This window comes from Pipistrellus hanaki (assembly GCF_964339955.1).
Source record: "Pipistrellus hanaki genome assembly, chromosome: 1".
Taxonomy (NCBI): domain Eukaryota; kingdom Metazoa; phylum Chordata; class Mammalia; order Chiroptera; family Vespertilionidae; genus Pipistrellus; species Pipistrellus hanaki.
Window position 1 is genome coordinate 10,050,669 of NC_140503.1, and position 57,206 is coordinate 10,107,874.

The 57,206-nt window shown below is 46.0% G+C and overlaps 1 protein-coding gene across 1 annotated transcript; it reads right to left on the bottom strand.

Annotated features, from left to right (window-relative positions):
- Nucleotides 1-10,942: 10,942 nt before the first annotated feature.
- Nucleotides 10,943-22,129, bottom strand: CALM1 (calmodulin 1). The gene is made up of 6 exons (XM_084860682.1): nucleotides 21,846-22,129; nucleotides 18,929-18,959; nucleotides 17,885-18,028; nucleotides 15,331-15,437; nucleotides 14,780-14,915; nucleotides 10,943-14,601 (listed from the first exon to the last, which is right to left on the bottom strand). The coding sequence occupies exons 1-6, from the start codon at nucleotides 21,846-21,848 to the stop codon at nucleotides 14,573-14,575; spliced, it is 450 nt and encodes a 149-aa protein (XP_084716808.1). The 5' UTR covers nucleotides 21,849-22,129; the 3' UTR covers nucleotides 10,943-14,572.
- Nucleotides 22,130-57,206: the final 35,077 nt, after the last annotated feature.

Genomic DNA, 57,206 nt, shown 5'->3' on the forward strand with positions numbered 1-57,206 from the left:
TTTAAACCCCGAGAACTAATTCTGGGGATTCCACACAGACCCTGAATCCTCTCTCATCCCGGTCTCCCCTCTCATCAGACTAACGTGGCACAGTGGGATTTGTAGGTGAGCGTGTGTTTTTGAGAGGGGGGAAAAACAACCACAAAGGGGGTTTTGAGATATTAAACTGTTGCTTTTTTAGTCTTTGAAATTTGGGGCGGTTTCCATGGTAACTGGTAAGTTTGCCGCTTTGTTCTCCCCAGTTTTCTAAAGAGGCCAAGATAGCTCTGGGTAGCTTCCCAAGTAGGTTTGGATCAAAGTCCCAACATCCCGGGGTGGGAGGGGTCCAGCTGCTCCCCTCCCCACCCCTCCCCCCCCCCGCCCCCAACTCCATCCCTGATTAGTAGGAAGGCAGGAGCCAGAACAAGCCTCACATTGACCCCACTGCCCTTCCCACATCTGCCCCAGGCTTAGGTCCCATCGAGGTCCCAGAGGGCTGCGTGCCTGCTAGAAGCCCCCGTCAGTCTCCTGCAGGAGGCACGGGGTGGGGAGTGGGCACAGGGATCGGCCTACCTCGGCCTCTCCTGCTCCCCTGGGGCCTCCCAGCTGCCCTGGGGCCTTCCTGGGTGCCTGTCTGCATGCTCAGACACCCTCCCCCTCCTGCCTGGGCTTCAGGGTGGCCATCTTGGGCTCTTCCTTGGGAGCCAGGCCTCCCTGTGTCTGTGGGCTCAGCTGGTTCTCTCACCTCAGCCCCAGGGCCCTCAGTTGAGTCTGGGGTGTGGTGCTCAGAAGGATGGCTCCTCAAGGGAGCCTCTTTCTTGCTCACCATTTCCCAGCCCGCTTGTCAGCTGGCCCATTAGGGGGGTCCATCTGACTCCTGAGCCTGGGAGACCGGGCCACAGGGTGGATGGGTACCATCCATCAGACGGGAGCTGTGGGAAGGCAGGCGTCCAGAATGGCCGTGGGCAGAGCTTGAAGAGAGCACTGTGGGGACCCTCCTGGAGGTAATCGGAGTGGGGGGATCCCGTCACCCGTGACCTGATGGAGTGGAAGGGACGCCAAGGCATCCGGGGGCCTGGTTTCTGCCCTGGTCATTCATGTATATATGTAATTTTTACTTTTTTTAAGAGAGAGGGAGAAAGAGATTAGAAACATCAATAATGAGAGAGAATCGCCCTAACAGGTTTGGTTCAGTGGATGGAGCATCAGCCTGCAGACTGAAGGGTCCCAGGATCCATTCCAGTCAAGGGCATGTACCTTGGTTGCAGGCACATCCCCAGTAGGGGGTGTGCAGGAGGCAGCTGATCAATGATTCTCTCTCGTCGATGTTTCCAGCTCTCTATCCCTCTCCCTTCCTCTCTGTAAAAATCAATAAAATATATGCTTTTAAAAATAACAATAATGAGAGAGAATCGTGGATGGTCTGCCCTGGCCTCACTGCCCTCTCCCTCTGTGACTCTGGTTGCTCCTCCTCCTCATTTGGGACCAGTTCTTCCCCTGCTCAGTGGAGAGAGAGCTGGTAAGTGGAGAGCGCCTTCCAGCTCCACGTGTTGGGAAAACCAGCCGGAGCCCATCCCACAGGCCTCCTGCCAGGAAGGAGGCCGGAGAAACCCTGCCTGGGGTGTGTTTTCTCCCCGCAAACACGTTTGGCAGGAGGGAGAGCCTGGCGGAGGCCCGGCCGCCTGCCCTGACGCCTGGCAGAGGCCTCGCCCGCCCAGGGCAGGTGAGTGTGCAGGAAATGAGTGCGTTTTTCCCTGAAGCTTCTCAGACCAGAGCGAGGGAAGACCAGTAAGCTGGCGGGGTGCTGCCTGAGTCAGCCCGCTCTGGCCTCATTCGAGGAAAACTGACTGCAGGAGGTCAGGGAGCCGGGCCGGGCAGGGTGTGTGTTTGGGGGGGAGAGGAGTGTGTGTGTTGGGGGTAGGGTGTGTGTGTTGGGGGGAGTGTTGGGAGTAAGGGGGGACAGGGTGTGTGTTGGGGGGGCAGGGTGTGTGTTGGGGGGGAGTGTTGGGGGTAAGGGTGGACAAGGTGTGTGTTGGGGGGTAGGGTGTGTGTGTTGGGGGGAGTGTTGGGGGTAGAGGGGGCAGGGTGTGTGTTGGGGGGAGTGTCGGGGGTAGAGGGGGCAGGGTGTGTGTTGGGGGGTAGGTGTGTGTGTTGGGGGGAGTGTTGGGGGTAAGGGGGGACAGGGAGTGTGTTGGGGGTAGGGTGTGTGTGTTGGGGGGAGTGTTGGGGGTAAGGGGGGACAGGGTGTGTGTTGGGGGGTAGGGTGTGTGTGTTGGGGGAGTGTTGGGGGTAAGGGGAGACAGGGTGTGTGTTGGGGGGTAGGGTGTGTGTTTTTGGGGGGAGTGTTGGTGGTAAGGGGGGACAGGGTGTGTGTTGGGGGTAGGGTGTGTGTTTTTGGGGGGAGAGGAGTGTGTGTGTTGGGGGTAGTGTGTGTGTGTTGGGGGGAGTGTTGGGAGTAAGGGGGGACAGGGTGTGTGTTGGGGGGTAGGGTGTGTTTTTTGGGGGGAGAGTGTGTGTGTTGGGGGTAGGGTGTGTGTGTTGGGGGGAGTGTTGGGAGTAAGGGGGGACAGGGTGTGTGTTGGGGGGTAGGGTGTGTGTTTTTGGGGGGAGAGGAGTGTGTGTGTTGGGGGGTAGGTGTGTGTATTGGGGGGAGTGTTGGGGATGGGGGGGACAGGATGTATGTTGGGGGGTAGGGTGTGTGTTTTTGGGGGGAGAGGAGTGTGTGTGTTGGGGGTAGTGTGTGTGTGTTGGGGGGAGTGTTGAGAGTAAGGGGGGACAGGGTGTGTGTTGGGGGGTAGGGTGTGTGTGTTGGAGGGAGTGTTGGGGGGTAGAGGAGGCAGGATGTGTGTGTTGGGGGGCAGGGTGTATGTGTGTTGGGGGAGTGTTGGGGGTAAGGGGGGACAGGGTGTGTGTATTGAGGGTGGGGGGGGCAGGGTATGTGTGTTGGGGGGGTAGGTTGTGTGTTTTGGGCGGGAGTGTGGGGTTGGGGTGCAGGGTGTGTGTGTTGGGGGTACGGGGTGCAGGGTGTGTGTTGGGGGAGAGGGGAGCAGGGTGTGTGTGTTGGGGGGACTGTTGGGGGTGGGGGAGCAGGGTGTGTGTGTTGGGGGGAGTGTTGGGGGTGGGGGGCAGGGTGTGTGTGTTGTCACTCATCTGATGCATGTCTGATACTTACATACCGTCATGGCCCTAACAGTCTTTAAATATTTTAAAACGTCCTTACCAGCTGATAAAGAGCCACTGCCCACCCAGTCCGCACGGTTCCGTGGTTGAGGGTTGAACTATGAACCACGAGGTGCCAGGTTGCGGGCTCGAACCCAGGACGGGGCGCGCAGGAGGCAGCCCATCAATGGTTCTCTCTCATCATTGCTGTTTCTGTCTCTCTCTCCCTCTCTCTTCCTCTCTGAAATCAATCGAAAAATAATGATTTTTTTAAGTCACTGCCCCAAACACTGAATGCCCTCTCTGTTGCCCCAGCCCCACCCTGGGCCCCGCGGGGCCTCCACAAGCCCCTCCGCAGGGGCTGGCTCCTGGCGCTGCTCCTGGAGGGCAGGCAGGTGGGAGGGTGGAGGGACAGGGCCCTGCCCTGCGGTGTTCCTGACCTTAAGGCTGGCCCTGCTCGCAGGGGCAGGCCTGTGTGAAGGTCAGTCCCTGTCAGCTCGCAGGGCTGGTGTCACAGAGGGCCCTTGCCGCACCTTTTCCATGAGAGTCTGGGAAAAGCTGTCCCCTTTCCTTATTTCAGAGGAAGGAATCTGAAGTTTGGGGTAGGGGGGCCCGAACCAAGTTTCCAGCCCGGCTTGGCTCAAGCGGGGAAAGTACTAGGAGCTCAGAGAAGCTGACCACCTGTCTCATCATTCTGCCTGCAAATAGAGGAGCCAGGACTTTTGTGTTTGTTTGTTTGTTTTTTAATATATTTTATTGATTTTTTTTTTTTTTTTACAGAAAGGAAAAGAGAGGGATAGAGAGTTAGAAACATCGATGAGAGAGAATCATCCATCAGCTGCCTCTTACTGTGGATGTGCCCGCAACCAAGGTACATGCCCTTGACAAGAATCGAACCTGGTTCCTTTCAATCTGCAGGCTGATGCTCTATCCACTGAGCCAAACTGGTTTTGGCAGGAGCCAGGACTTTGACCAGAGCAGTCTGGGTCGCAGGGGCCCAGAGTCTTAATGCCCCACCTGGGCCTGGGAACCAGCAGCATCAGCTTTCTGTCTGCTAGGCATCTCGGCTCACAAGGCTTCTTTCTTGCATCCACTGGAGACTCGCAGACAGCACAAGGGTCTCGGGCTCCATTCGGCAGGTGAGCTCCAGGGAGCCCAGGTGGCAGAGCTTGGACTCACATACGAGTATCCTGAGGCTAATTGCTGGGCTCAGCACTGCCCTCAGGATAGCACTGCCCTCAGGATAGCATGAAGTCCCGGGCAAGGGACTCCGGGGCACAGCTGTGTCTTTTCTGGTGATACATGCATCACACACACTGGGGACCAGCTATAATAAGATACATGCATCACTGACCACAACTAGGGTAGTTGTGGTCACAACCCAAATGCCCATCAACTGAGGGATGAATGGCGGCCTATCCGTACAGTGGAATATTATTCAGCCGGAACATGGACCAAAGCACTGACACATGCTGACGTGGAGCTGGAGGCTGGGGACGCTTTGGTGGACCAGACCAACCTGGTTGGCCCCTGTCCTGAGGAGCTTTGTCTTCCACAGGAGATGAACAGGAAACAATGGAGTGATCACGGGAGTTATGCTGGGAAGCGTCAGGGGTGGTCAGAGAAGGCCTCTCAAGGAGGATACATCTAAGCTGAGGACCAAGGGCTAAGGAGGAGCCGGCCATCCCAGGGTTGAGGGACAAGCATTGTGGACAGAAATAGCCTGCGTCAAGAAGGGTGGCATGCCAGGACCAAACCAGAGATGGCCGGACCTGCATCACCACCATTTGTCCACCATCCAGAACTGAAATATCGTGGCTGACAGGTACACATAAAGGAACTGTTTGACATTGAAATTGGGACTCAAAAGAACTGTTGGTCCAGAAAGGAACTCACTACAAACTGATTCATTGGCCTCTCAGCATAACCATTATGGCTTGTCTCAGTTTCGGTTCTTACAAAGGATCACATGATATCACACATCTAGAGGAAATAATGAACATAAACTGATGAACAAAAACCGACCCAGAGATAGGGAAGCAGCGATCAGACTCAAACCTCAGAGGGAAAGTAGGGGAGGGTGGGGGTAAGGAGGAGAGATCAACCAAAGGACTTGTGTGCATGCATATGGGCCTAGCCAGTGGCCATGGACAATGGCGGGGGGTGATGGGGAATATGTGGGGAGGGGTTTGGGATGGGATTGGGGGGGTGAGGACAATTATGTGATACCATAATCAATAAAAAATTTTTTAAAAAAAGAAGGGTGGCATGAAATATAAAACACACTCTACTCATCAGAGACCACAAAATCCAAGAGAAAGAGAGGCTGCCAGGGAGGCAATGCCGGACTGGAGAAAGAGCGTCAGGAATGGAGCTTCAAACTCTGGACTCCACACGGACCCTTCCCTAGCCTTGAGTCACTCCCTGGATTGCCACAACCTTCCCAGGGCCCCTGCGTTTGCCGCCCCAAATACCGTCTCCCCCACGCGCAGGTGTGATTCCGGAAGCTCGGCACAAGATGTTACATAAATGCCTCTCACATTCCCCGGGGCCCATCCTGCCAGCCTGAGCCTCCCATATGCTCATTCTGTCACGCAGGGTGTTATGTCTTCATCGGAGCCAAGGAGGAATGTGGACGAGGACAGAGCCCCGTGGCAATCCACTGGCGACCTCCCTCCACATGGAGGCTGATCCCTAACACATTTTTTGCGTATCATAGCTACATACCAGCCCCTGTGGGTTCAGGATTCAGGCATGAGTAAGACAGTCTTTGTTCTCACCCATTCCATGTGTGTGTGTGTGTGTGTGTGTGTGTGTGTGTGTGTGTGTGTGTTGGGATGGGGGAAGGGTGTCAGTCAATGAGGGGCCTCATGAGCAAGTTGGATTAGCCAGGGCATAACGTGGCCAGGAACGCCACTACAGAGGTGGTCAGAGCAGCTCATGGAGGGCCTTGGAGAGCATGTGAATTAGGCTGGGCTTTCTCCTGGACTTGTGGTCGGCAAACTGCGGCTCGCGAGCCACATGCGGCTCTTTGGCCCCTTGAGTGTGGCTCTTCCGCAAAATACCACGGCCTGGGCGAGTCTAAGTTTTAAGAATTTGGCTCTCAAAAGAAATTTCAATCGTTGTACTGTTGATATTTGGCTCTGTGGACTAATGAGTTTGCCGACCACTGCCCTGGACCATAGGAAAGGAACCCTCCATTCAGGGTTTTAAGCAGGAGCGTCACAGTCAGGTCTGCAGTTTATGTAGATCAGTGTAACAAGTGTGTGGTGGATGGTTCTGAAAGGCCTGAGGCAGACAGTTCAGTTAGGAGGCAGTGGCAGCGAGCCAAGAGAGAGAGGTGGACGGTGACAGGGTCGGGGGGAACTTAGCCAGGTGAACTGTCTGGAGTCCAGGGGTCTTCAAACTACGGCCCGCGGGCCACATGCGGCCCGCAGAGGAGTCTGATTTGGGCAGTGAGCGCAGCCGAGGTGTTACAGTAGGAATTAGTAGTTCATATAGTCCGGCCCTCCAGCTCTCTGAGGGACCGTGATCTGGCCCCCACTTTAAAAAGTTTGAGGACCCCTGGGGACCATCTGCAATCGCAGTTATCTTCTCAGGGATTAAGCCAGATGGCGCAGGGAAGAAATACGCCACTGAAATGCTCCATTGGCGAAATGAGGAAAAGGACTGAGTCACCATTTTCCTGGTTTTCCTGGGTTCAGATTCCGGCTCTCAGCTTCCTGCCTGAGGGACCTTGGGCAAGTGGGGGACCCTCTCTGTGCCACGGGTTGCCTTCTGGAAAATGGAGCGGATAACAACGATTTCATGGGACTGCGGCAGGCGTGGCTCAGTGTGAAGGCTTCGGTTTGATTCCCTGTTAGGGCACATGCTTGGGTTGTGGGCTTGATCCCCAGTGTGGGGTGTACAGGAGGCAGCCAATCAATGATTCTCTCTCATCATTGATGTTTCTCTCTCTCTCTCTCTCTCTCTCTCTCTCTCTCTCTCTCTCTCTCGCACTCTCTCCCTTCCTCTCTGAAATCAATAAAAATATATTTTTAAAAAGATTATGACTATGTGGCAAGGTTTTAGACCAATGCTTGACACAGACTAAGTGCTACTTTAGAGTTGGTCAATCTAATATAATTGGCATTTCATGAGGGGGAAGGAAGAGATTATGAATAAGTCCCACGGTACTAGTTTGGGTGATGAGTGGATGGCAATGTCACTGATGTGGAAACCTTTTCTTCCCTCTGCCCAACATCCGGTTCTGAGAAGTCTCCCTTCCCTGTGGTTCCCCTGGGAGCTGCCCCGACCTTAGAGGAGCCCAGCTTCCTCGCAGTCGTTGATTGGCTTAGAGGTGAACACCTGATCCAAGCTTAGCCAATCACAGGCTGTGGCAGACAGACTAATGGCCCCCAAAGATGTCCACACCCTCATTCCTGGAACCTGTGAATATGTTCCCTCAGACACTGGCTTTGTAAAGGTGATTATGTTAAAGATCTGGAGGTTTAAAAGAATTCCCTGGATTACCCAGATGGGCCCAGTAAGACCAAGGTGAGTCCTGAGGGGGAGGCAGGAGGATCACAGTCGGAGGAGAATCCGTGGGTGGAGGCCACAAGGAAGCAGGTGTCAACCTATTAAGAATGTTTTCACACTTAGAACTGCTCCACATGGAATGTGCCAAATGGCCTTTGTTAACTGAAGGATTAACTAAATCATGCCATATTGACATACAGCTCCTAAAAATAACCTCCAGGAATTTAAGTGTATGGGGATGTTCAACTGAAGTTCTTAAAAGAAGAGAGAAAAAATTATGGAAACACGATTCTATTTATATACTAGTATGTCCAGAATAAGCAAACCCATAGATACAAGATAGATTAGGGGTTGCTGGGCCGGAGGAAGGAGAAGTTGGGGAGTGAGTGCTAACCCATACAGGGTTTCTTTGTGGGTGATGAGAACTTCTGGCATTAGATGGTGTCAGTGGTTATACAACCTTATGACTATATCAAAACCATGAATTTTATACTTTTAAAGGGTGAATTTTATAGCACCTGAATTGTATCAAGAAAATAAGTATAAGGAATAAACACTGCAATACTGATGTATACATACAATATGTAGTTGTTTATAAGGAATAGTAGGCTTAATTTTCCCACACATACAGAACCCCATTTTGTCAACTCTATCTCTATCCATATGGTGAGAAAAAATTCTGGAAAGAAATACGAAGAGTTAGCTGTGTTTTGTAGGATAACGGGGTTATTTGGAGTCAAAAATTTTATAATAAACAGCATCCCTGTTAGAATCAGAAAAAGAAAATACTTCTGTAAAAATGGGACTGGGCTGCCTGTTGTGGTAACGAGCTTCTTGTCATGGAAAATATTCCCTGAAGTTTGAGAATCAGCAGATGTGAATATTTGCACTGGGAGTTTGACCTACAGTGTATGGCCCAGTCTTTTTCTAACTGAAATATTATCATTTCGTAATTATCCTTTTCTTTTTTCTTTTTTTTTTCTCTTTCTTTTCTTTTTTTCTTTTTTTTAATAATCCATTATCTCAAGTCTTGACTCTGGTACCAGACTGTGTGTAGGGGATTAGCGGGGGGAATTCAACTTTTATTTTTTTTAAATTGATCACAATTTGAAAGGTCTATTAAGACTCAAAAAGGATAAGAAAATTAGTTTAAAAGCAAACTGTACATGCTTATAAGCAGCCGGAATAAAAAGATTATGTTGCATTGAACTATTTAAGAAAGGATCTGGCTGAAACTGGTTTGGCTCAGTAGATAGAGCGTCAGCCTTCGGACTGAAAGGTCCCAGGTTCGATTCCAGTCAAGGGCATGTACCTTGGTTTCGGGCACATCCCCATTAAGGGGTGTGCAGGAGGCAGTTGATCGATGTTTATCTCTCATCGACGTTTCTAACTATCTCTCTCCTTTCCTTTCTGTAAAAAAATCAATAAAATATATTTTTTTTAAAATGATCTGACTGGAGAAGACTCGGGTTTTTCCCTTTCCATTTTTGTAAAAGTGAAAATAAAAATTTTCAGTGTGACACTTGAAATGCTCTGTGTAAATAACACACCCTCTCCAAAGGTTGCTGGCACACAGGCAGAACATAAATAAGTCTTAGGAGGGACCCTGCCACCTTTTTTTCTTTTTTTTTAAATCCCAAGTTCAGGGAGTATCAGCCAGGAGAGCCAGCCGGCTCCTGTCCTCAGCAGCCTGGGGTGGGTGAGGAGCGTGAGCTGGCTCCCCCATGGCTGGCAGAGGGCTGGGGGCATCGGGAGAGGAGATGCACCAGCTGTAACAAAACGTTCGTTTCCTTCTAAGGCGTCCTGAGTCACTGGGCACCCCAGCCCCCGGTGCCCAAAGACGTTCAGCTCCGATCGGAAATGAGAGCATGGAAACATGTCAGGAGAGAGATCCGGGGCCAACACCGCTGAAAGGGCAGGTGTTGTTGTCACTTGAACTGAATCCCGTGCAGGCCGAGTGGCAGCTTCCTATTTCCGTCCTGTGCGGAGGGAGAATGTCACTGAGTGGGCGGCTTCTCTGACCCGTGTCCCCATATCCCATCAGCCTTCCCAGCCAGCTCACCCTGCGCGCCACCCCCACCGTGGAGCTGCCGAGACTTTTTAAAAAAATCTCCAAGCATACGGCACTCCCACGCTATTTTGCCTCCCACCCTTTAGGCTGCGGTTCCCATTTAAACACCAAAGGATGCCAACCTGGGCTGGTCAGAATCCTAGAAAGCCCCAGGTGGGAAGGAGGTAACCATCTTTTTACCGTGGAGGTGGGAGGTGGGGGGGTCGGGTCCACAGAAGGGAAGAGACCATGGCTACAGAGGGACAGAACCAACAGTAGGCAAGGCCTGGCCCCATGATGATGTCCAAATCCTGGTAGTCACAGCTGCTGCATTGTAGGGGGGCTGACGGGGGGCGGGGGGGGGGGGTGTATTTCAATGCTCTCTGGAGAAGTCTCAAGCTTTGTGGCCACGGCAGGACTTACTTAACTGTGACCATTCCGCTTTTTTTTTTTTTTTTTAATATTATTTTTATTGATTTTTTTTTTTTGAGACGAAAGGAGAGGGAAACATTGATGAGAAATATACATCAGCTGCCTCCTGCACACCTCCTACTGGGGATGTGGCCACAACCAAGTTAATGCCCTTGACAGGAATCGAACCTGGGACCTTTCAGTCCACAAGCTGATGCTCTATCCCCTGAGCCAAACCAGTTTCGGCCCGTTCTGCCTCTTTTCAGCCCTCTCCCTGCTTCTGGGCAGAGCGGGAAAGGTCACGGGCCAGGCAAATGGGAGGAGATCCTTCTGGAAATAGGTGGCAGCCAGAAGGAGGCCTTTTCTGCTTGAGAAGCTTGTCTGGGAACCAGGGTCTGGGGTGGTACTGATGAGGGGGCAGGTTTCAACCCCAAGACTCTGAATGGAGCTGTAGCCACCCCCATGTTCCCCAGCTGCCCTGCTCCCGGCAGCGCGTGCTTAGGCCATTCAAAATGCCCATCTTCTTCTTAACGTGCGTTCCTTCCCACAATTCCTAAAGAGACTTGGATTAACGCGGAGGTTCAAGGGAAATCCATCTTTTTTATGGTGTGCATTTTCTGCATAAAGCAAGCGTGGATGCATTACTAGGCCAAGAGATTGTGTTTAAAATGTCGGCTAACACCCAAACTACTTCAAACTGGAGTCAGGCTACAGTAGCCGGCTGTTATTTCTGGCCCCTCACCCAGAGGTTAGGGGCAGGTACCTCTCATTCACGGAGCAAAGGGATCGAAAGCCACACAAGCTAAAAACCTACACAGTTCGCAGTTCGAGATGAAAGGCTGCAGAAATGTTTATTGAATACAGTGCCAGGTTTATAAATAAAACTTATTTACAGTTTCCATAGAGTTGGTCCCCCATCAGAGAGGTGGTAAAATCTCCAAACAGTTTATCTCACGGTTTACAGAAACGTTCAAGTACATGTTTGTCCTTTTTTGCAAATTGCCACGGTGAAGGGCGGCTTCCGGTAACGAAAAGATCTACCACCATCTTGGCTACAGACGCGTTTAATGAACATTGCAATAGAGCTGGAGAGAACACACACTCCACCCGTGCCACTACCGTCCCACTCCGAGGGATACAGAGAGCCACGTGTCTCCAGGACAATTTCAAGGGATTAAAAAACAAAAAGAGGAAATAGTCATTGTTAGCTGAAGGGAGAGAGTAAGACACATTCGTGGAATCTAGTCACTGCCAGAAGGGTTAAGTTTAGGATATACAATAAAAGGATTCTTGAAGATATACAATGATTAGTTCCAATGTTTAAAAGAACCGAAGGAACAAAGAGCGGGTTGACCCAATGTACATTCTTGGTTTTAGGAAGTTCCCAGTATGCTGAGGGGCTGATCATATGCTGCTACTGGACAGCCGCTCATTACAATAGGGTTACAGGTACAGTCAGACATGCACTTATAAAGAGAATATAAAAATATGTACAGTAGCTAATGTCCAATGTGTTTAAGTTGCTGAAAGATACCAATTAAAGTGTGCAAAAACTCATTTTGTTGAAAAAAATCAGAGGAAAAAAAAAAAAAAGCCTTCCTGGCAACAGTTGCGTGAAAAGCCCATCCGAAATACCAAGCTACATTTGCCTCGCTCAACACCTACCCACCCCGAACAGATGGAGCACGAAACCAGGAAAGTGTTTGCCAAGTACTCAGCGGATTTTTTACGGCAAGTCTCAGGCTCAAGCGGGATGCCAGTTAAAACTAGTCACTTTATATATATATATATATATGTATAAATATATATGTGTGTGTGTGTGTACATTTACAGAGCGGTTAGAAGTAAGGGCAGGAGCGGACAGGAAGGTGCTAACCCACTCCTAGGAAGTACTGCCACGCCATCCAGCTCTTTCCTCTCTCAAACTCACGCCGACGGCAAACACCTCACCCCCAGGCTGGCTGTCCCCTCACTTGCCAGAGGAAAAAGGCTCTGGTGGACCCCGCTGCACCTCCACCTTCCCCGGGAAAGCTTCTGTGCCCACGGGATCCTGGCCCTTTCAGAATCTAGTTCCAAAGGAAGTCTCTTGGGAAAGACTGGGGGACCCCTGAAATGGAGTCTGCCTAGCTTCTGGAAAGACAGAAGGCAACGTTTCCAAGAAAGTCAAGTCAACCCTCTTTGGAACTATCAACAAACAGGTCCTCCGCCACAGGCCTGAGACTGGGCCAACCGTCAGGCTGTTGGAACTCCCTGCAAGAAACAGGCAGGTCTGTACCTTAGGCAGACCAGGAGCCCTGGGTCCTCCTAGCTCATCAGAACCCCCAAGGTATTCTTAGGTGTTCCTTACAGATTCAGAAACGATGCAAGCCAAACCTAGCCCGTGATGTCAACCTCTCTTCCCCCGACCATGGGGTCTCAGGACCAGTCTCAGAGGCAGCTGGGCGGGCGGGCGAGCTCTCCACAGCTCGGACCCACCCCTCTGGCAGGAAATCAAACAAGCTGCAAAAGGCCAGAGAGGCGGGGAGTAGGAGAGGGAGAAGCCAAGGGTCTCTATAAATCAGTCCCGAACGCACCCGGGCGGCTGCCAAGAGCTCCTCACTGCCTCGCGCGCAGCCTGCCACTGTTCCCTGGCGAATGGAAACCTCCCACACACACACTCGAACCCAAACCACCTTGCTCAGAAGATACCGCCAGCTAACACCCTGAAAAAAAAAAAATGCACATCCAGCCTTCATTTCAAAGAATTCTGCAAAATGCAACATGCCTCCAAAGGGGCTTCTTAACAGCAGACCAATCCGGCAGCAAAAACCAGTACCAGCATCTTCTTCGTTTTGGTGAAAGGTTTATAATTAGACACAACATTCCCCTCTGGGTGGTGGTTTGCTTTCCAGCTGAGGGCTACCATTAGGTCTACTTGGGAGGGGTGGAGGGGGAAGAGGAAGCAAAGTCAACTTTCTTCAAAAAGGTAAGAGGCGGCTTCAGTTGAGATAATCACAACTTAAAAATGATCGCGTGACTGGTAGTGTCTTTCAGCGTGGAGACTGGCTTAGAGAGGTGACTACCGCTTCTACCACACACGGCGAGGACCGAGTTACAGACACACTAAATCATGTCTCTTGCACAGACGGCCTCTAGTTACATGAAACAGGTAATCAGCAGCACAACCGAGACGAACCCCTAAATACATGCTTGAGAGAGAAGTGTTTGTTTTTTCTTTCTTTCCTTCGTTAAGAGCGCTACTGTCTGAATAATTATTGTTACCATGAGTCAATGCCCCCCCCCCCGCCCCCCACCCCGGGTGAACACACAACAGACCTACATGTCCACAAACGTGACGCAGCAGTCGGAATCCGCTTGGTTTCAGGCGAGGCCTCAGCTGGGGGGCTGGTGCTGGGATGCGGGGAGGGAGGGAGGGAGCGGGGCAGGGACGCCCAGTGCCGGGCTGGGGGACAGTTACAGGGGCCCTGTCCCCGTTTGGATCTCAGCTTTACAAAGCATGTAACACCGCTTTAAGTTAATGGTCTTTTTATTGGAAAAAAAAAATAAAATAAAATAAAAAGACTAGCATTTACACAACTTGGAATGGACGTTAAATTGTGATTTCTTGAACAGCAATGTTGATGGTTGTGCTGAAGTCCACAGCCACAGCCTACCTCTGCTGGCTCCAAGTCACGGTTCAGGAGGTTTTTAAAAACAGAGAGTCCAAAGATGCTCCCTTGGTAAGAGTTTCTTTTTTTAAAAATTTTGTGTGAGTGGTGACAGCCTGACACCCCATTTTTTCGCTCTAGCACGAGGCAGGCAACGCTAAACCAACGCGCGTGGGCACGCCACCGGATGCCTCACCATCACCGCGGGTCAGGGCACATGGAAGTACAAGAGGGACCCTCATCCTGCTACGTGGGGCTGCGTCTAGACAGTTTATCCTTCACCCATCTTTCTACACGACATCCTGAGGTAAACCAATTTGAAATGCGTTTGCTTTTCAGCAAACCAACTGTGACAATTTCTACTACACAAACTGAACCAGAACCCATTTGAATAGGCTTTGAATTTTGTGTGGTTTTTTTTTTTTCGGTTTTCGTTTTTTAATACAAAGGCCTGACTGTGCTCAATTGTCAAGCTGCATGCATGAAAAACTGGCCAGCCCAAACAGTGTTATTAATCATTAGCAAATGGAACTGCAAGGAGTCCGCTAAGTGCTTCCTTATCGTTAAGGTAGTACGAGGATGGATACTGTAAAACGGATGTGTAGCTTGATCTTTAAGGGGACAGGACCACCAACCAATACATGCAGATTTTGTGTGTGTGTGTGGACAGAAGGTACTTTTTGACATTCAGTTTTGCTATATAGAAACAGAATGAGTAAATGATTTTTTTTTTTTTCTTTTTGCAAGAGGTAAGTAAAAGATTCAATTTGATTCTTCTAGAGGAGGGGAAAAGGTTGAAAGTAGGTCTTCATTTTGCAGTCATCATCTGTACGAATTCTGAAAAGACAAACGGTCATAACTCGGTTATCTTCAAAAGCAGCTGTTTGAACCCACTATCTCTGCTCTGCGTGAAAAATAAAACAAACCAGGGCATGCCTCGCCAAACAGTTAACGTGTTCATAGATTCTGAAGGGGAGTCTCTCAGGAACTAAGCTGACGAAATGCAGTGTTTTACCTTCATAGTTGACTTGTCCGTCTCCATCGATATCTGCTTCTCTGATCATTTCATCTACTTCTTCGTCTGTTAGTTTTTCTCCTAAGTTTGTCATGACGTGACGTAGCTCTGCCGCACTGATGTACCCGTTGCCATCCTGTGAACATTCAGCGACTGTTAGCAACAGGGGCTGAGAGCGGGTCAGTGTGGGCCAGCAGGTCTCTGGCTTAATCACACACCCTCTCAAGTTACTGCTCCTCTACCCACTATGCACATGCAGTCCGCGAGGGCAGAATACACAGGGGGCGGGGGTGTGTCAAAAACTAATAGAAATTGAAAGTAGCAATCAAGAAACTTGGTTCACATTTTCTCATCCACTTATGTTTTCCCTTACTGGTTACAGCAATAAATCACATCATTTGAAAGTGAGATTCAGAGGTTCGGGCAGTTAGGGAAGTGCTCTTAACTAGAACAGATTGTTGAAGCTTTTAGGAAGGAGAGAGGAAAAAAAAAAAAAAAAAAAAAAAAAAAGCAGTACCGAAGCACCATCTGCAATGCAGACGCAGGGTTACCTTGTCAAAGACTCGGAATGCCTCGCGGATTTCTTCTTCGCTGTCCGTGTCTTTCATTTTTCTGGCCATCATAGTCAAAAACTCTGGGAAGTCAATGGTGCCATTGCCTCGAGGGAAAACGAAAAGCTCGTGTAAAATAAGTGCTCTGGCCATGCTCCCCTGCAGTAATAATTTTAGAACCGCTTTATGGAATCGGTTAAGCGCTTGCTAGGCCAAACTGGTAAATTATTTTATTTGATCGAGCCATGTATAGGTCTAAACCATTACAACACCTTGCAGGGCAATTTTAACATGATTCAAATTAATAACCCATGCCCTGGACAGCATGGAAGAATGCAAAGGAAACTGCATATACAGAACCTTGACCACGGAAGGGGGTTGTTCGGTTCAGGAGAAAAAAGCACACAGCCCTGACGGCTGACTCTCTCCACTCCCCCGGGAAGCATTCCAGATGGTCTCTCCCGCCCTCCCCTCCGGCCCCGCTCCAAGTGAGGGCAGTCAGTGGGATCCGGCTCTGCTTTGGCCAGTGGTGCTGGTCAAGGCCTAGATCTGGGCCCCAGGGATGAGAAGGACCATGAGGGGGACACCATGGACCATAAAGCGTTAAGAGTTTTCTCCGGGGGCATTTCTCAGGCCCGTTATGGGAAGCCACCTAATCGCTTTGTCCCCTCTCGGTGTCTTTACTTCCCATGAAGGGCGCAAAACTCAAAGTGTTTTTTCAACAGCTCAGACCATTAACGTTAGAAAACTGTGTCCAAAGAATCTGTTCTATGGCCAATATTCCAAATAACCCCCCCTGAAACAGAGTTAGATGAACATGCCAGAGACAAAACACTCGATTAACAATGATTAACAATGTAACTTGAGCCCTAACCGGTTTGGCTCAGTGGCTAGAGCATCAGCCTGCAGACTCAAGGGTCCCAGGTTCGATTCCAGTCAAGGGCATATACCTTGGTTGCAGACACATACCCAGTAGGGAGTGTGCAGGAGGCAGCTGGTTGATGTTTCTCTCTCATCAATGTTTCTAACTCTATTCCTCTCCCTTCCTCTCTGTAAAAAAAAAAAAAAAAAAAAAAAAAAATCAATAAAATACATTTAAAAAAAAAAAATGTAACTTGAATTAAGTGGAAATAAAGGTAAACTAGAAGAAAAAAAAGCTTTAGGTCAAGCTACTCATTTTCACAGTACCTTTAAATCAACAGTAATTCAACAGATCCTTCCAAAAATGGGAAGCATTATTGATATTCATGTAAGTCAACATTAAGTATTTAGCATGCTTACAGCCAAGGAGAGATGCATGTCCTTAGGCTTTATCATATTTATTCACTGTGAATACCAGATTCTGTCTCCAGGACCTCACACCACACACACCCAGTGCCCCCCACCCCCACTCCCACCCCTTGTTCCATACAAATCTCGGGGAGCCTAATACACTCTGCCAGTCCCCAAGCTCAGTTTCCCGGGGCTTACAGGAGAAACTTGATCACCTTAGCAAACTGGAGAGAACTATGTACAACCTCTTTTTCCAAAACAATAATAAGGCTGAAAACAGTCTTTAGGAGTAGTTTGAATGGGCTAAAACCATTTGTTAAAGAGTTTAACTAAAACCCCTGCTTCTAAATGTATGTGACAGGTCTGACTCAGCTTTATCACCTCTCAAAACCCTAGTTTTAAATGACTACTATCAAGTCAATCATCTAGCAAGTAGTCCAGACCAAATTCTTCTTAGATCACCTTTTAAAAATGTACTATGTTCTACAATATTACTAATATGTATGTATATGTGTGTATATATGTGTGTGTATACACACACATATATATACATACATTAAAACCATATATATGTATATATGTATATATATACACATATATACATATATATATGGTTTTTTTGAGGGGGTGTCTCAAAAACTGTTTACTGATAGAAGCAAGCAATAAAAGATCTATTGCCCACTGTTCTAGAATTCAGAAGACGATGAGCCATTGGTGACCAGCTGCTACAGGGGTTCTTGCTTGTTCCTTCCTGCCCCATGCCTTATACATCCTCTCCTTCTGTTAGATTCTGCAGCTCTATTCCTACAGTCCATCATGACCCCACACCTCCAACCCTCACAAGGACTTAAAAAAATTCTCTTCAATAAACACATCTACAGCTCACACGGGATCCAATTCTGTTAGCGTCTAATAATGCTCCTCACCCACCTCACTTAAGGGGTTTTTCTCCTCCTCTTAGAGACAATCAGCCTTTTAAAAAGGTCTATGGCTATTTGTCTGAACTCAGTGCAGACTCACAGGCCAGTTGATGAAAAACTGAGCTGTGGGGTCACGGCAGGTAGAAAAGAACAATACAGTGATCTGATCCAGGAAACATTCTAGCCAGCGAGCAGGGCAAAAGGCAGGCCCATACCCTCCTATTGACATTGTCAGTGGCCAGCAGGGAACCACAGAAAAGATCGTTGCACGTTTGTTTTGCTGTGGGACCTGAGAGACGATCTCGTAACGTGTCTGAACTTGAATGAACACTGGTGCTCATTCACGGTCCCAAAGCTCTTACCATCAGCATCCACTTCATTGATCATATCCTGCAATTCGGCTTCTGTTGGGTTCTGACCCAGCGACCTCATGACGGTGCCAAGTTCCTTTGTGGTGATGGTCCCATCGCCATCTTTGTCAAATAGGGAGAAAGCTTCCTTGAATTCTGAAAACAGAAGTTTACCTTTTAGAACGAATGTCTTCACCCAAGCCAGCCACAATGCGCGCGGCCCTGGGGCTTGCCAAAGCAAGCGGTCCAAGGTGTGCAAGCTATCCGAAACTGCCTCGCCTTGTCCACTGAAATAAAGACTACAACAATCCCGATGGACTGGCCTTAAAGCAAGCACTGCTCCTGTTAACCAGCTCTGTAAAACCGCAATATTCTCACGTTTTCAAAGGAGGCTAAGCTTCAACACACTGAAATGAGATTGGTCTGTGTTCCCGTAAGGCCCCTTCCTGTTAACATTTCTACAGCCCTAAGAACGCCTTGGTTTTGGTTTCCTAGCAACATGCCGGCTATTAAAATGCACATTGCAGGTAACCAATGTGTTCTCTCTACAGGGCACTCAGAATATCCCAAAGGCATTTCTGGTTTCCTAAGGAGGAACCATCACCAAAAAAAAAAGTCCTCCAGGGAATATTAAAATCTAAACTAAAACAACTCCCTTCCCAATTATTATCATGGTCCCAACACTCATTTTCACCCATTCCCATAGATTTTAGAATAGCAAGCACAGGTTTTCAAAGGTGGATTACTAAAAGACCTGTGACATGGAAATTCTAAACTATACGTCTGAGTAGTAAACTCAGCACAATCTCATTATACACAAAATCTCGCACCGTGAAACATCGTCGGCTACCCCACAGTGTAACAAATGGGTGTTCTTAGTTCTGCATCCTGTCACTGTATCTCCAAAATGCTGGCGAGGAGTAGCATCTCCCCTAAATATCCCTGCTTGTTTTCATTTATATAGATTCTTAGGAAACAGTTCATATCATAGGGGAGAGGGGACTGACTGATGCCTAGCGCTGGCCTACTAGGGACTTCCGGAACCCACGGACTTACCAGCAATCTGTTCTTCAGTCAGTTGATCAGCCTACGTGGAGAAAGAAAAGGTTGTGATTCAATCTACAACACTGAGATCAACACTGCTGCTCCAGTTATCCTTTTAATCGTGACCTTTTGTCAGTATTTAAAATATGTCCACTGTTTGAAGGGTTTAGCCTGTCATTTATTTTTAAACAAAAATAAAACTCTTGATGCTATTTAAAAAAAAAAAGGGGGGGTGGGGGGGGTGGCCACAAAGTGAGGAAGTGACAGCTCCCTTCAGGTTTTCCTTTCTTGGGCTGTGCGCGGTGAGGTCTAACTAGGAAGGGTCAAGTTCATTACTTGAAAAATGGCACCTCTAGTGGCAGAGGGCCCCACAGCACCCGCTGCAGCAGCAGCAGCAGCAGCAGGAGCTGGGCAGGAAGAGCGCCACCTACCGCACCAGGGCGCCGCAACCCCGCTCCCGCCCCAGCAGGGACCTGGCCTGACGCTGCTGCTGTCACCGCAGCCAGGACCTCGGAGCGGTCCAGGGGCAGGCTTTTAGCGCACCTTGCGCATTGCTGCGGGCACTCCAAATCTCCAAACTGGCGTTACATAACGGCCCTGGGCTGGATTAACGGGCTTTTATATCCATTTTTATGAGATACAATTAAGAGGGGGGGGGGGGGAATAAATATACTGCAATGGGTTATCCCGCTAACTTCATCTCCGTGTGGTAAAGGCTTTCAATCATTTATATTAGGCAGTTTATGCGTTGAAAGTCCACCATTTACAATGGCTAATGCCCTCTGTCAAATTATCCTGACTCAGAAGCCAGAAAGGTGGGGGGGGAGGGGGGGTGGAACCTCCGATAAGTGAGCTGTTACAAAACTGCAAATACCAAGTGCACCGAAAACGACACCATTATGAGACTGTATACAGCCCCTCTTCTCTGGAGAGGAGGGTCTCTGCCGGAGGATGTTCACCCGCCTTAACACAGCTGCTCACAACGAACATTTTACTGGAGGTGGGCATGGGCACGGCAATGTGGAACCTGCATCCCCAGCCAGGGGAACTGGAGAACTCGAGGAGGAGGGCTAAGATGTCTTTTCATTTTAATGAGGGGCACCTATCGAAGCCAGCCAGAAAATAGGTCCCGCTAGAAAGCTGACGGCGATGAGTTTCTTCTCACTCTTAAAGGAAAACCTCCACACATAGGAAGGGCGTTCCGATATATGAAAAACTTTTTTTTTTTTTTTTCGTATTAGAATTGAGTCTTCCTCCTCTCTACCCTAGTGGCTGCCCGATGGGTCTTCTTTCTATCGAACGACGGAGCCGCGATGGTTTATGTAACGCTGGAGCGGCGTCTGTCTTGTACAACAGGAAGCGCGGCCACGCCTCGAGAGACAAGCTGTCACCCTCGCCTCGCCGGGGCGCGCAGTCCCACCGCACGGGGGGACTGTCCTGTTGGAGGGGTGATGGGGAGCATCAGCCTTCATCGACCAAAAAATAAAAAATAAAAACCATCGCCCGATGGCACTGGCCTGAGCGACAGGAAACTGCCATCTCCCTCCCCAGAAGCCGCCGGGGTGATGTCAGCCCCGCGCGGGGAGGAAGGGGCTGTGCGCACACACCCAGCGGGGCGCACGGGCGCCGGCGGCCGCCGAGGAGCCGCAGAGAAAGCGGAAACGCAGAGGGCATCTCCCCGCCGACCGGGAAGTGGCGCCGGGCGGGGAACCGCAACGCCCAGGGGCCTGGCAGGGGTGCGTGCCCCAAGGGCAGACGAGAGGTGCGAGGGATGGCCCCCCGCGAGGGCGCCCCTCGCCGGCCGCGGCGACCTCCCACTCCCACCCCGGGCGGACGGCGCGGCGGGGAGCGCCCAGCCCGCCCCGCGCCGCGCCTCCCACCCGCGTCAGCTCCCCCCGGCGGCGAGCCCGCCGCGCCGCCTCCTCCCGGAGCAGAAACTTTGCGTCTCTCATGGAAACCGAGCCCCGCGCCAGCTCCCTCCTCCCCCACCCCCTCCCGCCCCAATTAGCGCCAACCCAGCGCCTCCCGCGGGAGGGAAGGGGCCTCCGGTGCACCGCGGCTCCCGCACGCCTTCACCGCCGCCCGGGGGTGCGGGTGCGGGTGGAGGTGGGGGTGGGGGGCTGCTGGGGTGCCAAACGGAGGCGAGTGCCGGCCGCCCCGCAGGGCCCCGCCCGGGCGCAGGGCGGCCTGCCCGCTGCTTCCGCCCTCCGCCCTCCGCCCCCCCTCGCCTTCCTGCCCCCACCCCACACCCTCCCCCGGTTCCTTCCTTCCCAGCCCACGCCCGCGCCGCGCCCCCCGGGAGGCAGGAGGGAACGGCGGCGGCGGAGAAAGGGTGCCCAGCAGCGGGGAAGGCTGGTGGGAGAGCGGGCGGGGGCCACACGGCCGGCGGCGCCCCCCACGCCCGGGGCCCGAGCGATGTGCGCCACCCGCTCGCCCTGGCCCATTCATTCTCCCGGGCCCGCCGGACCCGCCGCCTCCGAGCCCGGGGGAAGGCGGCAGGGTGGAGGGGGGACCAGTGCCCGGCCCCGCCCGGCTCCCCCACCTCCCACCCCCCCGGGGCTCGGCCGAGGCGCGGCGCTGCGGGCAGCCCGGGTGCGGCGCGCTGGGTGCAGCGGTGCGGGGATGGGGGTGGGGGTGGGGGATGCGGAAGCCCCGCGCCGCTGTGGTCAGAGCCCCCGGAGGACCAACATGTAAACCAGGATCCCCGGCCAAAGAAACCGACATGCAAATCCGAAATGTATCCGTTTTAGCCGCAACGGCTGCGTAATGCCCGGGAAAGAGAAGGGGATTCCCCCCCCCCAAAAAAAAAAAGAAGAAGACAAACTAACAGCAAAAAGAAAAAAAAGAATAAACCCGGACGGAAATAAAAATCTATTTAGAAATCATGGGCAGGCAGCTGCTGCGCCGGCATTTGCCATCCCCGACCTACCATGGTGCACACGGAGGGAGGACGCGCAGGAGGACCGAGGGAGCCTGCACCAGCGCGGGGCTGAGACGGCGGGAGCCTCCGCTGCTGCTGCTGCCGCTGCTGCCGCTGCCGCTGCTGCCCAGGCGCGGGGTGCGCTGCGCGATGTGCTGAGCCGCTGCCGCCGCCGCCCGACTGCGAGTACCGGCGCCGCGCGCGAGACTCCCAGCGCGAAAGCCGAAGCGCGCCCCTGCGCCCGCGGAATATATAGGGCGCTCGGTATCCCTCCGCCGCGGCCGCGCCCCGCCTCGCTCAGCGCCTGGCCCCGCCCCCGGCGCGCCCGCCGCCCCCGCCCTCTGCGCCTTTGCGCGCCCGCCGCCGCCGGCCAGGCTCGGGGAGAGGTGCGGGGCTCCCGGGCGGGCCGCTCCTATAGGAGGACTGGGAACCTGCACAGTGCGGCCCTAAGGCGGCCCTGGGCCCCTCACTCCAGCCCCACACCACCTGTGAGACACCCCCCCCTCCCCAAACCCCTCCCCACACACCCCTCCCTGCGCCAACCCCTGCGTTGGGCACCCCGTCCTGGGGCAGGGGCGGCCGCGGGGAGCTGGGGACAGGACAGAGGAGTGGGCCCGGCACCTTCAGCTGCAGAAGGGGCACAGCAGTTTTCCTCTTGCAAGAAACTGGGCGTTTTTCTTCCCAAAATGTGGAGCAATATCCGAGACCAATTCTAGGTGCCCAGTTGCTAAATTCACATCATGCCCACAGATAAGCTTAGCCACTCTTAGTGGAATTTTTTTACGTATCCTCTAATTTTTTTTTTTTTTTTGTATGCCGGGGATAATATCTCTCCCCTACTGTTTTGTTCTTTTTCCTATGTAAAATACTAGTATTCATCCTGACTGCAGTTTTAATTAAAACTTATGTATCTACACATCTCCTAATAGACCTTAAAAACCATGCTTTGATTATTTTTCTTAATTTTACTGATCCCGAGAGGGATCAGATCTGTATTCATAAACCCAGAGAAACAAAGAAAGAAGGAATAGTTAGAATCCCTCAGATTACAGTTTGGAAGACACAGCTAATTGGCACTGCCATGGAGCTAGACTAGATTTTAACCTACAATCTTGATTATATTCATTTTTAGATGTTATTTTAATATTTAAATTTACTGTTTTCAATTTTTTTGTAAACTAGGGAGGGGAAAAAAGGACAATTCCAGCTATTGATTTGAAACCCAAAACATGTAAAAAGAAGAAGAAAAAAAAGAAATCTTGACCAAACAAAAACGCTGCAGTTTCTTTTCTCGCCAAGGCAGAACACAATTCGATCTTTTGTTTACAGGGCCTGGGCAGCAGCCGCACGTTATCATTTGCTTATTCTTTCAGAGAAAGTGGCAAAGTGTGAGATTGAGAAGCTCTGCTCTGAAGGACTTTGGTTACGTTTGTTTCTGGCTTTAACAAAACCTGCAGAAAGATATTTTTAAAGAATGGGAAATGTTCAGGCACATTGCAGATGCCACAGGACTGCTGAGGTAGACAGTCAACTGTGGAGCTGTTCTTACTTCTATGTTCCTTCTAGAACACCAGAGAAAGGGTGAACCTACTGCAATAGGAAGAGGCTGCCAAAAGAGGAGAGAGAGAGAGAGAGAGAGAGAGAGAGAGAGAGAGAGAGAGAGAGAGAGAGGGAGAAAGAGAGAGAGAGAGAGAGAGAGAGAGAGAGAGAGAGAGAGAGAGAGAGAAAGGAATTTGTATTCTTTTATCAGGTTTCTCACATAGTAGTTAATTTAATATATTTTAAAACATGGGATATAGTGTATGAGTAGGAGGAAATAATGGCCTAGAAATGAAATGTATTTCATTATTAAGGATTCATTAGCTTCTAATATTCTTTCATTTCTTATCACCATTTTAGTTAAATTGCTACAATCCATGGTTTTGAAAACCAGGCATTTTATAAAATAATATTTCTCCCTCTGTCATTTAACCTATTTCACCCAAATACAATGCTTTTCATGACTTTACTTGCTAACAATAGGATCATTTCACTTATTACAGGGAAATTCATTATTCTGAGTCTTCATATTTACCACCTAGAGTTATCTTCTGGTAATTTTTAAATGTATCAAATCACATCTTAGCTTTCAAGTCTAGTGGGTTTATAATGAGGTCATACTTTATTCAGTTTTATGGCTAGTTGGCCACACTGAAATACAAGAAGGTCAAGTGACTTGCCCAAGATCTTACCATGAGTCAGGATGGAGCACAAAATAGAGCGTGAGCCCTTGTTTAGGGCTCTAATCTTAGATTATAGATGGCTGAAATCAATATCTGAAATTTGTAATCATGCAATGTGAAGGATTTGCCCACTTCATGAAGAAGATTCTTCTAACAACTTAGATGATTACAGGGTTTTCCTCTTGACCCACTCAAAGATCACAGTTTGAAGTCTGTGGGTTTGAACTCCGTGGGTCTACTATAGGTGGACTTTTTTTTTTTTTTTTTAAATAAATACCTGTACTGTTGGGAGTCAACAGATGCAGAGGCTGACCGTATGCATTGACCTGTGCCATTTGTATATTGGCGATTTGAACATCCTCGCATTTGGGTTTCTGCAGGAGGCCCTGGAACCAATCCCCCATAGATACTAAAGGACAACTTAAGTTTTGGATGCATCAAAAGTTATACTCAGGTTTTCAACTCCCCAGGGGGCCCGCACCCTTAACTCCCACATTATTCAAGGCTCAACTGTACAATAGGCTCCCCTGGTCAACACTTTCGGAAGTTTTAGTTACCCACGGTCAACCGCAGCCCAAAAATATTAAATTAAAAATTCCAGAAATGAACAATTGGGAAGGTTTAAATTGCATGCCACTTTGAGTAGCTTGATGCAATCTCACAAGTCCTGCTTCATCCTGCCTGGGACGTGAATCACCCCTTTGTCTAACGTGTCCGTGCTGAATAAGCTCCCCACCTGTTCGTTGCGTAGTGGCTATCTGGGTGTATCACAATGCTGTGTTCAAGCAGCCCTTATTTTACTCAATAATGGGCCCCGAAGTGCAAGGGTGCTGATGCTGGCAATTCAGATACCCCAAAGAGAAGCTATAAAGTGCCTCCCTGCCCTGGCCAGGGTGGCTCAGTTGGTTAAAGCATTGTCCTCTGCACCGAAGGGTCTCAGGTTCAATTCCCAGTCAGGGCCCATACCCAGGTTGCAAGTTCCATCCCTGATTGAAGTGTGTATGTATGGGAGGCAACCAATGTCTCTCTCTCACATTTTTTTTCTCTCCCCTTACTCTCTCAAATTAATAGAAACATATCTTTGGATGAGAATTTAAAAATCTATGTATATAAAAGCCCAGCGACCAAATGGTGGAACGGCCAAATGACCAGTTGACCAGTCACTATGATGTGAACTGACAGCCAGGGGGCAACCGCTCAACATAGGAGCTGCCCCCTGGTGGTCAGTGCGCTCCCACAGTGGGAGCATAGCTCCGCTGACCAGGGTGAGCAGCACTCCCACAGCAGGCTGATCTCCGCAGGCCACACCCCCTCCCAGTGCACCAGGCCTCTAATAATACTTATAATAATAAATACATAAACGAAAGTTTTTAATTGTTTCTTTTTAGTGAAAAAAAAATGTATATATAGGAGAAAACATACATTATAGGGTTCAGTACTATCCGTGATTTCGTGCATTCACTGGGGTCTTGGAACATAATACCCACAGATAAGGGTGGACTACAGTAGCCTCCTGTAAGTGGATAAACTTTTTAACTTATGGAGAGATCAGCAATCAGGAAAATAAGCCACATTATTATATATGAATTTTCTGAGAACCAAGTCTATGGAGTATGTCATGATACTGAGAAAAAATGGTTATCATTGTTATTTAAATAAAATAATGTTAACTAGACCAAGAGTAGAAAGAATGAAGCCGCAAACCATGAATCTCCAGTTTGAATATCATTTCTGTTAGTAAGCAGATCACTCCACTCCTCTGAGTCTAACAGAAAGATACAGATGCAATTATTGTGTGTACTCCAGGAGAAAACAAGAAGTTTGAATTTAATCTGTAAATTCTTTCCAGCTATAAAATCCTGTGCCTGAGATTATAACATATGATTATAAAATATACATCTATCTGATATATGTATCGTACATATATACCATATATGTATGTATACTTCAGTATACAGATATTGAAGATGAAGTGGAAAAAAATGGAGAAATGGAAATAGTTTAAAATTTTTTTTAAAGAATTTGCTGAGCATTGACTATGGCTAGGTCCTGTGTTAAAAGTGTTATTTCATTCTTCTGCCCATTCTGTGAGGCAGGTATCACAATGACCCTTATGTGGAAACAGAGGCACTGAGAGATTCAGTGATTTGCCTAATTTAAGTGGTGGAAGCCAAGAATCTAGCTCAGAGAACCAAGCATGTAAGAATCACACTATCTCTCCCATTATTTAATGTAGTTTATTCTTTATTTAATTTTTTGTTGGGGGAGTGGAAAGAATAAGTTTAAATTTTGACTTTAAAGAGATACTTCTTACCCATTTAGTTAAAATTAAAATAAGATCATAAGAATGTTTTAATAGCTCTGACACATGAGGAGCAGAGTGTCTGTGAAAGAAAACTCAAGCAAAACCTTGCCTTGGTGATGCTTTCTAGGCGCAGAGCATTTCTCACCATGCAGACGTGGCCTAAGGAGGCAAGGAGCCTTTCTTACCATCAAACATTCAGTTGATGTCTCTATGCTTTCATCAAAAGAGGTAACTGGATGTGCCCTAATCCTAGTCCTGTTCCAAACAGCATCTCCAGGATTTGGTCTTTTAAAGTTCTCTTCTACAAAATTGTCTTGGAGCAAACCTGATTTTAAAGACATCAATTTATGCAAATCAAAGTATAGTCTTGATTATATATATATATATATATATATATATATATATATATATATTCAGATACTATATTTATATATCTAGATCTGCCTCAGAACAAAGTTCTATTTAAATATTATTATATCCGCCGAAACCGGTTTGGCTCAATGGATAGAGCGTCGGCCTGCGGACTGAAGGGTCCCGGGTTTGGTTCCGGTCAAGGGCATGTACCTTGGTTGCGGGCACATCCCCAATGGGGGGTGTGCAAGAGGCAGCTGATCGATGATTCTCTCTCATCGATGTTTCTAACTCTTTATCCCTCTCTCTTCCTCTCTGTAAAAAAATCAATAAAATATATTTTTTTAAAGAAGATTTGCTTTAAAAAATAAAAATAAATAAATATTGTTATATCACACTCTTCTAGGCCCTATAAATATAGTAGCAAAGATAGATAGATAATGATAGATAGATAGATAGATAGATAGATAGATAGATAGATAGATAATAGATAGAGATAGATAATAGATATAGAGGATAGATCTTCTTGCCTTTATGGAACTTAAATTTTTTTTAGAAAATGAATGTGTGTGTGTGTGTTGTGTGTGTGTGTGTGTGTGTGTGTGTGTGTAGGAGAGAGAGAGAGAGAGAGAGAGAGAGAGAGAGAGAATTTATTTCATGGTTTCTACAAAGTAACCTGTCTAAATTTATTCATTACATATAACTACAGTCAGTTGTGTCTTCATGGATGGATTATCTATTTAGAGCATTTTCCTCAAGAAATCTGTAATCATGGGAGATAAATCTTGTCTTCTACCTCCGCACCATCCCCGTTCCCTCCTCTCTGCCCACAGTCCAATGGCACTTGGTAATTATCCACCATTTGGGATTCTCCACCTCACTGGTCATCTCCAAGAGCCAGAACAGATTCTTGCTCTCTGTGTGTAGATTCACATTTCATTTATTTTTATATACAGGATGATTTATAAATGCTTTACTATCTCTGTCAACAACAAAATACCTCATTACCCTTCCATTTAACATTTTGCTATTATCCTTTATGAATGACTCCTATAGGTAAAGAATAGAGTAGGAATTCTAATATTACATTTAAATTGGAACAGATGTTGCCATCCGAATATAACAAGCAAAGGTTAGACCGTGACTTCATACCATGAGAAAAAACACATTATCAATGTTAGCACACGGGTGCCTACTGAGTGCCTCATAATCTCAGTGAATCATAACCAGACTACATGTCCTGCTGTGCGTTCCAGCTTGCAATGTTCATCGATATATTTAGTTAATGGTCTAAAGTGCAATCTTTCCAAACAGCACATTCACCTGGTATGTGTGCCTGTTCCTGTTTTTCTTTTTGTCCCTCAAATGCTTTCATTTGTGTAGTAGAGGACACCTCTTGCCCTCCATTCACAGAGCTTGTTTTGCTAGTAGCTGTGGTGATGGATTTGCACTAGTCCCTCTCTGGCCCGTTCCACCCTTGTGACCAAGGTCATGAATATGCAACACAGCAAGGGGTCAGGAGAGAGAACAGAGCAAAATAATGGGCCATTAATAAGACTAGAGCAATGACGCGGGGCCTCATAAGCTCTGTGCTTTGACCTACTGAGCTCTTAAGTCACAAGCAGCCACTGGTTAGGCAGAGTTAGGGACCAAGTATATGAATTCAGATTTTAAATAGTCGATGGGATAAGATCATAGGTTTTGTGCTTTCATTGCTTACACTAAATTCAAGCTGATTTTTTTAAAAATGCGGCTGAGCGGAAACCGGTTTGGCTTAGTGGATAGAGCGTTGGCCTGCGGACTGAGGGATCTTGGGTTAGATTCCGGTCAAGGGCATGTACCTTGGTTGCGGGCACATCCCCAGTGGGGGGTGTGCAGGAGGCAGCTGACCCATGTTTCTCTCTCATCGATGTTTCTGACTATCTCTCTCCCTTCCTCTCTGTAAAAAAAAAAATCAATAATATATATATATATATATATATATATATATATATATATATATATATATATATATATATTTTTTTTTTTTTTTTAAATGTGGCTGACCTACTACTGTGTGGTGTGTTCTCTAAATTATATTATTTTGGAAGTTCTTGAATCACTATTTCCCAATTAATCAAAAATATCAAGGGCAAAAGTAACTTTAGTCAACATAAAGCAGTAACCAGCAACTTCTCATTTCTATTCTACGGAGAGCAGATCCACTAAGACATCCCTAAACAACAGGCATTTAGCAGCTTACAAACGATTCCAGGACTATTCAGCTGAGGGATGTGTGACTACCTCGGTAAACTGGAATGGCAGGTTTGGGGATGACTCAGTTTGCCTGAAGAGCAGCCCCAGGGATTGGGGCAAATTGATACTTTCGCTGGGGGCTTGACATGCAGAAAACTGGCCCATCATGGTGAATCAGGTAAGTTGATGTTGATTGTGGATTATACCAAAGAATGGGCCTCACCACTTCCAACAGAGGGGAGGTCTACTTTGGTAACTGTGTGGTTTGGTTTTGAATCATAATGAAAAACCTTTGTCCCACCTTCTGGATCTGTGCTGTCCAACATGGCAGCCACCAGCCACATGTGGCTATTTAAATCAAAATTAATTAAAATAAAACTCAGTTCCTCAGTTTCACTCGCCACATTTCAACTACTCAGTAGACCACCATGGCTAGTGGTTATCATATTGGACAGCATACATTTCCTCATCGCAAAAATTCTATTGGACGGCACTACCATGTTGTCTGGATCAAGAATCTTGAGGGTCTCAATCAGGGGAATAAACGAGACATATAAAACTTCAGACAATTTTAAAAAATGAAAAAAATAATCTTGAAGGTCCTAAAATTTTTAATATCACATCCATGATTCTTTAAAAAAAAAAAAAAAAAAAAAATATATATATATATATATATATATATATATATATATATATATATATATATATATATATTTCATTGATTTTTTTTTTTTTTTAACAGAGAGGAGGGAGAGGGATAGAGAGTTAGAAACATCGATCAGCTGCCTCCTGCACATACTGGAGATGTGCCCGCAACCAAGGTACATGCCCTTGACCGGAATCGAACCTGGGATCCTTCAGTCCGTAGGCCCGATGCTCTATCCACTGAGCCAAGCCGGTTAGGGTTCATCCATGATTCTTTAACATCCCAGTGATCTTGTCCTCTTCTGATCCATTCAATACACAGCCGCCAGATTAATTTCGTCATGTCACTCATCTGTTCAAAAACTTTCATTGGCTCCCCAGTGCCAGCAGGATTTAATGCTAATCCTTGTGCCCAGCATTCAAAGCCCTTCAACAGTGTGTTGATATACTTTTTCAACTCCCCTCCCCCCCATTATTCTACAAATGTGAATTCTGTTTCAAATGGGTTTACTCTCTATCTCCTGAATGCAAATGGTGCCCTTCCGACTCAATGCCTTTTTCGTGCCTTTCCAGGACCCATGTGCCTGTCCGTATCTCCACCACCTCTCTCCACGCCTGGGTTAAATGCCCCAGCTTTCAGATATTCCTGATTATCATAGCTCCTTGTGAACTTCTCTCCCGAATTCCTATACCGCTTACCCACTTCTGCTTGATATCTTTTCTGTGTCTTACCTCTTCAACCAGATAGTAGCAGAAGCTACCATCATATACTATAGTCCTCGTTGGCCCTGTCATAGTAGCTGAGTCAATAAATACCGAAAGATCATTGAATTAGTTCATGTTGAGCTCCAATTCACTCATGGAACTAGAGAAGATATTAGGTGTGAATTTTCCAAAGTAGAGAAAAAAAGGAAAAGGAAAAAAAAAGAGTCCTTTGCTCTAATGCTAAACCTCCTGAAGCAGTGTGTCCTCTGTTAATCCAAAAATCAAACCAGTCTTCCTAGATGTGGTGGCAAGCCATGCCTCCTCGGGAACATGCTGGACTGCTCCTGCTGGGATCCCGACCCCTCTCCCGATGGCCCTGAGCAAGCACACAGCTGGCCTGAGCCTTCCTCCTTCCGCAATTCTCTCCCTACTTTCACCCACAGGAGCCCATCCCCTGCTTCCTGCAATGGAGGAAACATGGCCAAAGGCAAGTCGTACTTGAACAGGAAAACCGGGTCTCTTAATCAGTCCAGTGAAGATGCTTCCTGAATCTTATTCGTTCCAAGTAAAGACTCCCAGTCCTTGGATAATAAACCAACTTTAGGCATCACAACAGGATAATGGGGTCACTTGCTCCCTGAACGTATTTTCTTGAGGAGAATTTTCATGTTGTACAAATGAGTATGTCCCTCTCTTCTCACATTCTCCTCCACAAACCAAGGGTTTAGACAGAAATTGTGTCCTAGTTCAATGAAAGGTTTCTTTGTTGTTGTTCTTGCTTTGTTTTGAAACAGTTATTTCCTAAGAAACCTCTTTTACAATATGGTGGAATATTCTTTGGTAGGTTAAATGGTTGCTTCCTTGGCTGCTTAGTTGCCTAGACTCAGTTATCTCATTTGTAAAATGGGTATAGTAATAATATATCTTAAAGCCAAAACCGGTTTGGCTCAGTGGATAGAGCGTCGGTCTGTGGACTGAAAAGCCCCAGGTTTGATTCCAGTCAAGGGCATGTACATTGGTTGCAGGCACATCCCCAGTGGGGGGGGTGTGCAGGAGGCAGCTGGTCGATGTATCTCTCTCATCGATGTTTCTAGCTCTCTATCCCTCTCCCTTCCTCTCTATGAAAAATCAATAAAATATATTTTAAAAAATAAATATATCTTAAAGGCTTGTGTGAGGATTGAATGAGAGGAGAAAAAAAGATCATATTAGTTTATAGACAATAAAGCCCTAGACAAAAAATATCAGGTGTGGTTATTTACAATATTTAAAATGTCAATTCCACTGACAAAAGTCAGATCAGAAGTCGAGGAAAAATCAGATGGAATCAGAGGCGACGGTCTAAGGTCCTGAGCAGTGGGAAGATCCCAGGCCTCCCATCATTCTGTGCCCTCCACAGGTAGGCTCCGGGGAACCAGCCTTCCAGGCCTCACTCCCTTCCCCACGCCACCGGAATGCTGCCGAGTCAGCACCCTCTTGTCGAGCAGCCGAAGAGGTTGGTGACAAGAGCACTGATTTATAGTTTCATGTTTCCCTGCTCCGGCTCTTCCCTGCTGCGCAAAGCGGCATCGTTGCACCTGTCTCGCACCAAGTTTGAAACCTAGGAAATGACCTCAAAACTGAATGGCAGCAAAATACATACCAGGGGTTTTAACAGAGGCATTTCCGATGTCCAAACCCTAAAGAAAGGAGAAGCGATGAAAGCTCTTCAGCCAGCTTGTATTTTGTAATACCTTGAGGTTGGAGCATATTTCTCAGCCTGTGTTTTGTATGGTGACACCATAGGCTTCCACGGAGCCATTGTTATTTTCTAAATGGCGTTTTGCTTCTCAACATTTGCTCGTCAGCCAGCTAGGGTAAGGGTTAGGTGCTGCTGGAGCCTTGGAACAAGGTTTTCTTTTTTGCGAAAGAACGCTATCCCTGAGCAAGTCTAGTCCATACCTGTTTTAATCAGTTGAAGAAGAGGACCGTTTTTTCGTTTTGTTTTTGTTTTTATTTTTAAGGAACCAGCCTAAAAGTTTCATTATGAGAAATGAAGCTATAACCATGATTATTCTCATTAGCACTTTGCCATACCCTAAAAAATACTTTGGAGTGTTACAAAAGAATTATAATCGTATAGCTACTACATTCCTTTGCATTTGTTTGTAATCCACCTTAAAACGTTAGCTATTGGGGGTAAGAAAGGGAAACACGGCTAGAATTAAGAAGACCTGTGTAAAGAAATCGTGATAACGCTTAACAGGAAAGGATCAGCAATTTAAATGAAGGTCAAAGATATTAAACAACTGTACAGATAAGGCCCAGCCCAGAGAACAATTCAAGACAGCCAAACCCCAATGGAATAACAAAGTCCAAAGTGAAGTCATTGCAAGATTTTTCCATAGTCCCTTGGAGGCCTTCTGGATGCAGCATTCCTCAGCTCTTCTTATGATTAATCTTTGATTACAATGTAATCAAAGGTCAAAGGCCAGATCAGTCTAGTATAATGATAAAGCCTGCTCTGTCCCTAACTAATCACTTGTCAGAACTTACCTGAAAAGCAGAAAAGGGGGACCAGATAGTGACCCAGGGGTCTTCAAACTACGGCCCGCAGAGGAGTCTGATCCGGCCCGCCAGGTTTTTTGGGCAGTGAGCGCAGCCGAGGTGTTACAGTAGGAATTAGTAGTTCATATAGTCCGGCCCTCCAGCTCTCTGAGGGACCGTGATCTGGCCCCCACTTTAAAAAGTTTGAGGACCCCTGATAAACTTTTCTCTTGTTCTTCCCAGTCTTAGGATTTTATGATGCTTAATATTCTGCTTGTGAATTTTGTGAGGAACTTGTACAGAACTCCCTAGTAACTAGGAGACCCCTGGAGATGTGGCTATAAATAGAGCTTTGGTCATAGGGGACTTGACTCATGAGTTTCATCTTTTTATAAATGGTGAAACTTAAGATCATTAAAGAATTTCTACTTTGTTGAACAATACTCAATTAAAACACTTAGAACAGACTAAGCTGTGCCTACTCAAACTGACTGATCAATCCTGACATTTATTAAAAAAACAAACTCAAAAAAAAGATCAAAAGCTAGGTACAGGACATTATCTCTTTACAGCAACGAGAAAAGCAACAATTCAAGGGGAAAGCGAGCAATTTTGTTTGAGTGAGTCAGATTTTTTTGAAGTCATTTTCTTCTAAATCTTTGTATTCTTCAAAGAATGTAATAGAATGCACACAAAGGAAGGCTTGGCGATAAGCCCTACTATTTAAGAAGTCATTACTAATGTCTCATCATGATAATATTTCCTTAATTTGAAGTAAAAAGTGGAGACACACAGAGAGAAATTTGTGATGCTGAAAGAAAATACTTCTGCATTGTAGACTTTCAATAAGTATTGATTGGAACTCAAAAACACTTTTACATCCAATTCTTCTACCACTGTTGTAATTATTGTTCATTCAGTCCTTCAACAAAACTTTATTAAGTCCCTGGAATGTAAAATGAAATTTACTAAGCACTAAGAGTATAAAGATAAATTGGATGGGCCCTGTCCTTAAGGAACTCACAATTTAGTGAGCTAATTTGCTGACCAGCAAGCAGCAGCAAATTTGATGTGTACCAGGATTGAAGTAATAAGCCTAAAGGAATATTTTGTGGCCCACTGATTCATGTTTTAGATAAATCTGGGGCAAACTTTTTAGCAAACCTTTGTAACTTCTTTGTAAATGGGGACTCTCCCTCTAGAAAAAAAAATTCTGAAGATTAAACATGAAAACAAATATAAAGATGCTATTAAGAGCCTAAAGCACTATAATCAGGCTGAATGTAACGACACAAGTAAGTTATATTCCAAATTCTTACCAGCAGAATCAAATGTTAGAGCCGGAAAGAAATATGGAAATCGTAGAATCCAATCTTCTCAGTCTACAGAATAGAAAACTGAAGTACCGAGTGACAGAGTCTCCCTTCCCCCAACTGATGGACGGAGAATGACGCAAACTGCACCTGCGGCCTGGACATTCCTGAGCACCCAACCAGGCACCTTAGATGGACTGCACATTGAATCACCAATCAGCACGTGCCAAATACCCTAAGCCCCCCCCCCATTCCTAAGTCCCTAAGTGCCTAATCATGTGCCTTACGTGAAACCACCAATCAGCGTGTGCCGAGTACCCTAAGCCCCACCCCTTCCCTTTCCTCCCCTCAAAAGGCGCCTTCACCCCTGCACATATGCTCTCCTCCTTTGCAAGGCAGCCGGGCAGGGTCCTTCTCCTCTAATAAAGCCTGGAGTCCTGGTCTTCCACTCTCTGTCTCATCTTTCACTGAGCTCAAAGGAACTCATCCAAGAATTCCCAGTTTGTTAGTAACACAGTCAGATCTCTTTCTCACATCACTGTCTGACTCGATACAAAGATGCTGTGGTACATATTTCCTATCCCATACGCCTGGCAAAAGAAATGGGATGTATTTTTTCCTTTGGCCAGGTATTTTATATGGTGAGCAGCTCTTTGGAAGTTCAGATATTTGCTCACTTGGCAAACATCTTTGGGGATGACTACTAGCCGCCCACGGAAGGAAAACCACAGCTTTTGAACAAGGCTTTGGGTAAAAGTTTAAGCAGCAGTAATAAATGGCAAGTGGCAACTATGGCCTCAGATCAAAGAACAACCTTTACCTCGGCACAGGGCAGTCACGACGACTGGTTGTAAAACCTCAAGAAAGACCATTCATAGCGCAACCTTCGAAACAGTATGTGAATATAGTTCAATCACGGAAAAAAAAAAAAAAAAAAAAAGATCATGAGTATCCAAGCCCTCTTGTGCCGAAATCACAGACAGAGGATGTTACAAGAAATGGCAGTTCTGAGAAACCCACTAGGGTTCCTATTCTCAGCTCGATTCCTAGAGTTGGGAGAAGAACCAAGGAACATGTCTCCTCTGCTACTTTGTCTGTAGGACAGGATTGAAAATCATGTTGGGGGGGGGGGGGGGCAGGGAAAAAAGATCCCCTTAGCTCCTACAGCTTCCTTCGGTTACACAATCAAATTCCCCCAAATAACTGAGCCATCTCACAGTGTCAGCTCTAGCTGGGGGGTGGCTGTAGTAGAAACTCACAGACAACCTAGATTCCATGCTGTTAAGCACTGCCACTACATTGCTATGTGATGGTAGGCGTGTCTGTGACCCTCTTGGGTCTCGGATTTTTCACTGCATAATTAGGGTTTAGCGATATCTTCCAGCACCAGCCAGACAAGGGTACCAGGCCTGGCCCATCGTTGCAGTCATTTCGCTTAAACCTCCATCTAGCAGTGTGGTTTTTTTTTCAGGGAAGTAACAAGTCTTCCATGGGGGAGGACCAGACGAGTCAGGCCACTGCCAGGTATCCCACCGTCCCCTGCCCCGGCCCCCAGGATCGGCTCCATCGCAGTTGCAACTGCTTTCCCAAAAAGTGCCGAATGCAAAGCAAACCAGCGCTGCCCTCATTGAGCCAGGGGAGCAGAGCGAGGGTGCTTTGCGATCGACCCTCGGAGGGCGACAGCAAGTGCATTCAGCACTGTTCCTAAGCAACGGTTTGTCCCCAAGCGGGAGAGGAGGAGCCAGCCTCGCACCCAGGCTTTTCAAGGCGGGGCGGGGCGGGGCGCGGGCACTATATCTCCCGGCGGAGGAGCACACACTGGCGAGCGCAGTACACGCCCCAGCCCGCGCTGCGCCTCCGGGTGCTTAGTTGGCGCTGCCGAGCCTGCTTTCCTCGCTCCGTCCGACGAGGACGCTCTGATTGGCCAGCGCGCCCCTGCAGTGGTTGGCCGGAAAGAGCGGAGCGCTCTGATTGGCTGCGCCGCACCTGCAATGCGTCAAGCCTCGGCGGGCGCCGAGGGCTCCGCGTGAGTGGTCGGGGCTCGCGGGGCCGCCCGCGGCTGCCGGGAGGGAGCGGCCCCGCCGCGGGCGGCCATCTTTACTAGGGGCAGCGGGGGCGCGCCCGCGGCGCTCTCGGAGCGGTAGAGAAGAGGTTGCGCGACCAAAGTTTCGTTGGGGGTTCCCCCCCCCCCTTTTTTTTCTTGTCCTTGGCGGTGTGGGGTGGTGTGTTAGCTTAGGTCCCAGGGGTGTGGCGGGGGTAGAACTCACGGGCTGGCGGCGGGGAGCTCAGGGAGCAGAGTGGCCGCCCCGGGAGGAAGAGGAGGGTGCGGGGTTCTCACAGGGGCTTTAGGGACAGACCGCTCGGTTTGCTTTCTCTCTCCGTGCGCGGGGAGGGCGAATGGATGGATTCTTCTTTCATTTTTTTTTAGGCGCTAACATGAGATTTGCTCCCCCGGCATCATCTTGCTGGCGGCTGGGAAGCGGTTCTGGAACGCTCTCCCGCATACGTCATGGCTGCGTTCGCGGTGCGCGGTCCCACCCCTCACGGAATGCGGTTTTTTGTTTCTGTTGTTTTTTTTATTTTATTTTATTTTTTTTTTTTTAAGAACTGTACATCAGGCAGCCGTCTTGGAAGCTGTTGATCGCTCCAGAAACAGTGGCCTGCAGGGGCAAAACGGAGCTTGCCTGACAGACATGCTACGAGATGTTGGCTGAAAGAAAAAAAAAAAAAGTGTTTTTTGATCCTATCAGCTCACTTGCCTTTTTAGGCAACTGATGTTTGTGTGTGTGTGCGCGCATCCGGTTTTCATGCAGTCTCTGCTGTCCACCCCCGCAAAAGAGAAAAACTCCTCTTATCTGTGGCTGGAGCGAACGTGGTGGCAGCTCAGGACTCGCCCTCTCCTCCTCCGGGGGTTTGGCTGTAAAGAATTAAAGAATAATAATAATAAGAAGAAGAAGAATTAAAGAATATGTTACCTGAGTGGGCCAGGTTAACACGGAGAAGCCCTGGTTGCCTTGGTTGGGGGCGGGAGGCGACGTTCTTGCTGGTTTTATTTGAGCTGCGTAGGTGCAAGCTCGGTGGATTGTGGTTTATCCAAAGGTGGATTCTGGCGCTGCCATGGCGTGGGTGTTGCCATGGCTACAGGGAGAGGTGGTTGGTGAATTGCGGGCCAGTAAACCCAGCAAGGCCAGACCTCTCCGTCTTAGGAAGCCTTGGTAGTAGTTGACTACCCTGGCTGATGCATCCTGGGGCTTTCCCCATTCCCAGCCCCGATCAAAATTCCTGGCTTGATCAATACGGGCAACACACGGGCCTGTCCATTCAATCCCGGATTGACGATGAATACAGGCACATTCACTGCCTCGTGTAGATTTTTTTGATTAGCTGCTGGGTGTGAGAGGACAGTGTTTGTACCACTTGCCTTTTTTTTTTTTTTTTTTTTTTTTTTGTTCGTAAGTTATTGCTCCTCTTACCTAACCTCACCAGTTTTGAGTATTTTTTAATTCTTGCCTTTTGTGCCTTTTCCCATAGGTAAACCATCCCTGGCACCCTAAAAGGTACACTCCGTGTTATTGTGTATCAGTCTGCTGTCAGAGCACTGAGCCCATAGGACATTGCAAAAGAAAGAAAACTGCAGTTTTGCATAATCTCCATATAGCAACAGCCGCTGTGCTTCCGTGGAACACAGAGTGTTCTTTGGCAGCCGCGGTGCGAGGAGCCGGCACTTCGCCTGCTGTGCGCAGTAGATAGAGCAAAGGACCGCATTTTCCCAGAGCCGGGGTCTCTCCCGTCTCACAGCCTTCTTCTGAAGGTTGCACGAGATGTGAATGTTGCCGGCACTATGTAAATTGCAGAAACTACTGACATAATGCTATTTGACATAATGCAGCTTTTATTGAGTGCCCTGAACTGTCCTGACTTTGTGAGAGGAAGATTTTTCCTTCAGGGTTTTCTACTTTGTGGGAAGAACAGATGGACAGACTCAGATCCAAAATAAATTTTAGGGATCATAGGTGTTTTTTTTTTTCTTAATTGAAGGCATGATAGTAATACAGTCCTATTAGCATATATTGCCAGATTTAGGGCCCTTGGGGTCACTAGCATATCAGAGTTTGCTTTGGAATTTCCTGGTTTTAGCCCTCAAAGGCCCATGTCCTAGAAAGCCTCTCTGTCCCAGGCAAACTGGGACAGTTGGTCAACCTTGGACTGTTTTCAGTGCCACAAGCCGGGGGGATGAGCAGAATGGGAAGGTTGTTAGTGTGTAGAGGTGATTAGGGTTCCCTGCAGCTGGAGGTTATTGGACACAGGAAAATGGATGTTCTTATATAAAGTAAGTATGGGCTGACACCTGAAACTCGGCACATCCAAAATCAAAGCAATAACTTTATTCATCTTTATTATTCCTTCTCTCAATCCCCACACATGGGTTCTTTAAAAAAATAAAAATTATATATATATATATATATATATATATATATATATATTTAAAATTTTCTATCTAATTCTAATATTTATCTCTGGTAAAGGCTTTACCAAACTTGTAGTCACTTCAGAGTGAAGAAGTTCTTTGTTATGCCATGTTACTATTTGCCAGTCTGATGAAGCCTAATGCTGCCACGATTTGTTGCCCATATCCATAATTGAAGGTATGCTACATTTCACGTAGGGGTTTAGTGGAAATAAAGATGTTCTACTTTTCTAGCCAAGTTCATGGACTCCCTGAATTGTCTGTGGGGAACCCTGTTCTTCCACTGCCCCATTGGCAGTTCTCTTTCCACTTTGTCCTTTTTGACATTCTTTCATCTTTACATTTCTGCTGTCACTATCATAGTTCAAGGCCCTGTTGCTGTTAAGTACCTTCAGGTCCCTCAATAATCTGGCATATTCATTCCTAATAACCTAGTACCCTTTCCATCTTGTAAACTTCAGCCATATAAATTGTTCTTAAGTCTTTGCTTTCCCCACTCATTCTTTATTCACATTGCATTCTTGGCCTACCTCTCTGTCCAAAAAGTTCTAATATCCATAAAGCTTTCTTCAAATGCAAAGTCAGCTAAAATAACCTCTCCCTCCACTGTGCTTCCTTAGCACTTCATATCATCCACTTCTGTTACCACATTCTACTTTTTTTCCCCCTCTAATATATTTTATTGATTTTTTACAGAGAGGGATAGAGAGCTAGAAACATCGATGAGAGAGGAACATCGACCAGCTACCTCCTGCACACCCCCTACGGGGATATGCCCGCACAACCAATGTACATGCCCTTGACCAGAATCGAACCCGGGACCTTTCAGTCCACAGGCCTATGCTCTATCCACTGAGCCAAACCGGTTTCAGCCACATTCTACTTTTAATAATAGTATATGGTTACTCGATTCCATAAATATTTGTAAAGCACCTTTTGTAAGTGTGGCCCTGTGTTAGGGACCATCTATATATATAAAAGCCTAATATGCAAATTGTCCCCTCGGGAATTCCACTGGCAGATGAGGAGTTCAATTGCTTGCTATCATGTGCGCTGACCACCAGGGGGCCTGGCCAGAGATCAGGCCTAGGGACCTTACCCGTGTATGAATTTTGTGCATTGGACCTCGAGTAGGGATATAAAATGAAACAGATTGGAACCTTCAATTTGGAGGACTTATATTTTGGTTGGGAGATAATGTGAACCTAAGTAACAATTTTTCAAGGTTGAAGAAATGACAATTATTTCAGGAATCTGTAGGGGAAAACTCACTTTTCTAGAGGGATGAGAGAAAGCTTTGTGGAGCTGGTGGCACCTGAGCCAGCTTGGAGGGTCAGCAACTTATATGGATGTACAGAGGGAAGGCATTCCATGAAGATGGAATACCAGGAACAAAGCAAGGAGGCGGAAAAGAACAGAGTTCCCCACGGACAATTCAGGGAGTCCATGAACTTGGCTGGAAAAGTAGAACATCTTTATTTCCACTGTTTGCATGAAATCTATTCAAAACTGACAAATAGAGATTGAATAGAGATTGACAAAAGGTATCTTCTATACACACACACACACACACACACACACGAGGGGATGAGTGCATTAATTGGTGCTCCTTGAAAGGAACTGTGGGCTATGGTAGGCACAAGGTCGGGTCTCGGCCCACCTTCCACACTACCATCCAGCCCCTCCAGCTTCGGCTCCCAGTCCCCAGTCTGCCAACAGTCCCACTTCCACTGGGGCCACTCGAGTGATTGGAGCCGATGCCAGCAGCGGGTGTGAGCAGGGCCAGCGCTATCAGCCCTAATTGCCCCTTGGGAACAGGGGAAGGTAGAGAAGCCCTGGGGCGATCAGGGCTGGCAGCCGCTACTTGCACCCATTGCTGGTGCCAAGTGATTGGGACTGGTGCTGGGTACTAGCCGCGGGTGCAAGCAGTGGTGCCCGCAGCGGATGCGAATGGGGCTGGTGCTGGCATGGGAGCAAAGAATTTTCCATAACCACCAGAGGCTCACCCCAATGACAGCAACCGGCACCCTGCCTTGGTCTCGTGCCCCTGCTCACCTGCTCCACCATCCCACTGGGGCCAGTGGCTGCCATGTTCCGCACCCGCCATGTCATGTTTGGTTCCGCCTTTTGGTCTATTTGCACATTAGCCTTTTATTATACAGGACTAGAGGCCTGGTGCATGAAATTTGTGCACTGGGGATGGGGTGGTCCCTCAGCCTGGCCTGTGCCCTCTTGCAGTCCGGGACCCCTCAGGGGATGTCTGCCTGCTGCCTTAGGGGAGCGTGCCTAAGCCGGCAGGCGGACATCTTCCTCATAGTCCAGGACCCCTTGCTCCTTACTTGCTGCTCCCTACCACTCGGCTCGCTGCTCCCTTAGTGCTGCCATGGAGGCTCCTGCCACCGCTGCTGCACTCACCAGCCATGAGCCCGGTTTTTGGTTGAGTGGTGCTTCCCCTGTGGGAGCACACTGACCACCAGGGGGCAGCTCCTGCATTGAGCATCTATGCCCTGGTGGTCAGTTCATAGTGACCAGTCATTCCACCATTTGGTCAATTTTGCATATTAGGGTTTTATTAAATAGGATAGAATATTGAATTTGAACTGTAAATGAAAAATTTTAGAAAAGAGCTAAATAAAATTTTAGATCTGAAAATTTAAATATATATATATATATATATATTATTGATTTTTTTTACTGAAAGGAAAGGAAATGGATAGAGTGTTAGAAACACTGATCAGCTGCCCTCCTGCACACTCCCTACTGGGTTTGTGCTCGCAACCAAGGTACATGCCCTTGACCGGAATCAAACCTGGGACCCTTCAGTCCACAGGCTGACACTGTATCCACTGAGCCAAACTGATTAGGGTAATCTGAAAATTAAAAAAAAAGAAAAAAGAAAAAGAAAAAAAAAAAAAGATGGGACTTTGCTTTCTAATTGTTTTAGCAACTCTGCAAGCCAGAGGGTTTATTTTTTATTTTGATTTTTATTGATTCAGTCTGTAGGCCAGTGCTCTATCCACTGAGCAAAACTGGCTAGGGCCAAAACAAAAAACTTGAAATCCTCTTCAGTGTGATGTGGTTAGTGTTTACCACTGTGTGAACACAAATGATCGATAAGTGTATATGTAGTCATTCATATGTAATTGATCATCTAATATTAAGGGAACTATTTCAATACTTGAACTGTTTGGTTTTTTATTTTATCAAATAAGACTCTAAGGCAAAAACTGGCTATCTTTCTGCTACTAGAATTTGGAAGGCAAAACACATTTTAGCATTGTTTTTTTTCTTTAAGGTAGGCATTCTAATTAATCACCGATAGCAGCGTTTTTCAAATTATAATATGCCACATTGGCAAACCTGGTGTTTGACATTTTAAAGTTTTAGTCTCTTGTTTTAAATTTTGTGCTACCTGAAACGTATAATTAAATTCAACTCTGATCTGGAGTACATAAATGAGATTTTTCATGAGATTTTCCCATAAGATTTTGTTTGTTTATTATCTTGAAAACATTTTCACTGAGAGAATGCGTAGTGATTGCATGAGTAATTTTCATAGCAGTGTATCATGGGTTGCTTTGTATTCCTTCCCATGTGCTGCCCTTCCTAATTAACACCAGCATTTGCTAAATTTTATTGCAGAAAGACTGATAAGATGGAATCCTGTCATCTGGAACCTGTGATCTCTGAATTTGCGTAAAATTTGTCTGTTAAAGGGCACAGGGAGGGGGAAGCTGTCATTTGAGAATTTCCTCTATATATGAATAGTTAATGATGAGATAACTGAACACAAAACAAAATTTGTAGACTTCTACAACTTCTTACCTCTATCTGGAAACTTGTTGCAATGATTATCATTTCAGTAAAGCAAGGTTATAGACAGTCCCAAAAGGATAAGATTCCAAGTGGCTTTAGGAATTCTGTATGACAGATTTCCTTATTGCTGGATGAACTCTATTTTAAATGGTAAAATGATCTGATCACAACATAAAAAATCTACCCCTAAAAATTACCTATAGGCAGAAAAAACATGATCAAAATCACTAGGAAACATTATTGAGCAAGGAACTCTAAAAGGTACCAGGCTTGCAAAGAATTACCCCATAGCTCAGTGCTCACAGCTAACTAGCTGTAACCTGCGTCGGACAGGAACTGTCTTTTTATTAATACTGGTTTGTTATTTATATTTACTTATGCCCTAACCACCATGTCTGACACATAATAATTGCTAAATAAATATATCTTGAATACTTGAATCAACCATTGAGAGAGAAAGGAGTTAAATGAGAAAAAGGAAAGCTCCTTTACAATGTAGCTTTTTAAAGGGAAAATATTATGTTCTCTTTTTATTAATCCTCACCCATGGATATGTTTTTATTGATTTTTAGAGAGAGGAAGAGAGAGAGAAACATTGATTGGTTGCCTCCTGTATGCACTCTGACTGCGGATGGAACCCCCCACAACTTGGATATGTACCCTGACCAGAAATCAAACCCAAAACCTTTTTGGTGTACAGTATGACATTCCAACTAACTGAGCCACCCAGCCAACGCTATTACGTTCTTTTAAAACACCTTTATTGTGTAGTATTTATACCTATAAAATTATATGCTAAATGTAAATTATTAAGCAAAATATTAAAGTGAACCCACCACCTATTCAAATAACTAGAAAATTACCAATTTTGTGGAAAATACTTGTGTACCTCCCAATGTCAAACTAGGTGTGCCATCTTATGGATCCTAAATGGTACTACCAAAACACAGGTAGTATATCTGTTAGTGTCAGTACATGATTTTTGCACAAATTAAGAGAATACCTGTTTATGTATATTTTGAAATTTATACAGCATTTTGAAATTTATTTTCTTAATTTTAGCTCCCTGAGGAAAGAATCCACAGAAATCCAAGTCCCTCACCCCAATTTTCATTGTTTGTTGATCCCAATAAATGTTTTCTAGGCACCATTTTTTTTAATTTTACTTTTGAAATTGTTTGGATCAAGAGAATGGGTCTTTGAAGTAATTGGGTGCAAATACTGGCAGGCATATTTTATGAAAGCTGTGGTCAGCTGCTCACACATAATTGTGAAATACAGCAGTCTTCCTTTTTTCTTTTTATATTCCTGGAAAGTGATGAGGCTAGATGATTTCCCATTGCAACTAGGAAATGTGGAATTCACTCTTTCCATCCCCTGCTGACGTACCTTAGCGTTTATCTTCTGTCACATAAAGGATCCAAACCACAGCACTTTGGTTCACAGTGATTATGGGGAGGTTAGATAGTAGGAAACATTTTTCAACTAGTTCAAGATTAGAACTAAGATATTACAAATAAAAGATGAATAACAAAGGCCAATTCTAAAGTGAATTATGGAATTTGTCTCCAATTAAAGTTTGTTTTGTTCAAAACAGATCCAAATAGAATTGTTTTGTCTCCCCTTCCACTAATACATTTGGGGACATTGAAGTATTCTAGGGATTGCTTTTGATGGGCATCCTGAAATTTTATCTAGGACAAAAATGGTAATTCTGTTTAAGGTTGTTAATTTCATGAAGCTTTTAAACTGCAGTCTATTTCCACTGGTTTTCAGTATTTGTGGAGGTTTTAATCCCTTTCAAGAGAAAACGTGATGATTATAGTACAGTAGAATGCAGCATTTGGACATGGCTGACAGTGCAAGCATTTGCTGTAACTGATTTTCATCTGTATGGATACTTACAACTGAACCAAAAACATCACCTTATCAATCATAGAGGACTATAGGAGACTTGCATCCAAATCATTTCAATCCTCAGGGCTCCCTTTTTGCTGAACAGAAACGTTGGCCGAGATTACCTTCTTCCTGCTGCGTCCTGGACGGTTAATACATCTCATGAGTATCAGATCCCCTTTCTTTAAAATTTTATCTCATTTTGACTGTTATTATTGACTTTAGGCAACAGTGTAAAGTATTATTTCTACATTGAGACAAATCAGAAGATGGTGACCTCCATATTTTTCTGTTTATTTTGGTCATATATTTTAAGATTTTTACAAATATTTAAAATTCTGGTCAAAACTTAAAGTATTCTTTTGTAGTCAGGCTCTAACAGTTTACTTAAAACATATTCGAGAAAGCCTTTGGTTTTTACTCCCAGTTCAATTCATATTTCAAAATGTCTATAATTCATCTACATTTGCTTTTACTCTTAAAACATGCTGTCGTTAGAAAATTAAATGACTATCAAGTGCCAACAATCTACTTTATAGGAATGAAATTGTTCACAAAAGTAAATCACTAAAGGAAGAATATCTCTCAAGTGTGTGTGTGTGTGTGTGTGTGTGTGTGTGTGTGTGTTTAGGTTCAAATTTCAAGGGAAAAAAAGTAAAGTTTGAGATAATCCTAATACTGAAACCTGATTTTGGGGGAAGGAATGCAAATGCGTAATTTACTTGTTAAAAAGTTCGTGTATAAAAATTTATTAAATTAAAAATTTTTTTTTAAAGTTAGTGTGTAGCTATCTATTAAATATCAAAGTGTCCGTTCTGCCAGTGGGCTATTCCAGTGAACAGAAATTCAAAAATAAAGTCATTGCCCATTCTGTGGCTTTCACTTAAATATGCAATCACAATATTTTTCTGTAGGCAATTACTTTTGGAAAAATAAGGTGCCAGTGAACATTTTAACTGAAGCTACTGTTAAAAGCAAAGTCAGCATTTACTCTTCAAAGCCTGGTGTGAAACTGTAAAACAGAAATAAAGAATTAGGGCTTTAAAGTCTCATAGATCAGGATTCAAATTTTGTCACTCGGAGCCTGTGTGAATTTGAGCAAATTAACCCCTCTGACCTATTTTTCCTCATCTGTGAAATAGATGAAAGAGTATCAACTATCTCATCAGTTGTTATAAGGGTGAAATAAAAGTAAAAGCAAATGTGAAATAGCACCAAACACACAGAGAATTAAAAAGCTTGTTCTGCCTAATAATGGAGTAAGTTGGATAGAAAAGAAATACACCAGGTCATTATTTCTGTGAAAACTCAAGCATATGTTGGGGATTTTGTAGGTTATATTTTTTCACTAGAAGGGAGGTTGGGCCAGATATACTCAGAGAAACTTTCTAATTTAAAAATCCTGTATGTAATTCACCATAACAGTTTTGGAGACTATGAATGGGAGGCATTTTGGAGGGTGTTTAATAATTATTCTGGAAATACATCCTAAGTTGGGGCAGTGGAGAAAAATCCATTTTAAGTTTCTCTTCTTTTTCTGCTGATATCCAAGTCATTTTTAATAGAACATGTGGATCATTTTCTGTTATTAATGGGTTCTAGAGTTTGATCTTCCCCAAAAGATAACTATGCTTTGATAACTGACTATGTGTGGTGGTACGGCTGTAGGGTCTGTTGACCAATGGTGGAGATTTTTCCATTTTCTTTCAGTAGAAAAACATTGTGATCAGAACCCAAGGTCAGGATTCTTCCCTTTTGGGTGAGTACCAGCTACACATTCTCTCACTGATCCCCAAGATACATCTAGCTGAAGGGGAAATAGATTCTTGTCTGCTGGTGGCTGTGAAGTGTTGGTGAAGCACTGTTAGAATTCCCCAGTGAGGGGTCTCATAGACCCAGATAAGCAGTATTGTGGAGGTTCCTGACCAGTGGTAAACTGACCCTTAATAAAACTATGACATGGTTTACACCAGTGGTCGGCAAACCCATTAGTCAACAGAGCCAAATATCAACAGTACAACAATTGAAATTTATTTTGAGAGCCAAATTTTTTAAACTTCTAATGCCATTTCTTCAAAAATAGACTCACCTAGGCCGTGGTATTTTGTGGAAGAGCCACACTCAAGGGGCCAAAGAGCTGCATGTGGCTCGTGAGCCACGGTTTACGGACCACTGGTTTACACCATTCACCCTGGTTTCCACTTTCTCCTCTCTGGTCTTCAAGTCATGGCTTCCAATCTCGGACTTTCAGGGTCTTGATTTAGTATCCTTCAAACTATACACTTTCTCCTAAAGCTCACTTTCTGGAAAAGATGAGTTATTGATATGCTAAAGTGAAATTTAGGTTAATGTCTTATCTCAGGGATATGTGCATTTCAAACTTTTCTTATTAAAAAAAATGTTTTTATTGATTTTTTAGAGAGAGAGGAAGGGAGAAGGATAGAGAAATGGAAACATCTATGAGAGAGAAACATCAATCGGCTGCCTCCTGCATGCCCCCTTCTGGGGATCGAGTCCACAACCTAGGCACATGCCTTGACTGGGAATCAAACCAAGGACCTCTTGGTTTATGAGAAAACTACCTGCAGTAAAAAGTATTATATATAATTCCTTTCTTAACCTGTGTAACATCGTATATGCATATCTAACGAAGAATTCTTACAAATAAAGAAAATGACAAAGTCTCCTATAAGAAAATGGGTAAAAGTCGTGAGTAAGCAATTTATCAAAGGGGAAATACAAAGGATCACAAATATTTAAGAATAAAGAGTATATTTCTGGAGCTAATGAACAACACAGTGACTATGTTCTATGGATTCATGCACATTGAATGGAAATTAATTAGAATGTGGCCAACCTCCCAGGGTCCCTCCCTGGCCGGCCGCATTTGGGGCAGTGCTGTGGCTTGAAGGACATCTGCAGAGTGATCAGGGTCCCTCTGGCAGATGGGTTTCCTTGGCCTGGCCTGCGGGGATCTGTTTGAAACCGGCTCTCCACCATCCCTGGATTGGAAGAGGGTGGTTCTTAGGTGATGCACCCCAGAATCAGACTCCCTTCTCTCTGGTTCTGGGCTGTGTCACCCATGAACTGCCACTGCCAAGTCACCACAGCTCGGCAGTTCCTGCATCGAGTGTCTGCCCCCTGGTGGTCAGTGTGTATCATAGCTACCAGTTAGAGCATCTGCCCCCATGGTGGTCAGTGTGCATCATACCTACTGGTCAGACAGTTGCTTAGCCTTTTATATATATAGATACCTGGAAGTGGCTTACCACACACCAATGGTAATTATGTGAGGGATTGGAGGTGTTAGCTTACCTTACTGTGGTAAACATTTTGCAATATCAAATTATCACTTTGTATACCTCAAACTTACACTGTTACATGTTAATTATCTTTCAATAAAGCAGAAAAAGAAATAGTCTATATAGTTCATCCTCTCTTGATTCCCAAGAACTCAGTGCTCTCATCTACTTAAAAGCAGAACTGCATCTTCTTGAACTGTTAACATCCAAATTAGGCCCGGTTTTCTCCCAATAATATAACTTTGTATTTTCTGCTTCTGGCCAGGTGCCAGGATAGGCCAACTCAGGGACACAGAACAATTATGACCTACTCAAAACCCTAGTTCAGCAAACTAGAGGATGGCAATGCAGAGGGTGGGAATGTTCAAGTAGTCATAACAACAGTAAAAACACCTTGAATGACTTCTCAATAAAACGCTATTGTCCCAAGAGATCATGGGTGTGCTTTTTAAACTGTTAAATGTCAAACCGACTGATAGAGTCAAATGTTGGTAGGCATTCAGAAGGGTTATTTCTTATCAAATAGAGAACCGTGTTGCAAAATCATTATCTGCAATCAAACAGTTGGTAATCTTGGTAGGAACCTCAACTCAAAGGCCTTCTGGGTTGTTTCCCTTTTTTTAATTTTTTATTTTATTTTATTTAAAAATATATATATATTTTATTGATTTTTTTTACAGAGAGGGATAGAGAGAAACATCGATGAGAGAGAATCATTGATCAGTTGCCTCTTGCACACCCCCTACTGGGGATGTGCCTGCAACCAAGGTACATGCCCTTGATTGGAATCGAACCCGGGACCTCTCAGTCTGCAGGCCGATGCTCTATCCACTGAGCCAAACCGGTTTCGGCTGGGTTGTTTCCTTAACTTCCCTTCAGAATTGGGTAGCATGGAGCGAGAAGTTACCATGGGATATCATGACCGGGAAGGTGATTTTACTGCTAAAAAAGGTGGGCTGGCTGATACAATTTAATACCAACTGCTTAAGGAGTTGAAAATTAGGAGAATGATTTGGTGCAAGCTCATGAAAAAAATCTTCAAGCGTGATTTGCTCTGGTCCCCTTTTCAAACAAAGGTGCAAGGAAGAAAAATACCCCTGCATTTCAAACTGCCCCGTCCAAGAACCCACAGCTTGCCTTCCGTGAGGAGCCACAGAAGAAGGAATTTACCCCAAGTGGAAAGTTCACTGAATAAGCGGAGCTGACTACTTGAAAATTACCTGTTCCAAAAGCCCTTCAGAAGCCAGTAATCCTATTAGCACGGCTTCTGGAACAGTTACCTACCTGCAGTAAAAAGTAATTAGAACTGTCAGCCAGCACATAATTGCTCTGGTGCCTAAATGAATGGGGACTCTTCTCTGAAAGGAATTACTGTTCCTAAATGACTCAGCTCAGCCCATCGTCTTTGCTTTGGTTGCTGACAAATTGGGCCATCTGCCTAAACCAGCGAGGAAGGGTGAAAGGCGTGAAGGAGCTTTAAATTGGAAACAAGGCAGGACAAGGACTACCCAAAGTTTATCCAGCTGAAGGGCTTTTTTCCCTCTTTCTTTTTCCTTTGAAGGGCATTTCTCAGCCACCTTCAAGCCTTTCCTGACAGCAGAGGCACCCAAGGCTGCTTGCAGCTCAAGGACTTGGCTGCTGGCTGCATCATAGGACCTCTGACTCTCCGGCCTTTTCCTCCCATTCTTTGCCAGCGCTCACTATTTTTTACAAGAGAGTCTAGAGAGCAGCAATCCCCATGCCCACAGCTGGGCAACAAGGTCAAGGGTGTCAAAGTAGGTCATTTCCAAAGGAAATCCATGGGAAGGGTTTGGCAAGGACAGGAGTCAATTTGTAAAAGGAAAAAAAAATTTCCTGTAAATTGGAGCAATGCCTTTCTAATAAATAACAAAAGTCTCAGATGCTTCTCAGGACTCCCAAGGGACTCGCTGTCACCTGCTGCAAAGCCAGCTCTGCTTAGCTAACGTCACTAACAGCTGTGGGATATAGTGGCCCCAACTCTGGGGGGAGAAGATCAGAGTTCTGGCCCAGCCACACCAGAGCCAAGGGCACAGTTTTGGGCCAGCTCTTAGATTTTCCAGGCTTCTGTTTTGTCACCTGTAAAGCTCGAGGAGCGGTTATCGGTGAGGGTTCTTGGGAATTCTCTCCTAGACTTGGGGCACAGTTGGGCTGTGTGGTCCGAATGCCGGGGGAATGCTCTGGGCAGCAGCTTTGGGGATGAAAGTCTCAGGAGCTCTCAGGTCTAAAGGGCATGAGTAAGCCCTGGGGGAAACTTACACAAAAATAGCTGCAGATTTGGGAGGCAGTGGATTGTCAGGTAGAGGACTGGCTCCATGGTAACTGTGTGCCTAGAGGCGGGTGCAAGTAACCGAACTTACTCGGCCTTGCTATTATCCATTACCCTCTGCAAATGAGGAAGATGAAGCATTGCAGGAAAGTCATATCGGTGAGCATTGCTGATGCAGAGAGAGTGAGTCCAGCCCCCGGAGCCACTGGCTTCCTGCATGGTCTTCCATCCCAGTAACAGCTAATTTGGCAACTCCGCTGCCTGCAAAAACAACAGACCTTATACATCTGTCTGTGTACCAGCTCCAAGTTTAAATACTAATACTTACTCATAATATTAAATACCTAACTTAACTGCGGAGGCATTTGCTACAATACTTAGAGACCAATAATATTGGTTTGAATGTGTTGCTAAGAAGACATGAATAATTTCCTGAAAAATTATGCCTGGGGTAGTTGCATAAATAACAGTAATTAAGCAAATGCCTGAGATGATTATTTACCAATTATTAATTCAAAGTCTATTTTCTTCCTCTCCACTTGAGATGTACTTTATAATCATATCTATGAAAAATGTTAATAGAAAGATGTATATTTAATGAGCACCTATTAAGGATGTCACTTGACTTAATGCACTACTTTAAAAACAGTTTATCAACTATAATGCTTTTATAAATAACAATTTTTGATGCAAGGACAAGGGAAATAATTCACCTATTTTTTACCAACCACTTTGTTCAAAATACTGAGTCAGGATAGTAAAAAGCTAGAAACATTGCTTGGCAAGTGGAATGGGGAAACTGAGATAGATAGCTGAACAAACTGGCCAAGCAACTTACAGCCAGCTAGAGAAGGTCACCACCCTAGAGATAGCATCTAGGCCTCTGATGTATTTCAGATCCAGGCCCAGAAAAGCAGCAGAACCAGGTGGGCAACACCAGGACCAGTTGCAACGACTAAGGTGTTGACCAATCAGTAGAGACCATGACCGTGAAAGGGAATACCTGGAAAACTGACTGAAACCCTCCCTGAGACCTCCCCTGAGATTCCCGCCTGCACGAGATAGGTAAAAACCCTCAAAACCAAGGACCCAAAATGTGCTCTCCTTCCTGGGAGCACACACAATGTCTTTCTTTCTTTCTTTCTTTCTTTCTTTCTTTCTTTCTTTCTTTCTTTCTTTCTTTTTTTAAATATATTTTATTGATTTTTTACAGAAAGGAAGAAAGAGGGATAGAGAGTTAGAAACATCAATCAGCTGCCTCCTGCACACCCCTATTGGGAATGTGCCCGCAACCAAAGCACATGCCCTTGATGGAATCGAACTTGGGACCCTTCAGTCCGCAGGCCTATGCTCTATCCACTGAGCCAAACCGGTTAGGGCTCACACAATGTCTTTCTCTTCCCCTTTTACCGATATGCGTCTCTAAACTCTCAAGGTCCCTACAAGACTTGGAGTCAGAGAAGCAATGACCCCCTGAACCTGTCTCCAAGGCCGTCTTTTCTCTGACTTCCTAGTAAGCCAAAGAAGCCTGCCTTATCCTCTCCTGTTACTTCCTCTGCGCTAAGCACTTCCTGTCTCACTGTCCCTAGCTTAATAAGCATACCTTCAAAATCACCTGGACTTGTGAAATCTTTCCTGCATGAAATCAAGGAAGGACACACTACTGGCCGGCCCTGGGCAGACCCGCTCAGGGCCAGGTCTCCTGTCCCGCAACAATATTTTGCATGCAGATTTGACCCAATGCAACTCCCCGCACCACCCATCAGACGTGTTTCCAATGGAACATCCACATGCATTCTGTAAGCGGTGCCCTTGCCGAGCACAGGGCCACGCCCCGTGCTGTAGAACTGAGAATAAGCACTTGAGTGCTTTCTGCTCTCATCTCCCTTTAAGAGCTCTTGTCATCCTCAAGGTTGAAGCTTTTGAGAGCTCATATTGTTTTTCAAGATTTCAAACTCTGTGCAGACAACTCTCAAGTCAAGGTTTTCAGCCCTGTAGCCCTCTAGGCCCACATCCCTACTCACGTGGGTATTCTATCGGAAACCAAACTCTTAACTCTGGGCCGGTCTGAGTCTGGAAGGCTTCTTTTGCTTAAAATGTGGGTGTGGGGAGAGGGGCAGAAGGGTTTTCTAGGTAGGAGAGCAGCCAACAGAGAATTAAGAATAAAAGTGTGTGTGTGGCCAAAACTAGTTTGGCTCAGTGGATAGAGCGTCGGTCTGCGGACTGAAAGGTCCTGGGTTCAATTCCAGTCAAGGGCATGTACCTTGGTTGCGGGCACATCCCCAGTAGGGGGTGCGCAAGAGGCAGCTGATCAATGATTCTCTCTCATAGATGTTTCTAACTCTATCCCTCTCTCTTCCTTTCTGTAAAAAATCAATAAAATATATTTTTTAAAAAAGTGTGTGTGTGGGGGGGGAGGAGTTAGAGGGGGGGCACTGCCCAGATCTTGGGGACCCTTCAGTCTGGGAGGAGGGAGAGAGAACTGAAGCCGTTAGCATTTGTGTTTGACTGAAGAAACGATGGGTGGTGTCTGTGTTCAGATGGATTGAAAGGAGACCAGGCAAGGGGTTCTGCTAAGGGGCTGTTTTAATATAAAGTGTAACATACTGATAGCATTGATTACATGACAGACCATTTTGATCCTTTTGGAGGAGGAGAGGATCCTAAACCCTTTGAGAATAGAATGAAAGCTTGGAGGTCTTCTTCCCAGAAAAATATGCACTCATGTACCCAGCAGGCGATAACACTATGTATAATTCATGGGACCCAGTGGGTGATGAAATAAGTAGATTTGGGATCCCCAAAGGAAACAGGAAGATTTCCACAGTGTAGCTGAGAGAAGTCAATAGGAGACTTGGAAAACAAAGTCATTTGGGAAAGAAGGGAACAGGTTTTGTTTCCTGGAACAGACATGTAGACACGTGGAGATGTGCTTTTTGGCAGCTGTACAGGTGTCTGGAGCTCTGAGGAGAGACCTGGCCGCATGGCTGGATGGGGAGATCTGAGTCATTCGAATCAATTGAAAGAGTTTACATTTTGAGAATGAATGAGCTCCCTGGGTTAACAAAAAACAAACAAACAAACAAAAAGCAGAAAGCAATCAATAAATGATGGAGGCATAGCCCTAGCTGTTTCAGTGGACAGAGCATCGGCCTGTGGACTGAAAGGTGGGAGTTTGATTCCAGTCAAGGGCACATGCCCAGGTTGTGGGCTCAATCTCCAGTAGGGGGCATGCAGGAGACAGCTGATCAATGATTCTCATCATTGACGTTTTTATCTCTCCCTCTCTGAAACCAATAAATAATAATAGATTATAAAAAAGTATACTTTTTATAAATAAAAATAATGGAAGCATAAATATATGGGTAACAGTCCTGCAAGAGTTTGGGATTGCTGTTGCAAAAACCATACCTAAAAAAACAGACACTAGGTGAATTCCTAAGTAAATAATTTCATTAATATGTAAAGCTTAAAAATCAAACGCAACTTGTAAGAATCAGATCAGGTTAGAAGCTGACCATTTAAAGTGATAGTTGAAATGAGCTTTAGGTGAACAGATACATCAAGATGGCTAAACTTTTCTCAGACGTTTTCATGGTGATTGTGTGTTGCTGTGGAAGCAGTGTACGTTCGCATAGTGTGTCTGTAATCCCGACTCTCTGCCCGCATCACCTGAGCTGGCAGCTGAAGCGGCAGGACCTTGACCCTGTAACCTGCACTCACTGGGGCTTTCTGGAGATTGATCTCCTGGGAACCGATGTTGTAGACTGCTCTCCCAGGAGAGAGAGGGGAAATGATATGGGCGGTTCCCCAAATATCCAGGCTGCTGCCCACTATATTTGAGAAATCAGCACTCTGACATTCAGCTTTGGGAATTCACAAGTTCTTCTAACTGGAGCAAGAGACACACCTATTTCAGAGACTGAGGTGGGGCACAGCCCTGAACCCTCCCTCGGTCACTTTCCCAGCCTGTTGCCACCTTCCCACAGGGGCTGGTGGTCACTGGACTGCATGGGTCCAGCTGGGACCGAAGACATGATAGCCACGAACTACCCTGGAACTGAACACTAGTTCTGACTTCTCATAACCCACATCCTATTTACTGAATTATTTTAGTCAAACACAAGTACTAATGGAGACCATGATTTATTTAACAAAATAATCGTGGCAGTTTCAGAGGCCCTAAGTCATCTTTACTTCCCAGGGGCTATCTAGCTTTTGGGACCCGTTCAGATAGTTATAACAGGCCTAAAAGAACTCCACTCCCCAGAACTTGCAACTACTGGAACACTGTTGCTTGTTTAACTTTATCATATTGTCCCTTATCAGGAAACATCAAATGACCAGAGAGGTGACGCAAGCCAAGGAGCCCAGTGTCTAGCCCTCTTATCAGATGAGCCACTTTTTTGGGTGAATCACAGCTCTGGCGCCTTCACTGAAGTTTGGAATGAAGGTCTTAAGGTCCACACCTTTCCTCACCATCCAGGAAGGACCACAGGGTCTTTGGAAGGGTTGAAGCAGAAGAAAATTGTTTCCTTGGCTCCAAAAAGCAAATTGTCCACAACAGCCTTGGTCAGCTCAGTCGGAGGGACTGGGCTGGCTTGTGGGGACCAGTCCTGGGTAAGGAGCTCCTAGAGGGGCCTTTGCAGGCCTCATCAACAGAAGGGGTTTAAGTCAGGGAGGAAGCAGGTAGAAGGGTTAAGACCCCGAGAAGCCGCCAAAGGCGGTTTGGCTCAGTGGTAGAGCATCGGTCTGCGGACTGAAAGGTCCCAGGTTCGATTCCGGTCAAGGGCATGTACATTGGCAGCTGGTCGATGTTTCTCTCTCATTGACATTTCTAGCTTTCTATTCCTCTCTCCTTCTCTCTGTAAAAAAAAATCAATAAAATATATTAAAAAAAGAAAAAAAGACCCCGAGAAGCCATCTGAGGTCCAAGGGTCTCGGAAAGGCTGTAAGCAAGGAGCAGGTTGGGGGGTAAGAAGTGAGGGCTCAGCCCAGAGAGATGCTTGTACAACAGACGAGTGAACTGGGACCGTCTCTGCGACTGAGGAGGCCGTGGCACTGGGGGCACCTGTTCCAATTGAGGATGACCAAAGGGGAGAGCACAGAATGGCTAACTAAGATGTGCCAGAGCAGACCAATTAGGAAAATTCTAGAAAATGGAGATTCTGTTATATTTTTGAAACAGAAATAAAGTGCCTAAAATTAGAGTTTGACATTTCCTTGTGCGATGGGCATTTTGTATAATTTTGCAGAGGACTAATAAATGCTCATTAGCCACACAGCTCCCACCAGCTTCCTTCTGGTGTTTTGTGCTGCCTGGTCCCAGCTCCAGTAGCCAACAGCCACTGGGGCGTTAGTGATGCAGCAACTTGTCATCAAGTCTATTTTTTGTGGAGGCGAGAGGTCTTTCCTTCCTGCCTTCATTCTTGTTATTGAATAGTGGTCCCTCGAACCAAGCACAAAGCTCCCCTTCCTATTGGCACATTGAGGGTCAGCAGGCAGAGTGGGCAGAGCTGCTGGAGGGAGCCTGGGCCCTCCTGGCTGTGTGTTTACCTCCTCCAGCTGGCTGGCTGGTGTGCAGCCTGGACTCCCACTGGGCCCATGTGCTGCTTCTGTCACCTTGCCACCGGCTTCTCCTCACTCCCCACTGCTCTCCTCCCTCTCCTGTGATCATGGGAGCAGCTCAGCGAGGCCCCCTCTAACCTTTCCTTGCCTCCCTGTGAGTTTTCCAGCAGGGGCCATATTCTACAAGGGGTGCCCCTCCTGGGAATGACACGGGGTTTCCAGGAGGTAAAAAACAAAAAACAAAAATCCTGGCGGGGAGGGGGTTGTCATCTCTGTATGTTCCCTCAGCCCTTAGAGGCCAGGGCAGTGGTAGGAATCTGGTCCGTGCTTACTAAAAGAAATATAAAAAGGAATCAAACACACGGACACATTTAGGGCCTGGCAGTTCTGAGAGTTTGTAGGATGATACATGTCAGTAATTTAAAAATCTCAGCTGCCTTTAGCTATTACACTGAGTCCTAGGGAATCTTGTCTTTGAGTTCTGAGGGTGATGATGGGTCACCATACTTTTCAGTTGCTCCAGGGAAGGAGACCAGGTTTTCCTGAGCATCCTGGTTCTGAGAGGTTCACTTCTGGAAGGTTCTTCGAAAGCCCACCGATGCGAAGCCCGGTGTCTCTGGCTGGCATGTTAGAGATGTTAATTTAGTTTTCTGCCTTTATTACATGATCCCATTTAAAAGAAAAAAAACTCCCCAGCACTGTTTATCTGATTGCTTAGGGTCTCATGCTGCGATGTATAAAGTTTTACAGTAATTGAAAAAGTAATGAATAACACCCCAGGCAGTAAGCAAATCACAAAGTTCATTAATTCAAAGTACCGAACGTCAATTCGTACAGTGTAAACTAACATTACCTACAGTGTAAGAATGGGAAAGTGGGAATTAATTTTATTTTAATTTTTAATGTACTCTTGACTGCTCATAAAAGATATTAAACATTAACATAATTTAATATATATACGCTGGCATTTATTAAACCACTGATTCATGAACAAATTAAGCATCATGTATTTTTTAAGTATTTCAGAATCAATAGTGATAATTAACTGGAATGTCAGAGGAAGTCATTATCAACAAATTCTGCAGAATCCCCCACAGATTATGCAACCCATATGCTGAAGGACCGTGCAAGGCTGCCATCAGCTGCCTGATCAGCTCAAGAGAGGTTGGAAGACATCATGCCTTCACTTGTTCGGATGAATCAGTGAGCCAAACTTCGTGACAGATCAGGAGGTGAGTTCCACCCTTGATGCCACCTAACAGGGAGAGATGTGTTTCCCGAGACAAATCAAGCTGCGTTATGGAGTTCTGCCTACAGCATAGGCATCACTAACGATGCAGAATAGCAGACCACACTGGGAGTGTCGCTTCGTCTGAATGACTGTCGCCACTTTGTGACATGTCATTGCTGAGCTCTTCAAAGTTGAGGGACCTGACTTGAATTTAGGTTTTAAAATATTTTTTAATTTTTGAGTAATTTTTTAAGTGTATTGATGAGAGAGAAGAGAGAGAGACACTTTTATTTATGCATTCATTGGTTGCTTCTTGTATGTGCCCTGACCAGGGATCAAACCTACAACCTCGGTGTATGGGGATGACGTTCTAAACAACTGAGCTACCTGCCAGGGCAGAATTTTTATTTTTTAAATACAAAATCTAACTCAAAATAAGGAGCAAATTAGGATGATTTTTCACTAAAAGGAAAAAGTTGTCACTCTGAGGACTGGATTAG

Coding starts and splice junctions, on each gene's coding strand:
- CALM1 (XM_084860682.1), bottom strand. Junction 18,029..18,928: donor GACTGAAGAACAGATTGCTG/GTAAGTCCGTGG, acceptor TTCTGTTTTCAG/AATTCAAGGAAGCTTTCTCC. Junction 15,438..17,884: donor CAATGAAGTGGATGCTGATG/GTAAGAGCTTTG, acceptor TTTTCCCTCGAG/GCAATGGCACCATTGACTTC.